Here is a 68,370-nt window from a genome sequence, read left to right on the forward strand (position 1 = left end):
TGGAGCTCTGTTATACGCTCAGACACATTACAGGGAGTATTATTGCTGTGGAGATCTGTTATACACTCAGACACATTACTGGGAGTATTATTGCTGTGGGGCTCTGTTATACACTCAGACACATTACTGGGAGTATTATTGCTGTGGAGCTCTGTTATACACTCAGATACATTACTGGGAGTATTATTGCTGTGTAGCTCTGTTATACACTCAGACACATTACTGGGAGTATTATTGCTGTGGAGCTCTGTTATACACTCGGACACATTACTGGGAGTATTATTGCTGTGGAGCTCTGTTATACACTCGGACACATTACTGGGAGTATTATTGCTGTGGGGCTCTGTTATACACTCAGATACATTACTGGGAGTATTATTGCTGTGTAGCTCTGTTATACACTCGGACACATTACTGGGAGTATTATTGCTGTGGAGCTCTGTTATACACTCGGACACATTACTGGGAGTATTATTGCTGTGGAGCTCTGTTATACACTCGGACACATTACTGGGAGTATTATTGCTGTGGGGCTCTGTTATACACTCAGATACATTACTGGGAGTATAATTGCTGTGGGGCTCTGTTATACACTCAGACACATTACTGGGAGTATTATTGCTGTGGAGCTCTGTTATACTCTCAGATACATTACCGGGAGTATTATTACTGTGGAGCTCTGTTATATACTCACACATTACTGGGAGTATTATTACTGTGGAGCTCTGTTATACACTCAGACACATTACTGGGAGTATTGTTACTGTGGGGCTCTGTTATACACTCAGATACATTACTGGGAGTATTATTGCTGTGGAGCTCTGTTATACACTCAGACACATTACTGGGAGTATTATTGCTGTGGAGCTCTGTTATACACTCAGATACATTACTGGGAGTATTATTGCTGTGGAGCTCTGTTATACATTCAGACACATTACTGGGAGTATTATTTCTGTGGGGCTCTGTTATACACTCAGACACATTACTGGGAGTATTATTGCTGTGGAGCTCCGTTATACACTCAGACACATTACTGGGAGCATTATTGCTGCGGAGCTCTGTTATACACCCAGACACATTACTGGGAGTATTATTACTGTGGAGCTCTGTTATACACTCAGACACATTACTGGGAGTATTATTACTGCGGGGCTCTGTTATACACTCAGACACATTACTGGGAGTATTATTGCTGTGGAGCTCTGTTATACACTCAGACACATTACTGGGAGTATTATTGCTGTGGAGCTCTGTTATACGCTCAGACACATTACAGGGAGTATTATTGCTGTGGAGATCTGTTATACACTCAGACACATTACTGGGAGTATTATTGCTGTGGGGCTCTGTTATACACTCAGACACATTACTGGGAGTATTATTGCTGTGGAGCTCTGTTATACACTCAGACACATTACTGGGAGTATTATTACTGTGGGGCTCTGTTATACACTCAGACACATTACTGGGAGTATTATTGCTGTGGAGCTCTGTTATACACTCAGACACATTACTGGGAGTATTATTGCTGTGGAGCTCTGTTATACGCTCAGACACATTACAGGGAGTATTATTGCTGTGGAGATCTGTTATACATTCAGACACATTACTGGGAGTATTATTGCTGTGGGGCTCTGTTATACACTCAGACACATTACTGGAAGTATTATTGCTGTGGAGCTCTGTTATACACTCAGACACATTACTGGGAGTATTATTACTGTGGGGCTCTGTTATACACTCGGACACATTACTGGGAGTATTATTGCTGTGGGGCTCTGTTATAGACTCAGACACATTACTGGGAGTATTATTGCTGTGTAGCTCTGTTATACACTCAGACACATTACTGGGAGTATTATTGCTGTGGAGCTCTGTTATACACTCGGACACATTACTGGGAGTATTATTGCTGTGGAGCTCTGTTATACACTCGGACACATTACTGGGAGTATTATTGCTGTGGGGCTCTGTTATACACTCAGATACATTACTTGGAGTATTATTGCTGTAGGGCTCTGTTATACACTCAGACACATTACTGGGAGTACTATTGCTGTGGAGCTCTGTTATACTCTCAGATACATTACCGGGAGTATTATTACTGTGGAGCTCTGTTATATACTCACACATTACTGGGAGTATTATTACTGTGGAGCTCTGTTATACACTCAGACACATTACTGGGAGTATTGTTACTGTGGGGCTCTGTTATACACTCAGATACATTACTGGGAGTATTATTGCTGTGGAGCTCTGTTATACACTCAGACACATTACTGGGAGTATTATTGCTGTGGAGCTCTGTTATACACTCAGATACATTACTGGGAGTATTATTGCTGTGGAGCTCTGTTATACATTCAGACACATTACTGGGAGTATTATTTCTGTGGGGCTCTGTTATACACTCAGATACATTACTGGGAGTATTATTGCTGTGGAGCTCCGTTATACACTCAGACACATTACTGGGAGCATTATTGCTGCGGAGCTCTGTTATACACCCAGACACATTACTGGGAGTATTATTACTGTGGAGCTCTGTTATACACTCAGACACATTACTGGGAGTATTATTACTGCGGGGCTCTGTTATACACTCAGACACATTACTGGGAGTATTATTGCTGTGGAGCTCTGTTATACACTCAGACACATTACTAGGAGTATTATTGCTGTGGAGCTCTGTTATACGCTCAGACACATTACTGGGAGTATTATTGCTGTGGAGCTCTGTTATACACTCAGACACATTACAGGGAGTATTATTGCTGTGGAGATCTGTTATACACTCAGACACATTACTGGGAGTATTATTGCTGTGGGGCTCTGTTATACACTCAGACACATTACTGGGAGTATTATTGCTGTGGAGCTCTGTTATACACTCAGACACATTACAGGGAGTATTATTGCTGTGGAGATCTGTTATACACTCAGACACATTACTGGGAGTATTATTACTGTGGGGCTCTGTTATACACTCAGACACATTACTGGGAGTATTATTGCTGTGGAGCTCTGTTATACACTCAGACACATTACTGGGAGTATTATTGCTGTGGAGCTCTGTTATACGCTCAGACACATTACTGGGAGTATTATTGCTGTGGAGCTCTGTTATACACTCGGACACATTACTGGGAGTATTATTGCTGTGGAGCTCTGTTATACACTCAGACACATTACTGGGAGTATTATTGCTGTGGAGCTCTTTTATACACTCAGATACATTACTGGGAGTATTATTGCTGTGGAGCTCTGTTATACATTCAGACACATTACTGGGAGTATTATTTCTGTGGGGCTCTGTTATACACTCAGATACATTACTGGGAGTATTATTGCTGTGGAGCTCCGTTATACACTCAGACACATTACTGGGAGCATTATTGCTGCGGAGCTCTGTTATACACCCAGCCACATTACTGGGAGTATTATTACTGTGGAGCTCTGTTATACACTCAGACACATTACTGGGAGTATTATTACTGCGGGGCTCTGTTATACACGCAGACACATTACTGGGAGTATTATTGCTGTGGAGCTCTGTTATACACTCAGACACATTACTGGGAGTATTATTGCTGTGGAGCTCTGTTATACGCTCAGACACATTACTGGGAGTATTATTGCTGTGGAACTCTGTTATACACTCAGACACATTACAGGGAGTATTATTGCTGTGGAGATCTGTTATACACTCAGACACATTACTGGGAGTATTATTGCTGTGGGGCTCTGTTATACACTCAGACACATTACTGGGAGTATTATTGCTGTGGAGCTCTGTTATACACCCAGACACATTACTGGGAGTATTATTACTGTGGAGCTCTGTTATACACTCAGACACATTACTGGGAGTATTATTACTGCGGGGCTCTGTTATACACTCAGACACATTACTGGGAGTATTATTGCTGTGGAGCTCTGTTATACACTCAGACACATTACTGGGAGTATTATTGCTGTGGAGCTCTGTTATACGCTCAGACACATTACAGGGAGTATTATTGCTGTGGAGATCTGTTATACACTCAGACACATTACTGGGAGTATTATTGCTGTGGGGCTCTGTTATACACTCAGACACATTACTGGGAGTATTATTGCTGTGGAGCTCTGTTATACACTCAGACACATTACTGGGAGTATTATTACTGTGGGGCTCTGTTATACACTCAGACACATTACTGGGAGTATTATTGCTGTGGAGCTCTGTTATACACTCAGACACATTACTGGGAGTATTATTGCTGTGGAGCTCTGTTATACGCTCAGACACATTACAGGGAGTATTATTGCTGTGGAGATCTGTTATACACTCAGACACATTACTGGGAGTATTATTGCTGTGGGGCTCTGTTATACACTCAGACACATTACTGGAAGTATTATTGCTGTGGAGCTCTGTTATACACTCAGACACATTACTGGGAGTATTATTACTGTGGGGCTCTGTTATACACTCGGACACATTACTGGGAGTATTATTGCTGTGGGGCTCTGTTATAGACTCAGACACATTACTGGGAGTATTATTGCTGTGTAGCTCTGTTATACACTCAGACACATTACTGGGAGTATTATTGCTGTGGAGCTCTGTTATACACTCGGACACATTACTGGGAGTATTATTGCTGTGGAGCTCTGTTATACACTCGGACACATTACTGGGAGTATTATTGCTGTGGGGCTCTGTTATACACTCAGATACATTACTTGGAGTATTATTGCTGTAGGGCTCTGTTATACACTCAGACACATTACTGGGAGTACTATTGCTGTGGAGCTCTGTTATACTCTCAGATACATTACCGGGAGTATTATTACTGTGGAGCTCTGTTATATACTCACACATTACTGGGAGTATTATTACTGTGGAGCTCTGTTATACACTCAGACACATTACTGGGAGTATTGTTACTGTGGGGCTCTGTTATACACTCAGATACATTACTGGGAGTATTATTGCTGTGGAGCTCTGTTATACACTCAGACACATTACTGGGAGTATTATTGCTGTGGAGCTCTGTTATACACTCAGATACATTACTGGGAGTATTATTGCTGTGGAGCTCTGTTATACATTCAGACACATTACTGGGAGTATTATTTCTGTGGGGCTCTGTTATACACTCAGATACATTACTGGGAGTATTATTGCTGTGGAGCTCCGTTATACACTCAGACACATTACTGGGAGCATTATTGCTGCGGAGCTCTGTTATACACCCAGACACATTACTGGGAGTATTATTACTGTGGAGCTCTGTTATACACTCAGACACATTACTGGGAGTATTATTACTGCGGGGCTCTGTTATACACTCAGACACATTACTGGGAGTATTATTGCTGTGGAGCTCTGTTATACACTCAGACACATTACTGGGAGTATTATTGCTGTGGAGCTCTGTTATACGCTCAGACACATTACTGGGAGTATTATTGCTGTGGAGCTCTGTTATACACTCAGACACATTACAGGGAGTATTATTGCTGTGGAGATCTGTTATACACTCAGACACATTACTGGGAGTATTATTGCTGTGGGGCTCTGTTATACACTCAGACACATTACTGGGAGTATTATTGCTGTGGAGCTCTGTTATACACTCAGACACATTACAGGGAGTATTATTGCTGTGGAGATCTGTTATACACTCAGACACATTACTGGGAGTATTATTACTGTGGGGCTCTGTTATACACTCAGACACATTACTGGGAGTATTATTGCTGTGGAGCTCTGTTATACACTCAGACACATTACTGGGAGTATTATTGCTGTGGAGCTCTGTTATACGCTCAGACACATTACTGGGAGTATTATTGCTGTGGAGCTCTGTTATACACTCAGACACATTACTGGGAGTATTATTGCTGTGGAGCTCTTTTATACACTCAGATACATTACTGGGAGTATTATTGCTGTGGAGCTCTGTTATACATTCAGACACATTACTGGGAGTATTATTTCTGTGAGGCTCTGTTATACACTCAGATACATTACTGGGAGTATTATTGCTGTGGAGCTCCGTTATACACTCAGACACATTACTGGGAGCATTATTGCTGCGGAGCTCTGTTATACACCCAGCCACATTACTGGGAGTATTATTACTGTGGAGCTCTGTTATACACTCAGACACATTACTGGGAGTATTATTACTGCGGGGCTCTGTTATACACGCAGACACATTACTGGGAGTATTATTGCTGTGGAGCTCTGTTATACACTCAGACACATTACTGGGAGTATTATTGCTGTGGAGCTCTGTTATACACTCAGACACATTACTGGGAGTATTATTGCTGTGGAGCTCTGTTATACGCTCAGACACATTACTGGGAGTATTATTGCTGTGGAGCTCTGTTATACACTCAGACACATTACAGGGAGTATTATTGCTGTGGAGATCTGTTATACACTCAGACACATTACTGGGAGTATTATTGCTGTGGGGCTCTGTTATACACTCAGACACATTACTGGGAGTATTATTGCTGTGGAGCTCTGTTATACACTCAGACACATTACAGGGAGTATTATTGCTGTGGAGATCTGTTATACACTCAGACACATTACTGGGAGTATTATTACTGTGGGGCTCTGTTATACACTCAGACACATTACTGGGAGTATTATTGCTGTGGAGCTCTGTTATACACTCAGACACATTACTGGGAGTATTATTGCTGTGGAGTTCTGTTACACATTCAGACACATTACTAGGAATATTATTGCTGTGGAGCTCTGTTATACACTCAGACACATTACTAGGAATATTATTGCTGTGGAGCTCTGTTATACACTCAGACACATTACTAGGAATATTATTGCTGTGGAGCTCTGTTATACACTCAGACACATTACTGGGAGTATTATTGCTGTGGAGCTCTGTTATACACTCAGACACATTACTGGGACTATTATTTAGCTATATTATGTTTCAACACAAGAAAATAATAAAAACAAACTTTAAACAAAAAAAGCGTTTATTTCCCACATGACGTTTTTTGTAACATGGTGTTACCCATACTATAGAGTCTTGGAACGCAGAGTAGCCCAAGTGACTCAATTTTCAACTGTGATTGGCCGAACTAGCTCCAGAATGAGGCTTAAATGACGTCCTTATTTTGATTGGCTGAGCTGTTTCCAGAGTGAGGCTTGATACGCTTTATTCCTGTGATTGGATGAACGGCGCTCACAGCGAGGCTTGGATATCACATGGAGGGACAAGGCATCAGATAAGGTCAGAATATGCATGAATAACCTGGAGAGTCCAAGTTTGTGTCACATGCCTCTCATTTGTCATTATGTGGGTTAAATTCTCATTCAGGATTAAGAATCCATTAGTTTGATTCTATGCAGGTGGTAGACTATCAATGTGTGAAGGTTTCTTAGTTCAATAGCTTATTATTATTGGTATTTTTAATCTTTCACCAACACTATAGTCACAGCTTTACGACTTTAGCTTCAGTTTTGCAGTATGGATTTTAGTTTGTGCACCCTGAACTTTAGTAAATGAACCCAGTAAATATAAGCGGATTTTTTTTCCCAGTAAGTTACTGTTACCGAGCTGTAATTTGATTTTCAGAAAGATTACAATTTGCTATTTAATTAATAAATCCCACAGGGAATGACTGATTATTCTGAAACTGTTCTTGTCTGGGTTTTTTGTGGTGATTAGGGAGGGGGGATGAAAGTAGAACAGGACATGTTTAATTGGTAGCAGTGTTAATTTGTGCTGCAAATTTAAATCTAGTTTTAGTCAGTCATAGTCTTTTGACTAAAAAGCCGTATTAGTTTGTCGTATTTTAGTCATCTGAATTGTTTTAGTTTTAGTCAAGTAAATCTCAAAAATTTTAGTCGACAAAAATTGTTAGTTGACAAAATGAACACTTATTAACAGTAGATTGGATCCCACATTGTAACTATGACCTGTGTATTTATACGTAAGGGTGACAAGCTGAGCCAGAAACATGACAGACTTTGCTGATATTTTTTTTTTTTAGGTTGAATTCCTGGCAATTCATAGTTTAGTAAATAACTTTTGCAGTGTAATTTATTAATCTTGTACAATTATAGAACAATTAGATTTGGCACATTTCTCATTTTAAAAAAAAATGGCTAATTCTGCTAAAACCAGGTATTAACAGAGCTGGACGGTGTAACATTTCCACGTGTAATTGAATAAAATACCATGACTGCAATAGTTAAATAACATGGCATTCAAAACTCTCTGATGGCAAGCCTTCACATTCAGTGGGAAAAAAAGAGTAAGTACTTCCTGTGCGTGTAATAATCATTGAGAAAAATACGTATGCAGATAACTGGATTCTGTAAAAAGTTTGATAATATACAATTTGTGCTATACATCAAACTGAGGAAGCATTGACAGGTAAGATGAAATGCAGAACGTCGTGGAAACTATAATTGTGAGTCAGACAGTGCTTCTACAACTTTGCTTACTGTTCAAATAGTGTTTTATATTTATTGCTATTGTCTTTATTCTTCACAGGAATTCATTATATATTTCACTGAATATGCTAACTTTAAAAGATCCTTTCTCTTTGTTGAACAGTAATCATGGCAGCTCCTGGTATAGGAAGATGTACATGGAAACGGTATAATAATCATGCTATAGTGACTTCACATTTCTTCAAGAATCTAATTTCTTTGAAACACAGAAGATGCTCAGGAGGAAACACTGGCCATTCTACAGAAGAATTTATTTTTGTTCTGTGCAAGCGGAGACATTTTATAAGCGGAGACAATCTCACCAAGACATCCCTTCTACAAGGATTCCATAGCTTAGGACCTCTAGGGAAAGAGCTAAAGAAAAACCTTGTGACTCAGTGGTGGAACTCAATGGTCTTATATAGAGAAGAGGTTTTAGCCATTGATACCTTGTATCATATTCCTTTACAAGCCCATGCGTCGAAAAATCCATTGGTAACAATATGTAGTGAGTCTTGGAAATCACATCTCCAGGATAAAGACTGCACTCAAGACAAACCAGTCCCTCTACTGGAAAATACAATCAGACAAAATGGGGTTCTGAGAGAAGATCTTCTTTGGGGTAAGCATGTTTCCATGAAACCTGTAGAATTTTCCAGTGTAATTAGAGAAATTGCGAATAGCCGTTTGGTAATGTGGCATTATAACATGTATAATATATGTTGATGCATTTTAATATTGTGCAGCAGAATTCTATGTGTTCGAACACAGTATGTGCACTGTGTTCCATATATTTGAATTTGCACTGGCATTATGTTATACCACACACTATTCATTAAACCACAATAACTGTTTACCCTAAGTAACTATTTGTAGTGAATTGAAAACAAAATTCTAATATTCAGGCTAAGATAGCCAAGATAGCTAAAGTTTGGAATGTAACTCATAGTGAATGCATTATGTCAGATTATGCGGTGTAGATTGTGTGGCAACTTCCCTTAATGCATAGGGCTTCTATATTTCTTTCTTCAGGAAAACCAAAGGAAAAGGAACGTTACAGTGTTGTTTTTAAAATTCTTGCTGTCCTATAGAATTCACGTTTTATGTGTTTCTAGAGAGTGGGTGACCTGATCAGTGACTGTATCTTATATACTTATAGTAAATTGACCATCATTTTAGATTTTTATATAAATATTATAATAATAATTTGTATAGCACCTTTTCTCCCTGTGAGATTTAGCTTTAGGTAAGGTGCCTCTATGATTGAGCAAGGCAAAGAGTTGATGTCATATTCCAGAGGGAACGGGCTCACAAATCCCAGGCGCCAGGAGAAAATTCCTGGTCACCACGGTGACGTGCGCCCGGGATTTGTCAAGCCCTGTTTTATAAGATCCAGAAGTTTCCAGATTTAAGTGAACACTGCACTATTTTTGTGAGGGCTGGGACGAGTGTTTCCATGCATGCAGATCTAAGATGAGCTGGAGCAGGGTCTAAATCACACGTGTGGCGCAACTTTTGCATGGTTCTTTTAAAGGGACACTATAGTCACCAGACCAACTACAGCTTAATGTAGTTGTTCTGGTGAGTATAATCATTATATGCAGGCATTTTCATGCAAACACTGCCTTTTCAGAAAAAACGGCAGTGTTTACTTTACAGCCTAGGGATACCTCCACTGACCATTCCTCAGATGGCTGCTAGGTGCTCTCTGGGGCACAGCACTGCCGTTCAGCGTCTCCACCCTCTGCATGGAGACCCTGAAATGTCCTCATAGAGATGCATCAATTTAATGCATCTCTAAGAGGATGTGCTGATTTGCCAAAATTGTATTTGGCCCCGCCCCATCACACCTCATTGCCGATTTCAGCCAATTCAATGCTTTCCCTATGGGAAAGCATTGGATTGGCTAAAAATCGTAAATTCTGATGATGTCACCAAGTAGGTAGATTGGCTGCGGGGTCAGCGCCGGCGGACCTGCGCGGTGCTGGAAATACGGTGAGTTTTAACCTCTTCTAAGGGGGGACACGCCACCTAAATGTTGGATTTAACACTGTAGGGTCAGGAATACATGTTTGTGTTCCTGACCCTATAGTGTTCCTTTAACTTCCTCTTTATCCTCATTTATAAACGTACACCATAATCTGGGGTAATCTAGCATTCCACTGTAGTGGTTCTGGTGTATAATGGTTGGCCTGCTATGGTGGAGGAAATCTTGTCTTTGAAGAAGATCGTGGGGTTATGCATGCATGCTGGTTGCAGAGCTTCTCTACTGTGCAAAACAGTTGCTGGTCTATTGTGGGAAAGTCATTTTGCGTGACAAGAATTATTTAAGGAGCTAGTTACTAAACTTGGGGAATTGCACATTTGAAGCCAAGATAGCTGAATTGGAAGTATTTGCCTTCTCAGCTTTATTTTATATTTTTATTAATCTTGGCCTAATTTTTACAAAACTAGTATTTCCTTTGTTAATTTTCAACAATTTGACAAATTAACTCCCAGATGTCTATGCAGTTGATTCTCTAAACGTCAAATTGTTAAGCCAAAGAGGTTGAGCTATATCAGGGGTTCCCAAAATGTTAGATTCCCATGATGTTTTGCATACTTTTAGGATGCCTTTAGAATGGTAAAGCCTCATGGAAGCTTTAGTTTTAAAACATCTGGGGAGCTACCTACTGGGCACCCCGGAACTATATCATCAAAACAACACTCTTAATCCCCCAATACCCCGAACAACATCTGGAACCATTGAACTAAAGAGACTGGAGTGTTATTGCAGGATCTATTGAGGGAACCACACATAGACAATTGCCATTTTGAAACGGAACATTTATTATTGCACCATAAAAAAATCAAACCAGATTATCACCAAGTGTCTATGGTACTAAACAAAACACGTAACAAAAATTCTAAACAAATCCATTATTAAACCAAATAGTGATTTTTACAAAGAGATCCACTAGAGTCGACAGCTCTCAAGTAGTGTATTATGTATAGAAAGGGGAACATAACTGACATATATATTTATTGATAAATTGTCTTGAAAAGTGCTATTAGTTAATGAAAATGAATCATAAACTCTTCATATGTAAATGTACATGCAGATGCTAACATGCTCAGCCAATTGCTTAAAAGGAAATGTATAGAGACAAATCACTTGTTTTGCTTCACAAATTGCTGTATACTCAAGGATTATCACCTAAATTGTGATTTCAAATCAGATCCTATAGATTGCTCTCTGATTTTTGCATAGATTTGTCCGCTCCCTATCTTTTTATGAGTCTCCTCTATATTCAGACCAGTGTAGTCAGCTGTTCTATACAATAAAAAATGTGAATTATGCAGCAGCCCTGGCTACTCAAGTGCTCATTATATTTAGAATTCACTTTGCTGGTTCATGACATAACTCTTGCGCTACCCATTTTCAACCACTAGATGTCCCCACAGATAGATAAAGCAGCATGTTGGGTGCTTTTTTTACTTGTGTGTTTTATATTTATTAATATGGTGGGAGGTGAAAATGTGGATTTAAAAGGCTCACTTTATTTTTTTCTATTTTTCCTGTGTTCACAATCTGAGCACTGTACACGCTACCATCATGCAGGCTCTGACATATAAACCCTTACATACACACACATTCTGGGAAAAATACTAATTTCTTTATATTAACTCCTTGAGAACATATGACTGAAATTATCCGTCATGTTGTACTTTATCGGTTGTAACACTACAACTCCCACAATGCTTTGCATGCCCTTCGAAAATGATAATGTATTATGGAAGCTGTAGTTTAAAAACATCTGGGGATCTACCTTTTGGGCACCCCTGGTCTACAGCATTTTCTCCCCTCAATCAATGAGTTTAGGGTATAGGAACAAGCAAGTAGGGACAAAATTGGTCTAAATTGTCACGGTTACCCATCACTGTTTCAGTAATGAACAGATATCTGCCACTGCAGTACAACTCACATGATGCTTGAGCTGCTTTATTGTCTGAGCATTCTGTGAGTTTTCTATGGGAAAAATGTGTTATCGCTTCTTTCAAGGGTTGCCCAAAGACAGATTTATATTTACTGGTTGCAGTTTGCATGCTCACAATTTCTCCTTACCTCTTCTGATGTAGAAATCTTAAGACATAGTCTGTTTAATAGGAAACATAGTGACTGAATGGTTACCAAGTTTTGGATTTTTATTGAAATTTAAGTCGTTTTTTTGGCAGTATCAGCAGAGGATAAGGTGGTGCTAAGGAAGTGACTGGGGAGAGTACAAATGCATCACGGATTACTCACATTTTATAGAGTACGTAATGACAATTCTGCCGCTACAATTATCTGATAGAGAAGTGCCATGTACAGTTTGGAATATCACCTCTCTTTTTAAATGTGTTAACGGGGGACTGTCACTTCCTGGGCTTTTTAAAACTATATTTACTTATCCCCTAAATTGAACAAATCTGTTTTGTGTGAGGTGTAATAAAACCAAATGTAAACATTTCACACACCTATTGTGGAAGTGGGAGCCCTCTTATTCAGAAAACCAATTTCCTAATTTAATTTTGTCCGTGTGCTTTGGATAAAGTGCTGTCCTGTTACAATGCAGTATCTGACCCCCCCCAGGTGCTCTGCAGCAGTACGTCTCGTGTCTGGACCTGATGAATAAAAAGCTCCCTTTTGGCCTGGCAGAAATTGGCAAATGCTTCAACCCCATTCCAGACAAAAATGTTGGGAAAAAGGTCTCCAGGTAAGACAAAAACATTCTTATTGTAGAAACATTGTAAGTAACAGAGCAATAAGCTGACCGGTCTGTCTACAAGTTTATTGTTAAACTCAGAGTTTTGTGTAACTATATAGCTGTCAATCTGAATATTGGAGAATGGGTCCATGAAGACCTCTAGATCAGGGGTGCTCAAAAGCTAGAACCCACGATGTTGTAGAACTACAACTCCCATGATACTTTGCCTGTCTTTGCATGCCTTTAGAATGACAAGGCATCATGGAAGTTGTAGTTGTAGAACATCTGGGGATTTGGTTCCAGAACCAGAGTTTAGGCATTTCCCAGTTCTGTCCCTAAGAAGATGCTGACCAAACCTTGATTTCTGGTGTTGCCACTGATACAAGAACTACGAACTGCAATTGAATGTTGTTGTAACAGTTACTGACTATTAACTGTAACTCTCGTGAAGCATATTCACTCTTTTTCTCGAACTTTTCATTTCTTTTTAAAATATACAATGTTGCGTACAGGATACTCTTGCAAGAATTGTGCCATTTTTAGAAGTTACAAGAAGAGACAAAACGATGTATTTCCCTTTTTAGCAGTTAAAGAGAAGTAGGATTTCAAGAATACAGAGAATTTGCATTGTCGTTACTCTTTACGGGATATGAAAATCACGGAACCAGACTTTTGGGAAAGGAAGCAAAATCTATGTACATTTCCCCCTATTCTAGGATGATAAATTGGCACATTTAATATTAATTTGCTTACAAAATACACCCATCCCAGCCTGTTTGTGATACGATAAAAACAAATGACTGGGGAAAAAAATACCATTTTGGATTGTTTTCAATGACTCGGAGAGCACTCGGTATAATTTCCTAATTATATTTATATTTTTTCCATAATATTCTGGATAATTGCAGAGGCTACTTTACCTTACGATCCCTCTTTCTGCAAGACCATCTAGCATTTAACATATCAGCTGGTTAGAATTCCCAGGTTTGAATCACCACCCCACCAGTAAGTGTGCCTGGCCAGGGCATCTAACATTGTATATCCTCCCACCTCTAATCCTCGTAGATTGTAAGCTTTCTCTAATTATAAAGTGCTGCAGAATGTTTGTGTTTTATAAACGGTAATAATAATAATTAGAGCTTAAAGGGTTTCTCCAACCACCATGATCACATTTGTGTTTAGACACTTTGTTCTTGGCTGAATAATGTAAATCCCGTTCAAAAAGGACATCTGTCATCGCAAACTGCATCTACATTGTCTTCCTGATTTCAGGCCTCCCCACCCCCACACATTTCTTAATACTGCTCTGGTTTCGTTTTTTTCATTCCCTCCCTTGTTCGCCCCCCGTCTCCCTCCTCCCTCGCTGGCTCAGAGAGCATGCAAGCCTTCTGAGCTGGGAAGATCGGTCCAATCAAATGCTTCTCTATGAGGAATATTTGATTGGACCTCGTGGAGGAAGGCATGATGTCAGACAGGGCGTGGAATACACTGAGGGGAGTTTTGTTCGGTTATATTCTGGGTAGGTTATCTCTTCTTTTACATGTGGTTTTTTTTTTTTGGTTTTTTTTTTGTTTTGTTTTTTTTGGTGGGGGGACGTACCTAATCGTAATGCCCAATAGGGTTTTCAGAATAAAAAAAACATATATTCTTTTTATTAAAAAACATTGAAGTAAACCTTTTAAGCTTATCTTCATTTCATCACGAGTCCCTTAATACATAGCGTCTCTATACAGTAATGCAACATAACAATTACACCTCACTGTAGTGGTTATAGTGCCAGAACTGCCCTATTCCTCCCACCCCCTGCCTTTTATAAGCTTTCATACCATATTTTTTTTTGTAACTGTTTGACTTATTACCTGCCTTCTGACAAATACCTGTGCAGGGCTTAGCTTATTGGCTGAGAGCTTCAGCAAGTCAAAATGTGCAAAACTGGTTTGATTACTTACAATGGTGGGTGTCAGGGTACTCCTGGTACCATAACCACTACAGCGCACTGTAGTTGTATTGCTTGGAGTGTTCATTTAACCGTACCTTGTTTCAGGGCACAATCTGAACCTAAAACTAAAATAAAAAAGAGGAGTGCAACTCCTTCAGAGTATCTAAAGATGTGGTTACAATCCTTTGTTATTGAGACAGCAGAGACTGTCGTATAAAGTTTTTTAACCACAAATTAAATCCCACAATTTGAAATATTCCCTACATTTACCCAACAGTGACATGAAAATAGAATGCAGTAAAACAAAATGTATAAATAAAGATAAAGACCGAATTAAGAGTATTAAATTGTGCAGGAAAACCAAACTTAAAATGATTACTTCCAAAACACAGTGTGCTCCTAATGATAACTTGCAGATGTAGATAATTTCCAAATCAACACACACAAACAGACCTGCATTTGTATTGTAGTGATTTGCTGATAGGGCTCCTGTGTGATGGAATACATTCCTTAAATGAGCAATAGCTGTAATAAAGTAACGTTTGGTGGTGAAGGAATCTGATGTAGTGGATCTGTTTTTGTTGAAGGATAGGAGAACAGACACTGGCATCCCTGACCTGGTTCAGCTCTGCAAAAACTGCCAGCCAATGGCGCGATTACTGGCTGCGTCACAGACTGCAGTGGTGGCAAAAGGTGAGTCTGTAAAGGATTAATTGGTGCCATGCAGAATGATGGCTAGTGAGTGCGTCAGGATGGATTTAGGGCACCTTGATAATGTCACACTTGTCACAGCTTCATTGAGTCTCCATGTAAGGACAGTCATTACGAAATCTAGAACCTATATGTTCCTAAACTACATTTCGCAAGATGCACCTGTGGTGCCAAGATTAGTCACATATTTATTTAATCTGTATTCACCTGATCTAACTCTTTCCCCCCTCAGTTCGCTCAGAGTCCATCCAGCTTCAGTACCAGCGACCATCAAGATGACCAGGGCAGGAAAGTGTCTGAGATACAGTATCGCTTTCCCTGGGGAAAGGAACCAATCGAAAGCCTTTGCAGTATGGATGACTCTGCCCTCTTACAGATGTATCCTGGGAACAATACCCAACTGCATGTAAGACATCGCATTGTAATCACGAAGTTTCCGATAATCGTTTTAATATAATTTTTAGAAGGCATATTTTAAAGCTCAACCCTTTTTATATTGCTTGAAATTGATTAATAAATGTCCCTTTTGTGTAATTCTTTTGTAATTAAATAACACCTCCCCCCCCCCCAAAAAAAAATAATGTAATATAATGTGGGATGAATCCTGCTGATTTCTGCAACCTGTGTTTCTCCAGGGTCGAGATGGGAGGAAGTCTGTGATTCCGTACGTTTTGTGGGTGAGCGGGAATCTGGAGCGTGGTTTGTTGGCGTACCTATCTGATGCCCTCCAGCTGCCAGAGACCTCACGCCAGACAAAGGACCTAAGAAGGCAGGTGGGCTGCCGCTGATATAACCTACTAATCCTCTAATAGTTCGTATTCACTGCTTTTATTACAGTGGAGGGTAGACTCACGATACATTGAATTGTTGAAATGCCTGCGTGAGTCGCAGTAGACGTGAATTGTTGAAATGCCTGCGTGAGTCGCAGTAGACGTGAATTGTTGAAATGCCTACGTGAGCCAGCTGTGCTATAATTCCAGTTTGGATATTTTGGTTTTACATTTGCATTCTGTTTACCTCTCCACTACTCTGGTTTAGTTAACAAACCCCAGAATTTGTTCTTTGTTTTAGGTCTTAAAGTTTCATCCAGCATTGACACCCTTTAAAGTGGCTGTGGACATGGGGAAGGGACCAGCAGTGGAGTTAAGACTGGTTCGTAAAAGTTGTCTGACAATATTGGGCTATTTGTTGGAGGATCTGTGTCTCTGTGACATACAATTGATACGCTTCACGTCCTATGCAAAGTGTTTTCTTTTTAGGGAGCTGCCTCTTATGGGTACATCCTAGGACCATACCAAGAGGGTAGCCCTGATTATTAAAGGGACACTTCAGGCACCCAGACCACTTCTGCCCATTGGAGTGGTCTGGGTGCCAACTCCCAGTACCCTTAACCCTGCAACTGTAATTATGGCAGTTTTCATAAACTACAATAATGACATTGCAGGGTTAACTCCTCCTCTAGTGGCTGTCTACTAAACAGCCACTAGGGGGCACTTCCAAGATTCTAGTACAGGTTTTCTGTGCTATAGCGTCGCTGGACGTCCTCACGCTGTGTGAGGACCTCCAGCGTCGCTAAAATCCCCACAGGAAAGCATTGGAAGCATTTTCAATGCTTTCCTATGGAGAGGTCTAATGCGCATGCACTGCATTGCTGCGCATGCGCATTAGGTCTCCCCCGCCGGTGGGCGTGATCGGTCTCCCCCACCGGATTACGTGGTGAAGGGGAGGAGCGTGGGCGGACCCAGAAGCAGCGCCGAGGGACATCGGCGCTGCCTCAGGTAAGTTACTGAAGGGGTTTTGACCCCTTCAGCAACCAGGGATTGGAGGTGGCAGGGAGAGGGGACCGGCAGTGCCAGGAAAACGATTTGTCTTCCTGGCACTGGAGAGTCCTTTTAAATATGGTTTCTGAACAGGAGTGATCATACCATTAGTGTCCACTTTGGAGTATTAAGGTGTGGACACCGAGTTAAAGCACTTCAGGGCATTCATGTCTTCAAGTTCAGACTTTTAAAGAACCATTTTATATAATCATGTTCACCGATTTTTTTTTTTTTTTTTTTTTTCCCAAAAATAAATAAAACAGTTTTTATTGTGTTCTTACGATTTACTGTAAAAACCATAAGAATTTAGGAAGTGTCTCAATGGAGGAACATTCTGTATCTAGTTATTTTCCCAAACACTGGATATTATATCTAACACAACACATGTATGATTGCATTTTAAATGATCAATATGTTCTGACCGATAACTTTTAATGTTGTTTACCAAGCAATCTGTTATAGGAAGATATGTGTGAGTGTTGTAAGAAAATTCCCTGACCTAGATATACATTTTAGGTCTGCCAAGGAATGGCTAGCGAGCTGCGGGAAAATGGTATTTCCGTGTGGCCTGGATATTTGGAAACCTCACATGTGCCTCTGGAGAAATTGTTTACAAGGTAGGCCTGAAACATGCCAGAGGTAAATTAATTATTTAGGAATCAGGCTGTATTATAGACAAATTGTATATTTCATTTTTCATTGCAAAAGAAAATGTAGAGAAGAAATTATCAATACCTTCTACAGGGCTCCTGCACTGCTCTTCGACTGGTGGAAAAACTCATTTTGTGGCTTTGTTCCATTCAGGCACTGGGCATGGGTCAGATGACTGTGAAGTGCTGATCCTAAACACACTCTGCTGTAAGATTGGATTGAAAATGAAAGGGTCACTGCAGCATCAGGAATCCAATCTTTTATTCCTAGTGCTTTAGTGTCCATCCCACCTGTTTACCATATGAAATAATAAAAGAAAGATTTCACCTACCTATTTCCAGTGCTGGGACTCCCTCTGTGCAATTTACTTCTCTGACTCCTTTAACACCACAGAGAAAGCATAGAGGACTTGATGGCATGCGCGGTAAGCACCACGAATCCAAGCTTTACTCTGTTAGTGATACGGAAGTATCTCTAATGGCTGTCTGTATGACAGCCACTAGAAGATGATTTAACTCTTAATAAGATCTAATCGCCCCTTTCAATTCACGTCCCGTTGTAAACAATTGTCAGAGTCCTTTCACCTACACTTTACCTCCTTATCTGGAAATTAGAACCTTAAAAAGGGACATAGAGAACTGGAATGAACCTGCCATCTTCTGGGTGGGCTGTGTGTACAGCGTCATGGTGAACATCATGCCTGGACTGCTCTGTGTGTTTCAGACACCCCCGATTCCATGGCTGGTTCTGGTTTTTAACTAAGCGAGGTTTTTAACTAAGGTTTTTAACTAAGCGAGCAGGTGATGAGAAGTAATTATATCCACTGTAAGATCTGATTGAAAGCGAAACCATTCTTCTTTTCATGCAGGCTGTGTCCGTCGCAGCCAGGGGACATGTGGCTGGGGTTTCATGGACAGAAACAAAAGTGATTTAACTCCTAAATGGTGGAGAATTAAGCAGTGAAACTGCATGATATATACACCAAAACTGCTTCATTAAGCTAAAGTGGAGATGGTGTTTAGAGTTTCCTTCTTAAATTTGTGTTGTTGTTGTTTTCTTTGTGATTATGGCATAGGTGCATCTTAATGCAATTGTATTCTAAACTGGTAAGATCACAATAAGCCCTGCTCACCGGTCACTGGTGTCTGCGGATAGCAGTGTATTCTACGTTCGTGTTTTCTGGTTTAAAAAGAAAAAGGTAGAGATCTGTTAATTCATCGACATCCTCTCTCTCAACTTATAGTACATCAACACTTGTTCCCACACTTTATTTCCCTTACAAACTGCCAGTGCCACCCACAGAGCACCCCAAATCTTTCTTATAATTACAGAAGTAGTGTTCTGAGACAAAGCAGCATTATTCCCCCACAAACAATCATCGTCCTTTCCTGATTACACAATTCCCAGCTATTATTAATTCCGTGAGAATCTCTGACAAGTGCACTGTAAGATGTAAACTGACTTCTGATATTTCCCCCAGGGACAGACTTCACACTTGGAATGGTTCCGTATCACTTTGAACATTGATTTACTCGGGGATTTATTCCATACATACCCTTTGATGATCTGAAAACTAGTGCCGCACTAACCACCTCTGATTTTATTTTTCGAGACAGATACAGTTCTGTAGTTTTGATGAGAAAGCTGACATTCACACAATAGCTATTAGAGGTTTGGCACATATTGATGTTCTAGGTCTGCAGGAATCATCAAAGGCTTAATATTGATGCTGTACTCCTCCATGACCTCTCCTGTAGACTGGAACTATCTTCCATATGCTAGGTGCTAAGGGACACTATAGTCACCTGAACAACTTTAGCTTAATGAAGCAGTTTTGGTGTATAGAACATGCCCCTGCAGCCTCACTGCTCAATCCTCTGCCATTTAGGAGTTAAATCCCTTTGTTTATGAACCCTAGTCACACCTCTCTGCATGTGACTTGCACAGCCTTCCATAAACACTTCCTGTAAAGAGAGCCCTATTTAGGCTTTCTTTATTGCAAGTTCTGTTTAATTAAGATTTTCTTATCCCCTGCTATGTTAATAGCTTGCTAGACCCTGCAAGAGCCTCCTGTATGTGATTAAAGTTCAATTTAGAGATTGAGATACAATCATTTAAGGTAAATTACATCTGTTTGAAAGTGAAACCAGTTTTTATTTCATGCAGGCTCTGTCAATCATAGCCAGGGGAGGTGTGGCTAGGGCTGCATACGCAGAAACAAAGTGATTTAACTCCTAAATGACAGTGAATTGAGCAGTGAAATTGCAGGGGAATGATCTATACACTAAAACTGCTTTATTTAGCTAAAGTAATTTAGGTGACTATAGTGTTCCTTTAAATGGTAAGTCATACTCCACCGCATGGGGCGAACTCCCTCAGACCTCTGCTGTGGTGGACATGCCGACGATTAATCTCATTTTGGCAGTTGGTACATCGCCTGTGTGTGGCAGCACTTTTTCCGCCTATTCCGATGGATCCCTGGACTTTTCTTCTATCAAATCCAGTTGAGGTTCTTAAATCTTTTGAGATCAAGCTGTTGTTTAGGATAACTCTTGCTGTCCATAGAGCTCTTGCCAAAAATGTTGGCTGTGTGTTTCCCCCCATGTTTAAAGGCAGTCATCCTTAAACTTAAAGATAAGACGCAGATGGACAAACGTACCGCTTCCCTACATCATACTGCTGCATCCTTCTATAAGGTATGGAGTACACTCCCTGGGGTATGCAGGGCTCACTGTTTTGGAAATGGCCTTACCCATGTGTCCCCCTATTTGCTTTCATTTTCTCCTCGATATGTGAGGTATGATATCAGATGCTAGAGTGGTTTTCGACCTAATCTAACACTACCGTTCTATCCTTTGTTTGACATGCTAAGTGCTGTATAAACTTATTGGCATATGTACTCGAGCATCCTGCAGCTCACATACTGTTGCGCTCTATCACTTGCTTGACATTCTAAGTGTCACTTCGCTTTATTTGCATATGTATTTGATGTGATCTTTTACCTTGCCATCTTTTTTCTTCTTTAAATAAAGAATTACAAAAATAATAATCAAATCATATTTGCACAAAGCATCATACAAGTTAGCACCAGTAAGTTTTTCAGTGTATGTATTGATAAACAATTATAGTGATATTTATGTATCCACATACACTAGGAATTGCACAATAACAATCTATGACCAATTCTTGCTTCTCAGAATGGTACTGATGGGAGAAGGTTTTTATCCTATATCAACTTGCAAAGTGGACTGAGGTTTAGAGGTTTATTTTTTGTAACATTATCACAGGAAACAAATCCAACCTCCTCGTGTCTATTAAAGTTTCTTTATCCTGTCACTCTGCAGGTACGATGAGATGGGGATCTTATTCACAGCGCTGGTGAGTGAAAGCACGCTAGAAAACGGACTTCTTCAGCTTCGGAACCGTGATACAACCTTAAAGGAAACTATGCATGTTTCCAAAGTGCGCAATTTTCTTGAACAGTATATCACCGCTGCCAAAAACCTGTGAAACATATTAAAGAAGGATTTTAGAAAATGGCCTCTGAGTTAATTTTACAAACTACTTCCGCAAAATAATTAGTAAACTACCGACATTAACTGCAGTCTTTCAATAGTCACTGTTTGTCCCTTGGCAAACGGATTTTAAGTTAATCTAAATAAATCCAGCATAGGCCGTATTAAAACTGTTGTTTCTACTATCTTGAGCGAACATCCGCCTGGGAGAGACCTGCTTGAACCCCTTGGTTATATATATTTAAAAAAATAAAGTGGATTTGCCAAGTTTATAAATTCTTTATTTTTGTGTGCTTAAGTGAACATAAGCATCCCACAGTGCCACAATAGCATATGCAAGATTGGTGACATGACAACGTTACACAGTTGTGACATTCAGGTTTTTGCACATTTTTAGATAAAGAGTAAGTCATGCAATACATTCACGTCTAACGATTTGCACTGAGGTTAAAGAAAAACGCTTAAGCAAGACGTGGTGAGTGACAGGTAAATTATAACAAAGTGAATAATTGTACTTCGCTTTAATAGTATAGTTAGGTGAGTAAAGCTGATGTGTTACATCTAGACTTGGGAATCACTTTTCTTATAGGGAAAGCAGCTTTTCGTCAGCAGATTCCTATGTTAGTGTGAGTAAACTTGCTTAGCCTGTGTGGTAAGAAGGGGTAGACAGAGGAGTGACAAAGGACATGAAGAACATGGCTTGTACAGTAGTGTTTATACAATAGATATTGAGGCTGTGTGCGCTTCATGACTTTGCTATATTCCTTAGCTAGGTGTGGTGTGGGTAGGTACTCTGTCTGCCAATGAACAAGTGCTGCTGGGACACATTGTTTGCTGTATTAACACGTTTGACTTGCCTTGGAACTGCACATGGTAATGAGGTTATAGGATACATGTTAATGAGGTTATACTATACATGTTAATGAGGCTTAAATAAAACAGAATTAAACTAGGCAAAGATCAGTAAACTGAAAAACGTAGGAGACCAATGCAAACCATGTTCAGCTGCAGTAAAGAGTCCGCGGCAGACAAAAATTAGACTTGACCGCACGGCAGTCAAAGGAAACGTGTCCCAGTGGAACTTAACGTAGTTGTTGGACACTGTTAGCCATTTTATATCAGGCACTCAGCCAACTCCAGATTTTAAGGCCCGCAGCCTGGTGGCAGGAGTCTGCTTCAGCAGCCGGGGATGAGTCTTGTACCTGGTGGTGCTTGTGTGCTGTGGCCTCTCTGGTCTTGGCTGTTGCAAGGAGCTGGTGTTTGCGAGGTGTGTACCTGGTGGCTGAGTATCTCTGCCTTTCAGGTCTGTTCCGATGGTGCTGGCTGTGCGGTTGGCGGATGATGTCGGCAGGTGTTTCGTCCATAGTGATTGTGGTATGTTGGGGTCCCCTTTTGCGATAGGCGGTCTGCAAGAGCTTCCCACCCGGCCCCACAATGCCTTTGACTAGCTCTTGCGTGGCTGGTTCGTGCGTGGTGATTGCGCTGTATGCGGGTGACCTGTCTGTGTGTAGCGTGAGAGAGTTCCCTCTGCTGCGCCATCTCAGTGCTCTCCGCAGTCAGGGTGCGACTTGACAGCGTTCAGGTGTATTAAATGCCCCCATTTGCAGTATCCATAGGCTTTACTGCTCTGCAGTAGGCAGGTGGGCTAATAGTGGGTGCTGTTCTCATTAGCTGTGTTGGATTCCTCACTTTTGAGCAAGCTTCAGCACTGTCCCTCTGGCAGCTCATGCACATGGCGGCGGCCATCTTGTGGAGTTGCGCACGGGGGATGTTCCCCGCCGGAGCGGCTGATTGAGCCCAGGTTAGTGCGCTGGTCTGGATAGTGCCTCTGCAGACCGGGATAACCCCCCCGGTCCAGAGGGGGGGGGGGGGAGCGCGCTGCCGGTCTGGAGACCCGGGAGAGCGGCCGTCCCTTCCCGGCTCAAGCCCCAGCGTGCTCCGAGCCCAGCTGGGTTACTGTCAGTACCGGACCGGTTCCCATGTGATATCCGTGCTCACCCCAGTAGCTGGGGGTCTGTGTGGACGTCGGAGGGGATGCTGGTCGCGGTTATCTTTCAATTTGCTCCGGTTTTTGGAACTCGGAGCGGGAGCTCAGACAAAACGTGTCTGATCCCGCCGGCGGTCAGGCCCCGCCCCCCCGATTTGCCAAGTTAAGCCAGCACTGGTCAACAGATTGTGTGCCTGTATCATATACTTAAAGGAACACTCTACACCAAAACCATTTAATTAAGTAACAGTTGTTTTGGTGTATGAATTATGTCCCTGCAGGTTCACTGTTCAATTTACTGCAGTTTAGGAGTTAAATAACACCTTCCCTGCTTGTGAGGTGTGTTTCATTTTTACAACACAGTGTGAATTCTTATCTCTTTGCTGCGTTAATTGCCTGTCACATCAAGCAGCAGCCACCTGTGCGTCATCAAGGTTTTTAACTAAGCGAGCAGGTGATGAGAAGTAATTATATCCACTGTAAGATCTGATTGAAAGCGAAACCATTCTTCTTTTCATGCAGGCTGTGTCCGTCGCAGCCAGGGGACATGTGGCTGGGGTTTCATGGACAGAAACAAAAGTGATTTAACTCCTAAATGGTGGAGAATTAAGCAGTGAAACTGCATGATATATACACCAAAACTGCTTCATTAAGCTAAAGTGGAGATGGTGTTTAGAGTTTCCTTCTTAAATTTGTGTTGTTGTTGTTTTCTTTGTGATTATGGCATAGGTGCATCTTAATGCAATTGTATTCTAAACTGGTAAGATCACAATAAGCCCTGCTCACCGGTCACTGGTGTCTGCGGATAGCAGTGTATTCTACGTTCGTGTTTTCTGGTTTAAAAAGAAAAAGGTAGAGATCTGTTAATTCATCGACATCCTCTCTCTCAACTTATAGTACATCAACACTTGTTCCCACACTTTATTTCCCTTACAAACTGCCAGTGCCACCCACAGAGCACCCCAAATCTTTCTTATAATTACAGAAGTAGTGTTCTGAGACAAAGCAGCATTATTCCCCCACAAACAATCATCGTCCTTTCCTGATTACACAATTCCCAGCTATTATTAATTCCGTGAGAATCTCTGACAAGTGCACTGTAAGATGTAAACTGACTTCTGATATTTCCCCCAGGGACAGACTTCACACTTGGAATGGTTCCGTATCACTTTGAACATTGATTTACTCGGGGATTTATTCCATACATACCCTTTGATGATCTGAAAACTAGTGCCGCACTAACCACCTCTGATTTTATTTTTCGAGACAGATACAGTTCTGTAGTTTTGATGAGAAAGCTGACATTCACACAATAGCTATTAGAGGTTTGGCACATATTGATGTTCTAGGTCTGCAGGAATCATCAAAGGCTTAATATTGATGCTGTACTCCTCCATGACCTCTCCTGTAGACTGGAACTATCTTCCATATGCTAGGTGCTAAGGGACACTATAGTCACCTGAACAACTTTAGCTTAATGAAGCAGTTTTGGTGTATAGAACATGCCCCTGCAGCCTCACTGCTCAATCCTCTGCCATTTAGGAGTTAAATCCCTTTGTTTATGAACCCTAGTCACACCTCTCTGCATGTGACTTGCACAGCCTTCCATAAACACTTCCTGTAAAGAGAGCCCTATTTAGGCTTTCTTTATTGCAAGTTCTGTTTAATTAAGATTTTCTTATCCCCTGCTATGTTAATAGCTTGCTAGACCCTGCAAGAGCCTCCTGTATGTGATTAAAGTTCAATTTAGAGATTGAGATACAATCATTTAAGGTAAATTACATCTGTTTGAAAGTGAAACCAGTTTTTATTTCATGCAGGCTCTGTCAATCATAGCCAGGGGAGGTGTGGCTAGGGCTGCATACGCAGAAACAAAGTGATTTAACTCCTAAATGACAGTGAATTGAGCAGTGAAATTGCAGGGGAATGATCTATACACTAAAACTGCTTTATTTAGCTAAAGTAATTTAGGTGACTATAGTGTTCCTTTAAATGGTAAGTCATACTCCACCGCATGGGGCGAACTCCCTCAGACCTCTGCTGTGGTGGACATGCCGACGATTAATCTCATTTTGGCAGTTGGTACATCGCCTGTGTGTGGCAGCACTTTTTCCGCCTATTCCGATGGATCCCTGGACTTTTCTTCTATCAAATCCAGTTGAGGTTCTTAAATCTTTTGAGATCAAGCTGTTGTTTAGGATAACTCTTGCTGTCCATAGAGCTCTTGCCAAAAATGTTGGCTGTGTGTTTCCCCCCATGTTTAAAGGCAGTCATCCTTAAACTTAAAGATAAGACGCAGATGGACAAACGTACCGCTTCCCTACATCATACTGCTGCATCCTTCTATAAGGTATGGAGTACACTCCCTGGGGTATGCAGGGCTCACTGTTTTGGAAATGGCCTTACCCATGTGTCCCCCTATTTGCTTTCATTTTCTCCTCGATATGTGAGGTATGATATCAGATGCTAGAGTGGTTTTCGACCTAATCTAACACTACCGTTCTATCCTTTGTTTGACATGCTAAGTGCTGTATAAACTTATTGGCATATGTACTCGAGCATCCTGCAGCTCACATACTGTTGCGCTCTATCACTTGCTTGACATTCTAAGTGTCACTTCGCTTTATTTGCATATGTATTTGATGTGATCTTTTACCTTGCCATCTTTTTTCTTCTTTAAATAAAGAATTACAAAAATAATAATCAAATCATATTTGCACAAAGCATCATACAAGTTAGCACCAGTAAGTTTTTCAGTGTATGTATTGATAAACAATTATAGTGATATTTATGTATCCACATACACTAGGAATTGCACAATAACAATCTATGACCAATTCTTGCTTCTCAGAATGGTACTGATGGGAGAAGGTTTTTATCCTATATCAACTTGCAAAGTGGACTGAGGTTTAGAGGTTTATTTTTTGTAACATTATCACAGGAAACAAATCCAACCTCCTCGTGTCTATTAAAGTTTCTTTATCCTGTCACTCTGCAGGTACGATGAGATGGGGATCTTATTCACAGCGCTGGTGAGTGAAAGCACGCTAGAAAACGGACTTCTTCAGCTTCGGAACCGTGATACAACCTTAAAGGAAACTATGCATGTTTCCAAAGTGCGCAATTTTCTTGAACAGTATATCACCGCTGCCAAAAACCTGTGAAACATATTAAAGAAGGATTTTAGAAAATGGCCTCTGAGTTAATTTTACAAACTACTTCCGCAAAATAATTAGTAAACTACCGACATTAACTGCAGTCTTTCAATAGTCACTGTTTGTCCCTTGGCAAACGGATTTTAAGTTAATCTAAATAAATCCAGCATAGGCCGTATTAAAACTGTTGTTTCTACTATCTTGAGCGAACATCCGCCTGGGAGAGACCTGCTTGAACCCCTTGGTTATATATATTTAAAAAAATAAAGTGGATTTGCCAAGTTTATAAATTCTTTATTTTTGTGTGCTTAAGTGAACATAAGCATCCCACAGTGCCACAATAGCATATGCAAGATTGGTGACATGACAACGTTACACAGTTGTGACATTCAGGTTTTTGCACATTTTTAGATAAAGAGTAAGTCATGCAATACATTCACGTCTAACGATTTGCACTGAGGTTAAAGAAAAACGCTTAAGCAAGACGTGGTGAGTGACAGGTAAATTATAACAAAGTGAATAATTGTACTTCGCTTTAATAGTATAGTTAGGTGAGTAAAGCTGATGTGTTACATCTAGACTTGGGAATCACTTTTCTTATAGGGAAAGCAGCTTTTCGTCAGCAGATTCCTATGTTAGTGTGAGTAAACTTGCTTAGCCTGTGTGGTAAGAAGGGGTAGACAGAGGAGTGACAAAGGACATGAAGAACATGGCTTGTACAGTAGTGTTTATACAATAGATATTGAGGCTGTGTGCGCTTCATGACTTTGCTATATTCCTTAGCTAGGTGTGGTGTGGGTAGGTACTCTGTCTGCCAATGAACAAGTGCTGCTGGGACACATTGTTTGCTGTATTAACACGTTTGACTTGCCTTGGAACTGCACATGGTAATGAGGTTATAGGATACATGTTAATGAGGTTATACTATACATGTTAATGAGGCTTAAATAAAACAGAATTAAACTAGGCAAAGATCAGTAAACTGAAAAACGTAGGAGACCAATGCAAACCATGTTCAGCTGCAGTAAAGAGTCCGCGGCAGACAAAAATTAGACTTGACCGCACGGCAGTCAAAGGAAACATGTGTCCCAGTGGAACTTAACGTAGTTGTTGGACACTGTTAGCCATTTTATATCAGGCACTCAGCCAACTCCAGATTTTAAGGCCCGCAGCCTGGTGGCAGGAGTCTGCTTCAGCAGCCGGGGATGAGTCTTGTACCTGGTGGTGCTTGTGTGCTGTGGCCTCTCTGGTCTTGGCTGTTGCAAGGAGCTGGTGTTTGCGAGGTGTGTACCTGGTGGCTGAGTATCTCTGCCTTTCAGGTCTGTTCCGATGGTGCTGGCTGTGCGGTTGGCGGATGATGTCGGCAGGTGTTTCGTCCATAGTGATTGTGGTATGTTGGGGTCCCCTTTTGCGATAGGCGGTCTGCAAGAGCTTCCCACCCGGCCCCACAATGCCTTTGACTAGCTCTTGCGTGGCTGGTTCGTGCGTGGTGATTGCGCTGTATGCGGGTGACCTGTCTGTGTGTAGCGTGAGAGAGTTCCCTCTGCTGCGCCATCTCAGTGCTCTCCGCAGTCAGGGTGCGACTTGACAGCGTTCAGGTGTATTAAATGCCCCCATTTGCAGTATCCATAGGCTTTACTGCTCTGCAGTAGGCAGGTGGGCTAATAGTGGGTGCTGTTCTCATTAGCTGTGTTGGATTCCTCACTTTTGAGCAAGCTTCAGCACTGTCCCTCTGGCAGCTCATGCACATGGCGGCGGCCATCTTGTGGAGTTGCGCACGGGGGATGTTCCCCGCCGGAGCGGCTGATTGAGCCCAGGTTAGTGCGCTGGTCTGGATAGTGCCTCTGCAGACCGGGATAACCCCCCCGGTCCAGAGGGGGGGGGGGGAAGCGCGCTGCCGGTCTGGAGACCCGGGAGAGCGGCCGTCCCTTCCCGGCTCAAGCCCCAGCGTGCTCCGAGCCCAGCTGGGTTACTGTCAGTACCGGACCGGTTCCCATGTGATATCCGTGCTCACCCCAGTAGCTGGGGGTCTGTGTGGACGTCGGAGGGGATGCTGGTCGCGGTTATCTTTCAATTTGCTCCGGTTTTTGGAACTCGGAGCGGGAGCTCAGACAAAACGTGTCTGATCCCGCCGGCGGTCAGGCCCCGCCCCCCCGATTTGCCAAGTTAAGCCAGCACTGGTCAACAGATTGTGTGCCTGTATCATATACTTAAAGGAACACTCTACACCAAAACCATTTAATTAAGTAACAGTTGTTTTGGTGTATGAATTATGTCCCTGCAGGTTCACTGTTCAATTTACTGCAGTTTAGGAGTTAAATAACACCTTCCCTGCTTGTGAGGTGTGTTTCATTTTTACAACACAGTGTGAATTCTTATCTCTTTGCTGCGTTAATTGCCTGTCACATCAAGCAGCAGCCACCTGTGCGTCATCAAGGTTTTTAACTAAGCGAGCAGGTGATGAGAAGTAATTATATCCACTGTAAGATCTGATTGAAAGCGAAACCATTCTTCTTTTCATGCAGGCTGTGTCCGTCGCAGCCAGGGGACATGTGGCTGGGGTTTCATGGACAGAAACAAAAGTGATTTAACTCCTAAATGGTGGAGAATTAAGCAGCGAAACTGCATGATATATACACCAAAACTGCTTCATTAAGCTAAAGTGGAGATGGTGTTTAGAGTTTCCTTCTTAAATTTGTGTTGTTGTTGTTTTCTTTGTGATTATGGCATAGGTGCATCTTAATGCAATTGTATTCTAAACTGGTAAGATCACAATAAGCCCTGCTCACCGGTCACTGGTGTCTGCGGATAGCAGTGTATTCTACGTTCGTGTTTTCTGGTTTAAAAAGAAAAAGGTAGAGATCTGTTAATTCATCGACATCCTCTCTCTCAACTTATAGTACATCAACACTTGTTCCCACACTTTATTTCCCTTACAAACTGCCAGTGCCACCCACAGAGCACCCCAAATCTTTCTTATAATTACAGAAGTAGTGTTCTGAGACAAAGCAGCATTATTCCACCACCCTTTATACTGCCTCCCCCGTGTCTCCTCTGCTTACATCCTGAACGCTTCCACTATACCTGCTGTCCATCTGGTCTCCATACCTCTTCTCTAATCTTTAGCCCTTTCCTCTTAACTGTTCAATATTTTCTTTATTCATTTTTTTTTATCAGTTTCCCAGAAACATATCTTTTATGGATAAACAAAGAGAGAGAGAATGTGGAAAAAAGCTGATGTCATGTTATCTATCGCGTCAGCACCATATTTATTTTCTTTATTGATCTAAGGCAGTCCAGGATTTGGGGATTGCCCTGTGGTGTCTAAAGTGTTTTGGTTTTCTTTCTAAAATCACCTTAGACATAACAGGGTAATCCCTAAATCCTGGACAGTTAGGGGGTACTTGAGGACTGGGTTGGTAATAGCTAAATCCTGGACAGTTAGGGGGTACTTGAGGACTTGGTTGGTAATAGCTAAATCCTGGACTGTTAGGGGGTACTTGAGGACTGGGTTGGGAACGACTGATCTAAGGGGAAGGTAAAATAAAACGTTCATGTAGCCTTACTTTCTGTGTTGTTGGCTGGTACAATGGTAGAATAGTTTATCTCCTGCCCTCCGACGGTCTCTAAATCTGCAAATACATAGCACCATGTTCAAGAGAAGATATCAGCATATCGGATAATGATGGAATAAACAACCTGAAATTCATTCTTCATTGAGGGAGAGGAAGGGGTTCAATAAACTGGTAAATTCTAATACAAAATGCTTGTGTCAACAGACTCGATGATGAAATTCCATTTTACATACAGTATTTTATTTCATTCTTCACACAGGGGAAATAAACCTGTCAACAGCTTTCATGTCATTAAAGAGTTACCCCTACCCTTTTGTTTACTATTCATATAATTTAATTTATAACAAACTATTGGGCACTTGTAACATTGCCCGCCCCCTATTTAGCCCCCAGTAAAATAATAATAAACTTCTCAGGAATCCAGCTCTGGGTGAGGTTCTCCATGATCATTTCTACGCCCCATCAGTCATTCCCTTTCCGGAGTCCAATCAAATACTTCTCAAAGAAAAGCATTTGATTTGACCGAGCTCCAGGCTCAGAGTGCATGGACCAGGGAGTTGTAGAATGGAGGGGAAGGCTGGGAAACTGGGGACATACAAGGTTCCTCTTGCAGGTATGTTTACAACGCTGCCTGCAAGGGTAGAAGCTGATTATGTCTGTTGCCAGCGTGCAGTGTGTGCCAACGATGGGTTGATTTTTGCACAGAATGAACACCAGGCCGTCCAGTTCAGAGTTACGACCTGCCTAAGTCTTATGTGTTGGGGCAGTGCAGACACACTGCACATACAGATTGTGTGCTCCATGACAATGTCTAAAAGCAGAAGTAGTCATGGAAGTTGTAGTGGCCATTTAACAGTACTGTGTATACTTACCTGCTTCTTTCTTGGACATATTTTCATATATTCTGTCACCTGTAGATCACAATTACACAGTTAGTGTGGTCTCTGCTCACATGACTCTAAACAGATTAAAGATTTACTGTTGTAACATTTACACTCCAGCCACCTACACAATTTGGGTACAATGCATAGGTTAAGTTAATCAGGTATATTTTGGGTTGTTTTAAAAAAAAATAATAATAATGTGTTGATAACTAAATGGATTTTCCTCCATATGTGCGCCTATTCTGCCCCTACCACCATGCGCGGTTTTCTTTTTGTTCTGATACTGCAAACATATGAGAAGCACAGCAAATGTTTGAGGATTGTAGCTCATTTGTCAGCTCTCTACTGGAGAAAGCTGAATTGCAACTCCAGGGCCCCAAGGTTTATTGTGCGGGAGTGCGTGGTGTCAATCTGTTACTGCCACATTGTAATACATACAGTCCATTTAAAGTAATACATGATCACAGTTTTCCTTTACGGGTGTAATATATATATGTGAAATGTAATATCTTTCCAGGTAACGGAACAACGGACAATTAACCAGCCTTTCAATCTTCACTTTAATTTGCTTTAATTACTTCTAATTTGTCTTGACTAATTATCTTCACAGAACTTTCACTTTATTACCTATAATAAATCTGCAAATAGCAGATATTTCTTGCTTAGTAATATAAACTGTAATTATTAAACATATATAAAGGACTGCTCTCCCAGGATTTTGCTACATGGACTCTCCTGTATATGTGCAGGACGATAGATCATGTCTCACCTGTAACTTCAGTTGTTGTGTTTGCATATATTCTGTCGCCTGTAAAACACAATTACACATTTAGTCTGAGCTCTGTTCCTACATTGACGTTAACACACCTTTGCATGATCAGTGTCAATTTTGTCTTACCTGCAGGGCATTGATTGGCGGAGAGTGGGGCTAGTCGCCACCATCTGGGTTGGACAAAGTTGACAGTGATCATGTTAAAAAACAAACAAAAAAAAGCGTAGGGGCGGGGCCTGAGCAATATGGCAGCTAGACGCGTTTCACTTGAGCTCCAAGCCTGAACTTCCCCTTGAGCCGCCTAATCGACTGTGTGGCGAAACCAACCTCGTCACTGGGCATTGGAGAAGCCTGTTTGCCCGCCTCCTGCCTGCTGACTATGGGCCCTAGGAGATTTGGCCCTTTAAATACAGTATTTGGGCATATTGTATTTTATTATGCTGCTGCTGGCCCTTTAAGAACCATCTGGGGGAGGCGGAGCCTAGCCACAGAAGCAGCCGGTCGCATGACTGCCGAGCTCCGAGCTATACAGCCCTTCAACGACCAAAATCTCCCACTAACGCCGCATAGACGGTACCCGGAGGGGACCCCTGGCTTATACAAACCCCATGGGGCGCAAAATGAAGAAGCCAAAGCCAGTCAAACCCAGGGAAGGGCTCACAATTGGAGACCTATGGCGGCAGGCCCAGCACGCTCAGGGACCTAAAATGGCGTCCCTTGCAGAGGATTGCTCCGATTTCTCGGATGACTACTCTTACGATGCAGAAACGGGCACAGTGCCGGCCTTGATTCCACCCTCACCAAGCCAGCCGGCAACCCAGCCGACGAACCCTGACACCGCCCCGGTGACTACGGCAGTGCTACGGGATCTCCTCGCAGACCATCACAAAAAAATATCTGCCGATGTTACAGCGCTGCGGGGAGACTTGCAGGGCCTGACAGGCAGACTCACCAAGATGGAACACACCACCCACACGGGCGCCCAGCAGATCACTGCACTTCAACAAGCAGTGACAGAACTACAGCAGCAGAATCGCTCCTTTGAACACCGCCTAGCAGCCCAAGAAGATGCCAAGCGGCGTAACAACTTAAAAGTAAGGGGTGTCTTAGAGTCTGTTGTGGACGCCGAGCTGCCGCACTTTCTCCGGCGCCTTCTCAAGGCCATGCTGACGCAGAGGAGAGCCAAAACTGCGATTCTCACCCGCATGTTCCGAGTGCCGAGGCCAGCCAAAGCACCCGACACAGCCCCGAGAGATCTGATTATCCAATTTCAGAACGCCACAGATAAACATGCGGTATTGTCCGCCATGAGGGGTCAGTCATCTTACCGCTTCGAGGAGATGGACTTAACCTTTTATTCTGACCTGTCCGGGAGCACGCTAGCATGGAGGCGCACACTTAAACCACTTACCACTCTTTTGCGACATCACGACATCCGCTACCAGTGGCGCTCATCCCGAGCCATGGCAGTCTTCCACAAGGACTCAACACACGTAATCCAGGAGCCTCATGAGAGCGGGGTGCTCCTAATGAAGTTGGGCCTCCCAGCCGACTCGCTTACACACCAACACCCAACTGATACCCCCAGACGAAGACACACATGGAACCCGGCGGGAGTCTCCGAATTTGTGCCACAAACTTCCACGCCGGAATCTTATGTCCTGGCAACCACCTGAGCGATGGACTAACCTAACGGAGAAGAGGCTAGTACACTGCTTACCTTAATGTGTCCCACTGGACTGAGACCGGTATACCGCCCCCAGGCTTGAGACAGTCCCTATGTAACAGCGTTGTGTAATGTATAATGCAGCATTGTAAAGTTATTGCCAAGATATGAGCATAGCGCGATAACCTCCGCATAATTCTAAAAGCATGCCGAGCTCCCCAGCCAAGCAATCTATTGTAAATTGTAATTTTGAATTTAATTTGTTATTTTGTTTTGTTTGTTGTCTCTTTTGTTGTTTCAATATGCCGCAAAAGCCTCTAACCTAACGTCTAATGTACTGTATAACACAGGAAGCTGCCGATAATGGCTCGACACCATGCCGTGCTTTCCATTAGGCATGTAGGTCACTTTAGATATAAGCCACACGTTTATAATTGCTGTTGTTTTTCCCCAAAAAATTCTCGCTCCTGCTCGGTTAACCACTGGCAGCCTAACCTTAATTGATTGTACCTAAATCACGGCACTCAGTGGTGGGCAACTGTCACAAGCATACGGCCTAAGCCACCACTACGGGTAAACGATAGAAGCTAACGGGCCATACACTTACTATAGGCAAATATTCTATGCAACATCCTATGCAACTGACCTGTTCCAATGTTTACTGCACACTTCCCATGCACTCGTTCTACACAAATGATATGTATACGTGGTCTACGCAATTTTTTATTTCTATTTTTTTTATTATTATTATTTTTTTTTTATTTTTTTTTATGTAACTAAACTATGCAACCGTCCTAATGCAACTGGTGTAAGCACCTTTCCCATGCGAACATTTTATGCAAGCGTTAAATGCAAATCATATAAGCAAAATATGTTACGTCACGCTAAACAATGTCAAGCTAGACCATCCCCATTGTTATATAAAAATGTGCTGGATTTACCCTGTACCCCAATGTTCAGATGTTTGTATTGTGCTGGAGGACTACCTTTGGGGTACCTCACAGGCAAATGTTATTTTCTTACGCACTACAAAAATAAAGAATAAAAAAAAAAAAAGAACCATCTGGGGACATACTGTGACTTTTGGGAACAATGCCCCTTTAAGACTGTGTCCCCTGTCCCCTAATATACCTTGTTTGTGCCCTTTTCCCACTTGGTTCAGTAAATAGGGCTTACTGAACCAAGTACCACACAGGCGGTGTGCAGGCAATTTGGAAGTGTGCAGGCAATTTACCTCCCAGGCTGGGAGCCTGCTGTAGGTAATATATGTACCTAGCATGATCCTTAACATTAGCCTGTTTAAAGTCTCTGTATAATCTATATAACGGGAAACGTCCCACCTATGCTTGTACTCACATGACTTCCAATCCTTATGTCAGCAGTGTCAATATGTCTCAATATCGACTGTTTATTATTTTAAGCTGACACAGAGATTTCTCTTAAGACTATTATACTTTATAATATAAAAAGTGCACTGTTAAAATCTGCCTAACACATGTTTATAAATGTTGAATTGACGTGCGAGCAACTGCTGTTGTGGCATTGCATGCCTATTTGTTTTTTCCGCAAGCACAATAAAATAAAGAATAACAAAAAATAATAATTTTAAAAAAGCGTAAATTCTGTATTAACAAATAAGCAATCTCCAGGTGCTGAAATGTTTGCATTTAAGCCTGGTGAGGTGCCCAGACTGTCCAGGCAAGCTGTAGAGGTTATGCTGTTTACAGAGCCCCTTTAATATAAAGGTATTTTATATTCACAATGGTTTGAAAGGATTTAGACCAATAAATATCAGATTTATACTCACTCTATTCCTGCAGATCTCTTATCCGCAGGCTTAATTACCTTCTCCTAACACCGGCCAGACTTTCTGTGGCTCTCCAACCACAGACTTCCTAATGCAGCTCAATGAGAAGTCTTTGCAAGGCAGGTGCTCTGGGCAATTGCTGCCTCTTGAGTTTAGCTCCACTGAGCTAAACAAACCAGGAAGTAACAGGATTGTTGTCTGATTGAAAGTCAGGAGGTGTAAAACTCACAACCCAGATGTTCCTATATGATGTGGCCACAGGAACAAGATCGTATGATTTGAATGCATTATTTAGCTAAGGCAATAAAAGTTTGCAATACAAATGCACACTGAAAAATGGTCAGATGTTCCCTTATATACTGCTGGTGATAACCCTCGTGCCTTGTTCTTGCCTTATCCAAACTCAGGGTACTTGAGCCTGCCCACCTACACATCCAGTAAGCCAGTGGTACCAGTTATCTACCGTGTGAGTACTTACTACTTCTACGCCTGCAAAACCTCCTGAATACAAAGGCAGACAAAACTAAAGCAGGTCCTAGGATGAAAACCAACAGGAGGACAATAATTAAGGTACTAGGTGCAGGCGATCCATTAGACTCATTTTCTGAAAAAAAGAAAAACAGACATGTTACTGCTGTACATTACCAAATAGACAATACAATGGCATGTTGTTGTTGTTGTTGATCCGTCATATCTATACAACGATCAGCCACAAGATTAAATGCTTAATATTGTGTAGGTCCCCCTCGTGTTGCCAAAACAGCTCTGATGTGCGGACTCTTGGGGGGCGCACATGTTATCCCTGAGTGCCCACTGTACCACGATGCTTGCGAGGGGGTGGCCTGGGCGGAACTGGGGGACCGGTTCAGGGCCTGACACCCCGGGAAACCGTACAACGCTAATTGTCCCCCGTTCTATGTATGCAACCCTTATGTTCCACATGTTGTATGGTTCTCTGTCTCCCATCCGGGCTTACAGAGCACATTAGCCCTACATCCACGATTCCTTTCCTGGCATTAATTGATTTGTAGGGGCCAAACTCTGCACTGCCCTCATTCAGCCAGCCAGGCTGCCTTCACATAAGTTACCTGACCAGTGTACTTTCTCAGTATGTCAACCGCACTATAGGTTAGGCCACCAGCCTTTAGTTCAAAAGAAAAAGGGAATCTTTTAAAGTGCTCATTCATGCAATGGTTTATAATGCATACTATGTGTATATTTTCTCTTTATTTGTTAATTTTTCTTCATTCGTTCTCTTTATTATATTAGTTTGCTACAACATATTTTGGATGGTAATACCCTATGATTTAAAGTTAAATTAACAAACCGCAGTTACTAGCCTCATATAGACCACACTACACATAAACAGTACATACACTGCCTTTATTACCCATTACAAAGAGGCCCCTGACCCCCAGACTTGGGCTTCCTGCAACTTAATTTAATTACCCGGATACAGCCCGCGTAGAACAAAATGCTACACCTTCAGTGTGAGCTGACATCTAAAACATTTCTGCGTAATTAAGTACTCATTTACCATAGCCAATGTATGAAAGAGCTGTAAACATACCCGAATGGCAACGTGTCAGTAGAATCTGGAAAGTTTGGCACTTTTTATATTTCCCATAGCCTGACCACTCCGAAGCCAGGGGCCAACACGTTATGCCTACCCTAGACCTGAAAACCCACACTTGAAAATACACTTAAATTAATTGCCAGTTACATGCCTTCAAAAGCCACCTACACCACAGAAAATGCTTGCATACAACATCCGAATATTGCATTAGCATATGTATTTTACATTAAAAACGGATTACTCGCTATTGCACTTAACTACACATCTTAATAATCAAGCATGGGCCTGTAAGCTACGCTTTTAATGCTCTAGATCACACCAAGTATATGCATAATCCCTCTCATTGTACGCTCACTCTGATCTTTAAGCCTCTGCGCAGGCAACCGGATGCTTTTATATTGCAATGTAATATGTCTGACATTACCTTATCTGCCAAATATAAAAAATAATTTAACACAAAACAGCTCTGATGTGTCAAGGCATGGACTGCACAAGATCTCTGAACGTGTCCTGTGGTATGTGGCACCAAGATATTAGCAGCAGACATAGGCGTGCGCACGGGGTGTGCCGGGTGTGCCTGGGCACACCCTAATCCCCGCGGCACGTCTATGGATTGTCCTGCAGGAACAGCGTTCCTGCACTGTTATTTGCGCAGGAACGCCGTTCCTGCAGGCACTGAGCGCACCTAAATGTCCCCCTTCCTCCCCCTGTGTCCCCCCTGTCCTTATCATCCTCTCTCTCTATATCAGCCGCGGCGAGGGAGCTGTGAGCTGTGTGCTCTCTGCTCCCTCTCGCCGCGCGCTGTTTGCTGATGCTGGGAGCCGGAATATGACGTCATATTCCGGCTCCCAGCTACTGTAGACAGCCCGCGCGGCGAGAGGGAGCAGAGAGCACACAGCTCACAGCTCCCTCGCCGCGGCTGATATAGAGAGAGAGGATGATATGGAGAGAGGCGCCCACCCCACTGGACCCCAGGGACAAGTCCATGCCAGCACTCCAGGTAGGGAGGCTGGGTGGACAATTTTTTTTTTTTTAATTAAAAAAAATAATTTGTGAATGTGTGTCTGTGAATGTATGTGTGTGTGTGTCTGTGAGTGTGTGTGTGTCTGTGAATGTGTGCGTGTGAGTGTGTGTGTGTGTGTCTGTGAGTGTATGTGTTTGTAAGTGTGTATGTGTCTGTGAATATATGTGTGTGTCTGTAAGTGTGTGTGTCTGTGAATGTATGTGTGTGTGTGCCTGTGAGTGTGTGTGTGTGTGTCTGTATGTGTGTGTGTGTGTGTGTGTGTGTGTGAATGTGTGTGTCTGTGAATGTGTGTATGTGTGTGTGTGTGTCAATGTCTGTGAGTGTATGTGTTTGTAAGTGTGTATGTGTCTGTGAATATATGTGTGTGTGTGTCTGTAAGTGTGTGTGTGTCTGTGAATGTATGTGTGTGTGTGCCTGTAAGTGTGTGTGTGTGTGTCTGTGAATGTATGTGTGAGTGTATGTAATTGTGTGTATGTGTCTGTGAATATATGTGTGAGTGTATGTGTGTGTACGCATATATATATATATATATATATATATACACACACACACACACACACAAGTGTATATTATTTTTTTTGAGGGGGTGGGAATCTTGGGAGAGATCCCACATATTATTCCCCAGGACTTGACCCCTGCCGGCAGGGGAGATCTCCAGATCTCCCCTGTCGGCTCATGCAGAGCTGGCGCTATCTGAGTGCCGGCTCTGCTCTTAGCCTCCATGGGCCGGCGGGGAGATCAACGATGTACCTCACCAGCCACAGCAGCATGGAGGGAGGAAGGAGAGGACCCGGGGAGCTCTAGACAGAAGCTCCGCCAGGTTCCTCTCGCGAGATCTGAGCTTTGCCGCGGCAATGCTCAGATCTCGCGAAAGTGAACTCTAGCCCCGCAGGCTAGAGTTCACTCTCCCTTGGACAGCAAGGATCCCCCCTCCCTACATAAGGTAAGAAGGGAGGGGGGTTATTTACTAATCTGCCCCCACCTTCACAATCCCTCCAAACATACAGCACCCACACACACATACAGCACACACACACACACAGCACCTACACACATACAGCACCCTAACACAAACTCAATCAGACTGAGATCGGGAAAATTTGGAGGCCAAGGCAACACCTTGAACTCTTTGTCTTCTTCCTCAAACCATTCTTGAACAATTGTGTGGCAGGGTGCATTATCCTGCTGAAATAGGCCACTGCTATTAGGGAACACCATTGCCATAAAGGGGAGTACATTTCCTGCAACAATCACTCAAAACATTGCCCAGAGCATCACACTGCCTCCTCCGGCCTGCCTTCTTCCCATAGGGCATCCTGCTGCCATCTCTTCCCCAGGTAAACAACTCACACGCCCCCGACCATCCACCTGACCCAAAAGAAAACGTGATTCATCAGACCAGGCAACCTTCTTCCATTGCTGCATTGTCCAGTCTGACACTCATGTCCCCATTGAAGGATCTTTTGGTGGTGGACAGGGGTCATCATAGACACTTGTTACGGTCTGCGGCTACGCATCTCCATACACAGCAAACAGCGACGCACTGTGTGTTCTGACACTTTTCTATCATGGTCAGCACTACATTTTTAAGCAATTTGAGCTACAGTAGCTCTTCTGTGTGATCGGATCGCACATGAGCCCCAGACACCAGTTTACTGGTTGTCTTTCCTTGCACCCCTTTTGGTAGGTACTAACCACGGCACACCAGGAACATCCCACGAAACTTGCGGTTTTGGAGATGCTCTGCTCTAGTTGTCTGGCCATCACTATTTGGCCTTTGTGAAAGTCACTCAGACCTTTTCGCTTGCCCATTTTATCTGCTTCCAACATATGAAATTCAAGAACTGACTCTTCACTCCTCTCACAAAAAACACTCTTTCTTATTTTTATTTGTTTGATTTGAATCCAGGTCAGGGCTTTAAATGTGTACTCCACTTATACTGCATGCGTCTAACTTTACAAAACTTCACCTTTATGAATGATATCAGTTGCTTTTTTGTTGTTGTAACGATTTCTGATAGTAATGAGTGATGGACGTGTATGCGTGAAAACTGAAAATGCATTTTAATTTCCTTAAAATAATTAGTGACTAAAACCTGCCAATACTTGTCCCCAATCCTACCCTCTTATCCACAGGGCAAGAGATGGCATAGTATAAAACTACCTTTAATTTCCCGTAGCCTGCCCCCTTTATCCCTAGATCAGGAGCAGATTTTACTATAGTACTTAAGTATGTTGTTCATACTCTCCAGTTTATCGTGTTCTACGTTCTGGGCAGTTGATGAAGTTCATGATCGTAGTTCATGGCTCTCGACGGTTTTATATACTCCGTTGACCATGCCTGACAAGCTAGTAGAATGATGACATACCTTGTAACGTGAAGTTAAATGACTGGCTGTACATAGGATGGGTCTGGGTGTTATTTGCTTTACAACGGTAGGTTCCCAAGTAGGTTGCATCAAGGATAGTGACATTAAATGAGATTTGCCTCTCTTCCGTGTATATTATCCTGCCATTAACACTCCTGTTATGGAACAACTGGTATGTGATGGGCACGGATCCACCCGTGGAAAGGCAGGAAATGGTTTCTGTATTCCCAATCACGGTGACATTGGAACGTGGGATCAGCTTGAGACTTGTTATGTCTGCAAAAATGAAAATACTAATAACAAATATCAAATTGTTTAACCGGGACTGCTACATTTAGCATGTTTCTAGTTTCTAAATTTTATTACTCAGTTTTATGAGCTCGGAAGGATGAAAGGCTGAATTGACCTTGCTATGAATGGCTCCTTTAAAGGAATACTATAGCTCTAGGAAAACCTGTATACCTAATGGTGTAGTGTGCCTGTCCCTAGCATTGAGGTTCCCTTGGCGCTGCTGACCTCTCCACTTCCTGCGACATCACCGAGGCATTGCTCGCTGCAATGGTCCAGTCTAATGCTCCTCATAGCGGCGAGCGATGCGCTCACATTCAAGCTTCCCAATAGGAAAGCATTCAATAAATGCTTTCCTAGGGGGGATTCTGCATCATGTGACTGAGTTTTACCTGGTCAGTGCACCGGAAGTCCCTCTAGTGCCTTATAAGCCACTAGCAGTGGGCTTAATGAAAATATAAACAATGCATTTGAAATATAAACAATGCGGTTTCTAAAAATCAGAAATGTTTTGGATTGCAGGACTAACATTACAGGATCACTGCACCCAGACCACCTTAATGAGAATAGTGTACCTTTAACCACTCAGTTCTTCCTTTAAAAGGAATGAATGTAACATTTACTTTAGTATCAGTGTTAATGGATTGCGTGATACATGAGTTTAACGTCTGATAGTCCCACATAGTGGATCACATTATACAGGGGTCCTGACAGTGTCACTGTGTTAGTGGATCACATTATACAGGGGTCCTGACAGTGTCACTGTGTTAGTGGATCACATTATACAGGGGTTCTGACAGTGTCACTGTGTTAGTGGATCATATTATACAGGGGTCCTGACAGTGTCACTGTGTTAGTGGATCATATTATACAGGGGTTCTGACAGTGTCACCGTGTTAGTGGATCACATTATACAGGGGTCCTGACAGTGTCACCGTGTTAGTGGATCACATTATACAGGGGTTCTGACAGTGTCACCGTGTTAGTGGATCACATTATACAGGGGTCCTGACAGTGTCACTGTGTTAGTGGATCACATTATACAGGGGTCCTGACAGTGTCATCGTGTTAGTGGATCACATTATACAGGGGTTCTGACAGTGTCACCGTGTTAGTGAATCACATTATACAGGGGTTCTGACAGTGTCACCGTGTTAGTGGATCACATTATACAGGGGTTCTGACAGTGTCACCGTGTTAGTGAATCACATTATACAGGGGTTCTGACAGTGTCACTGTGTTAGTGGATCACATTATACAGGGGTTCTGACAGTGTCACCGTGTTAGTGAATCACATTATACAGGGGTTCTGACAGTGTCACCGTGTTAGTGAATCACATTATACAGGGGTTCTGACAGTGTCACTGTGTTAGTGGATCACATTATACAGGGGTCCTGACAGTGTCACTGTGTTAGTGAATCACATTATACAGGGGTTCTGACAGTGTCACCGCTTCAAAATATAAAAAGTGTGCAGTTCTCTCATTTGCCATGTATGATAATGTACGATGATCTTATGCCTGGGACTGCTGCTATGGCACCACGGGCTTGCTGTTGAACCTTGCACAACAAAAATAAAGAATTAAAAAAAAAAATTTGATAGAAATAACATCACTTACTTTCCGTCTTCTCTCCTTCAGACTTGACAGCTGAAATAAAATGATACAGAATTTCAGTAAAAATAAATAATAATTATTATTAAGTACAAATAATATGGCCAGGTGTTACTATGTCTTAAAGGATAGGAAATAGACGGGGAGACGGGAAAAATCCATCTGGTTTCATTGTTAACCCATTTAGGACAATTAGCTGGGCAGTCGTCTGTCATTATGGGAAAGCAATGTCACGTGTCACTGGAGGAACCCACTTGTAATTGGTGAATTCAGAGAAATGTGTGCAAGCGTAAGTAGTTGGGTTCGAGTCTTCCATTCACAGACAGATACGAAAAACAGGAGATGATAACGTAAAAGCATTGTCCTCCTTTGATAGTCACCGATATAAAAAAAACACAGAAAAGAAAAGAAACAAATACTGTTCACAAAGAAAAGAGGAACTAAGACCTCTAGAGAATGGCAGGAAGTTACTCAGGGCTTCAACATTCTTACAACACGAAACTGCTTATTCAAAAAATGTATTTTTGAAACTTACATTTGGCGAAGAAGAAGAAAGAATATATAGCTTGTATCGCTATACCAATTTCTCTGCCTGTTTTCTGTGTCAAGTCAATTGTCTCAGTTGTTAAATAAAATCAGGTGATAATTTTAGGTAATAAACGTATCTATTTGCAGTTCTATCAAGCAAATTAAAAAAATATATAAATTATGGTTTTATTTTTAGCATTGTAGTACCATGGTATAACCCAATATGAAGCATGGAAAGATAGAGGGAGCTAGTCACTATGTGCCAAATGGCAACTGAACAGTCAAATACAATTTGGTTGTCACAATTCAGCTACTCTTCACAGAAGTCAAATTAGGTTATTTTAACCATTTGGTTGCAATTCAACCATCTTTTGGAACTTCACGAGAAATCCATACAACACAGACGATACAACTCTAAAAATAGCCATACTGCACTTAAACTTGGCAAACTGGTATCTTAAAATGAATCTCAATGCAGCAGTGAGATACATTCGGCTCAGTTCCATCAGCATATTTGTGAATACAGTGATGTGAGCAGGCCCCTTCAGCTCACCAAGGACACCAATGCACACAAACTGACTGATGTATCAGAATCAGAGGTCTTCTCACAAGCCTTGAATATTGCTACAAACTGCCTCGTCACCTGCTCACTGGTCAGTGGAGGAACTAATGTTGGGAGGGCCTTGGTGCAATAAATGGTTTTGGGCCCCTCTCTGGTGCAAGAGTGGCCAAAAGGTAGATACCTACCTGTAGTACAATCCCAATGATGCTATGCCAGCTGGGGATCTACCATTTGCCCATCCTTGAGAGGTTGTATTCGTGAGCAGTGTCTGTGCGTTTGAATGTAACCATGTTTTTGTATAGAGTATATGTGTGCATGCAGAGGTGTATTTCTATGTTGTCGGAGGCGGGCATAGGAGGAAGCAAGGAACGAATGGAGTTATGGGTAAGTAGGCTTGGCTATTTAAATAGGCAGCCATTTTAAATCATTCACTTTTAATTACTACCTTGCCGAGTTTGTGTACACTCCTGTGTCCACGGATTTGGGTTGGTGGGCCTTTTGTTTTTCTCTCCTTCTGCAGGGTCGATGGATGACATGGAGAAGCTGTTGGAGGGGATCCGGTCGGCGGCTCGAGGACGTGGCGTGGACTGGCTGCGGGCCCAACTTGGACCGGCCCTGGCGGGAGCTGCGGATCCTGAGGGCGGCGGAGGGCGGCCTGTACGGGCCCGGAGGCCGCCGAGACGGCTGAGCCCGGGTGCGGAGTCCAGTGGGGACGGAACCAGTAGCCCATTGGCGGCGAGACCAGGCCGCAAAGGACCCGGTAGCCGCATGGTTGAGGCCCCGCCTCCCGGCGCACTACCGGGACGTCGGAGGAGCTGTAGCCAGCGGGCGGCTACCCGGGAGGTGAACAGCGCGGCTCCCAGTTCGGGGAGGGCTGCGCCTGGAGCGGGAGCCGCGGAAGACATCGGGCGGCCCCCTGGAACCGGAGATGGCACTGGATTGCGGCCCGGGAGGGCGTCCCCTCCACCCACGACGGGGAATGGCGGGGGCGGTTCGGGAGGAGCGCATGGACGGCCCCTGGAACAGGCAAGTGCAGGGGGCTCCAGCAGGGGCCCCCATGGCGTGGATAAGCACATGAGTACTGGGTCCGGGGTCCAGAGGCCTGGGAGGGGGGTGGTGAGGGGTCAGGCCCCTACTGGATTGGGTTCAGAGGGGCCTGGGGGGGGTGCGCAAGGCAGTACAGGGACAGTAGTTGAGGGGCGAGGGCCTGTAACCGGGGGGGTAGGTGGGCCTGGGGTGGTCTTTGGGACAGGTCGGGGTAGGGGGTGGGTTGCCGTCAGGTGTGGGCAGGCGGTCTAGGTGCGCAGGGTGGTCAGGGCAGGTTAGGGGTGATGGGTCTGCAGCAGGGTCAGGGGCCAGTCTGGAGGTACCGAGGGGAGAGGTTCTTCTAGCCGGGGGGTCCGCCGGGGTGGGGATCATCCCGCGCTGGTGAGCTGTTAGGTAGGCGTAGTCCTGGGGGGGGTCAGGATCGGGGTCTAGTGGTAGTAGCCCGTCACCTGTCAGGGCCCAGGGATCCAGGGGGGTTCAGGGTAGGGCTCAGCGCGCTAGGTCCTCATCTGGTAGTTTAGGAGGGGATAGGGTCATGACCCCCAGCCTTGGACGACAGGGGCGGGCCTCTGGTAGGATCGGGAGGAGTCGTAGTCCCAGAGGCAGAGCCGATCGGGCCTTAGGTGGGCGTAAAGGAGAGGGCGTGCAACGGGAGGCTTTGGTGTCCAGCGGGTGTCCAGTATTCTCTGCCCAGGACTTCTTCTCCTCGTCACAGATCTCTGAGCCGCTCCGCCTCTGCTATGACCAGGCACCGGGTTGGCTCCCTGGTTGGAGGGTCGTTGACGGATGTCGCTCATCCTGGTCGTGGGACAGTGCACGACGCAGCCCCGGGAGCTTCAGGAACGAGGGGCTTGGTCAGTGAGTCCTGTGCTTCTCTGCAATCCTGTACGCTAGTTCACACACTTCAAGCGCTTCTCCACTCACTGGGAGCGGGGGGTGACACAAGGGGCGGTGTGGGTCAGGTATGGGCTCAGGGGGCTGGGGTAGCGGGCCCTAGTGAGATTCCTTCCGCGGAGCAGAATTCGGGTGGGGACACTACAACGACGGTTACCGGGGCGGACGCGACGAGCGAGCAGGCTGAGTTGGCTGGGGGGGTGGTTCCTGATGCGGCCAGACAACACGCATATGTGTCATTTGCGGGTCCGCTGGGGATTCACCACAAACAGGAGGTGAAGGATAAAAGCTGGAAGGGCGAATTCTGCAAGATCTTTTCTCTTCTCCCTTTGGAGGATTTTATCGACCTCAAGGAGGACGATAACAAAGACGAGAAGAAGGAGGAGGAGGAGAAAAAGAAGCGGTATCGTAAGATACCTAAGTCTTTCGGTAACTGGCTGAGGGCATTTTGTGTGTTGGCTAGTGTTCTGGGTGAGAAATCGCCGGGCTTGTGCTCCTCCCTGTTTTGTTATTTGGACGGTATTTGGGCATGGTGGCGGCACGACGAGCAGTTCAGGCAGCGTTTGGCGGCTAATCCGGGTATGAGGTGGGATCAAATGGACCTGCCTCTCTGGATGAAGCTGATGATGGCGCAGAAGGCGCAGCCCTTTCAGCCCACGGCCGGCGCAAAGGGGCAGTCCGCCTCGTCGCCCGCCTTGCACAAGGGCTTCTGCTGGCTCTTTAACAAGGGCCAGTGCAAATGGGGTAACACCTGACGCTTTAAGCACGAGTGTTCAGGCTGCGGAGGCGCCCATGGGCTCAACCGGTGCTTCAAGAAAGGGAAGTCGGGGCACGCCGGAGTCCCTACCGCGGCTGGGGGGAGGGGGAGTTTCGCTAGACACGATGGAGCCATGGCTAAGCCGCTACGGTAATAGGGTGGACGCTGCGGCGCTCCGGGCGGGGTTTGGGCAGAGGTTCTTTATCCCTTTCCGGGACAGGGGGGGACAGGGGTTCTGCGCAACCTTAAATCGGTGGCTGAATTCCTGGGTGTGGTGCGGGAAAAACTGGGCAAAGAAGTCATGTTGGGGAGGATGGCAGGACCGTTCCCGGCTCCTCCGTTGGAGGGACTGAGGGTTTCCCCACTCGGGGTGGTCCCCAAGAAGGAACAGGGGAAGTTCCGGCTCATTCACCACCTCTCCTACCCGAAGGGGGAGTCGGTGAATGATGACATTGACAGGGACCTGTGCTCGGTCTCCTACACATCATTCGACAGGGCGGTCGAGCTGGTAAGGAGGGCCTGGCACGGGGCACTAATGGCTAAAGTGGATATTGAGGCGGCATTTAGGTTGCTTCCGGTCCACCCAGCGTGTCATCACCTGCTGGGGTGTTTCTTCGAAGGGGAGTACTTCATGGATTTGTGCCTCCCAATGGGTTGTTCTATCTCATGCTCCTACTTTGAGAAATTTAGTACGTTTCTTGAATGGGTGGTTAGGGTTGAGGTGGGGAGTGGAGCAGTGGTGCACTATCTGGACGATTTTCTCTGTGTGGGGCCGGCGGACTCCCCAGCCTGCCTACACTTGCTGAGAACGGTCGAGTGGGTGGCTGGCCATTTCGGGGTCCCGCTGGCGGCGGACAAAACGGAAGGGCCGGCTACGTGCCTTAGTTTTCTTAGGCTGGAGACAGACGCTGTGCAAGGGGAGTGTCAGCTGCCGTTGGAAAAGCTGCAGAGGCTAAAAGGGGAGGTGGCAGCGGTGGCAAAAGCCCGCACGGTTACCCTGCGACTGCTGCAGTCATTGATCGGGATGCTGAATTTTGCGTGCAGGGTGATCCCAATGGGCAGGGTGTTCAGCCGTAGTTTGTCGGCAGCAACGGCGGGGGTGCGATCCCCGCGTCACTTCATTCGGGTATCGTCGGCCAAGTCGGACATGAATGGCAGGGGCCGGGACGTGACGCTGCGGGCCCTGCCGGGCTCCGCTCTGTGCCCGGTGGCCGCTGTGGCAGGGTACATGTCACGGAGGCCGGGGATTGGGGGATCGCTACTGGTACACGCGGATGGGTCTTCCCTCTCCCGGGATGCCTTCCTGCGGGAGTTCAATGGGACGGTGTTTTTTAGGCAGGAGGGCGTGTTGGCGGTGTTTTTTAGGCTGGAGCTGTTCACCGACGCGTCTGGTAGCGTAGGCTTCGGGGCCTACTTTGGGGAAGTTGGTGTGCAGAGCGATGGCCGGGGGAGTGGCAAACGAGCCCCCTCATGCGTAACCTGGCTTTCTTGGAACTGTTCCCACTGGTCGTGGCGTTGGCGCTGTGGGGGGATAGGCTGCGGGACCGGAAGGTGGTCTTTTTCTCGGACAACATGGCCGTGGTGAACGCAGTGAATAATCAATCGGCGGCGTTGAGGCCTGTGGTCAGGTTGCTACGGCGTTTTGTTTTGTTGTGCATGTCGCTAAATGTTGTTTTTCGCGCGCGCCATGTGCCTGGGTTCATGAATGATTTGGCTGACGCTCTGTCTCGTTTTCAGTGGTCCCGATTCCGGACGGTGGCGCCGGAAGCACAGGAGGTGGGGCAGGCTTGCCCGGACGAGATTTGGCGGCTAGGTGCGACCTGCTTGGGGGACTTGTGAAGGCTTCGCTGGCGCCGGCCACGGGAGCCGCATACAGTAAGGTCTGGGAATCGTGGGAAAGGTCATGGGATGGGTTGGACCGCACGCCGGCGGGGGAATCGCTCACGGATGCGTTCCTCTGGTACACCTGTCAATTTCTGGCTAGGGGGGCGTCCCCAGCGGTGGTTGACAGGTCCATGGCGGCGATGGCTTTCTGGTTTAAGCTACACGGGAAAGATGATCTTACTAAGGTCTTTGTCATCAGGCAGGCACTGAAGGGGTACCAGCGGGGCCACAGGCTGCCTGACAATCGGCGCCCCGTATCGGTGCGAGTGTTGGGGGACCTGGTCGGATTGTTGGCTAAAATTAGTTTAGACAGGTTCGAAACATCGTTGTTCCAGGCGCCGTTTCTGTTGGCCTTTTTTGGAGCTTTTCGGTTAGGGGAGTTGGTAAGTGCCACGCGGGCAGTGGCTGGGGGCGTACAGGTGTCCGAGTGCTGGAGGGGAAGGTGGTTGTACACCTGGCAAAATCCAAGACGGACATGAAAGGCAGGGGCCGGGACGTGAGGCTGTGGGCCCTGCCGGGCTGCGCTCTGTGCCTGGTGGCAGGGTACATGTCACGGAGGGCGGGGATTGGGGGATCGCTACTGGTACACGCGGACGGGTCCTTCCTCTTCCGGTTTCAATTCACCAAGGTTTTTCAGTCAGGCCTGGGGAAGCTGGGATTGAGGGCGGATAGGTTTGGTACACACTCCTTTCGCATTGGGGCGGCCACGGAGGCAACACGGTTGGGTCTGGGGGATGACATAGTGAAGCGAATTGGGAGATGGGAGTCGGTACGGTTCCATTCATATGTGCGCTTGGGTTTATTGGACTAGTATGGTGGGGGGCCTTCGAGGATCCCTGGGGGCTTGATACGAAAGGGGGTTTTACGATCTGTTTTCTTCTCTTCCCCAGGCCGTGTCGCATGGATCGTGGGTCATTCATTTGTCTTCTGGGCCGAAAGGAGGGCTGCAGCTCGAGCTCAGGGCCACCAGCTGGGCTTTCATAGGGACCAGTTGGCAGTGCAATGGTTTGGGTACAGGGGTTTTTGTTGGGGGGAGGTCTGCGGGATGGTGTTCCGGATGGTGGCAGGTGGGGCAACTCCATGCGGGGGGCAACGACTTAGGCCTCACACCGCAGCGGCGGCTAGTGAAGTGGATGAAGCAGGACCTTAACAGTTAAAGGGACCTGCTTCCTGGGGTGATGTTGGTCTGGTCGGAAATTGTCCCGAGAAGGCGATGGCGGCACGCTAGGGACCCGGAGGCTATTGACAGGTGTAGGAAGAAAGTGAATAGCTTGATGGCAAGCTTCGTGCGGAAACTAGGGGGTGTGGTGGTACGGCACAGCGAGTTGAAAGGTGAGTTGCCAGGGTACTACCGCTCGGATGGTGTCCATCTCTTGGCAGTTGGTTGGGATTTGTTGACCCTGGGCTGGCAGGATGGGATAACCAAGGCACTTTTTCTTCGGGGTGGCGGAGCTCAGACAGCTTAAGGAGTCAAGGTCTGAGCTTGTGGCGGGATAGGGAGCTGAAGGAGAAGAAATAGGCTCCCTAGGATGAACGTCATGGAGACGTAAAACTGTGGTCATTGGTGGTTTGTAGGTTCCGAGTCCTGTCGGCGGCTCAGAACCTGGTGGGGCAGGGGTATACCCCTGCCATGGTTAATTTATGTTTGGCACTTTAAGTTGGTATGTTGGAATATGTTGGTATGTATGTTATATATATATATATATATATGTGTGTTATTTATATGAGGGTCATTGCTTTTTATATCAACAGAAGGATTCGGATGCGAGAGCGGTGTATGGGGGGCAATGACCCATGTTTATTGTTAAATTATTATTATGGTTATTAATATTGTAATTAATAAATTGTTATTATTCAGGATTGTTTTAAATAAAGCTGTGGACATATTGACCCATACATTAGTGTCAGTGTGTTATTGGGTAGTAGTATGGGGGTAATTGCACCTGCCCATATGGCAACTACGCGCCTGTCATGTCACAGGTGCCTGATTCCAGGCCCCTATTTAACCTTGACCTGCAGAGTCCCAGGTGGAAGAATTTCTCAAGTAAGTGGATTATTCTCATAAGAGCAGGCATTAGGCTGCTAGGGTAGGACCTGCCAAGAATGGGGTACATTGACGTTGTGGCAGGCTTATGCAAAGTATGATCATATAATGTAACTAGGGCGGAGCCTGGAGTCTGAACGGAGAAGTCGCCATTTTCCAGAGCTCCGGAGAAAAAACGACTAAATCGGCCAAAATACTCAGAACCCGACAAAAATCATAAATCCTACCGAGGGTGATGGCTCCAACGCAGCTTGCTGAACCCAGAGATGCCCTTTTTTTCAACCCCGGGCAGAAAAACCCGAAAACGAGGCCCCAAAGCCTACCTCGGGAGCGGACACGCGTCTGAACTCTCTTGGGGATTCAGCCCGCATTACACACCGGACTACTCAGAAATAACCGAGGCGAGTGAGATGGGGCGCAGACCGCAAAAGCAGCCCCCACACGATCCGAAAACGCAGCGCGACATAAGCTTAATGCACCGCCGGCCTGTCCATTAGAGGGAGACCACACAGACAACCTCCCCTCTAATACTCACCCTGCAACGGCAATGCTGAGAGCAGGAGACCACACTGACACTCTCCCCTCCACTACTCACCCTCCGGAGGCAATGCCGAAGGCAGGAGACCACACACCCGCCTCCAAAAGCGACATCCAAGAAATGCTCACGAGCTTGCAGGACAACCTAAAAAGCATGTGGGAGAGAGATTGGCAGTACTCACCGCAGAAGTACAGTCTGTGACAGCCCGCACACAAGCAACAGAAACAGGCCTGGCAGAATTGAAGCAGGACCTACAAACCCTTGGGGCGACTGTACTCACCCTGAAAACATCACAGGCCTTGATGGCCAGGCAACTCAATATAAAAGACGACAGGGGCAGGAGGAAAAACATAAAAATACAGGGAGTCCAAGAAAAGCCCTGTACCACACACGGGGAAATACCCCAGGAATATCGCCTGGTAGAGGACACTAAAAAAAAACAGCCTCACTAGACCCAATACCCACTGCCCACCAAAACAAACCAGGCCAAGTTAGTGGTGACAACGTCTACAGAGTGACACACACACTCCTCCTAGATAGCGACTACATAACGCTACAACCCACCAGCCCTGCCATAACTAAAAACATGTGCCAAATTGTATCTTGAATATACTATAACTGTACCATGTTATACCGTTGATATTTTACTATGGCCATTGCGGCAAAAGTTTGTAAAAGCAATACATTTCGCACAGAAAATAAAGAATTAAAAATAAAAAAATAAAATATATAATGTAACTAAACCCCCATTATTTTTACCTAGATTAGGTAAATCGATCAGCTTTGAAGTAGCTATTTAGTGAATGAGTGTGTGTGCTGCATCTTGTATGATATATTTATTTTCTGCAGAGTTTTCTATATTTGACCCTTTTGGCGTTAATTATGTTCCTATCTAAACTTGATATGAACTATTATTCTTCTGACTGTTCTTGGCAGACTAACACCGTTTAATATCAGATTTAGATAGGATGTCTTACTGTTTTGTCTTATCTCCAGCGTAACCAACCTCTCTGCAATGATGGTGCCTTAATATCAATGTCATTTGATGTTATTTGGACGGTTATATCTGTTAAACCAGAGATTAGGTGATGAAAGTAATGTGATGAGTGTAGCCTTTAAACTACAATTAAACTACAATTTGTTTAGAAATCAGTATGTCAGTGTTTATTGTTGAATTAATGGGCATTCCACTGCTCAGTTTGTCAAAAAAATAATAATAAATAAATAGAAAAGAAAAGAAAATCACTGTTTGGTAGATATTTGTAATGCAAATATTCATTGGGGGTATATCTTTTTTTTTGTAAATTTGATTTTTATTAACGTATTTGCAATGTCACTCCAACAAGAAATAGGCAAGTAGTAATGGGACTCGCAGGTCCCTGGGAATAGTAACAAAAAGTATTTGCAGGTGGGCTCGCAGGCCCCAATAAACCATATGGACTCGCAGGTCCCGTTTGTTCTTGTCGACAGTATTGATTTTATGGAGTCATTGTTTAGTATCAGTCGTGAAGGTGAGACTCGCAGGTCTCTTTGTTTTTTTTTTTTTTGTTCTTTTTTTTTTTGGGAGGTTCGTGGATGCGCAGATCCAATTGTTGCCATTTACGACTTCAAATATGTATAGTGGTCATGAGCCGTGTGGCTCTCGACTGATGTCGAAGGGTCTCGGAATTACAATGGGGATGGCCTGGAGGAGGTACAGGAGGCGCGGGAGGAAGTTCATTTTTATGACTTGTACTCTCCCTAGCCACGAGATATGGGGATATGACCATTCCCGCATGTCCCGCTGGAACGTCTGTAATATGACCGCGAAGTTGTCCCTGAACAAGTCTCCCGTGCGTTTGGTCAGCCAAATTCCTAGATATTTAATCTTGTTTTCGGCCCATTGAAAGGGAAGGCTGCGTCTCAGGGATTCCGCTCTCGTGTGGGGTACGCTAACGTTTAGGATGTACGATTTTCCGTAGTTAATTTTCATATTGGATATGTCCCCAAATATTTGTAGTTCTTTCATTATATTCGGTAGGGTAATTACTGGGTTGGTCACCACGAAGAGCAGGTCATCAGCATATGCCGCTACCTTATGGTGTACTGGGCCCGTCGTCAGGCCTGTCACGTCTGCGTTGTGTCTGATGTGTGTGAGGAACGGCTCCAGGGCCAGAGCGAATAGGAGCGGCGACAGGGGACACCCCTGCCTGGTGCCATTGTGGATGGTGAAGGCATTAGTTAGCGCCCCGTTAACTAGTACCTGGGCAGTAGGTTCTCGATATAGTGCCTCTATCCATTGTCTTAAGTGGGGGCCCAGTCCCATGTGGGCGAGCGTTTCAAAGAGGTACTCCCATCTTACCCTATCGAAGGCCTTCTCCGCGTCTGTGGACAGCAGGAGAAGGCCTCCGATCGCCTTCCCGTTGCCGTGCATAAGGGTAAGTGCCCTGATGGTGTTGTCGCGGGCCTCGCGCCCCGTCACAAACCCCACCTGATCAGGATGGATCAGAGATGGGATGTGCTTCGTGAGGCGCGAGGCGAGGACCTTAGCTAGGAGTTTGACGTCGCAGTTAATTAGCGAGATTGGTCTATAGTTCCCACAATATTCCCTGTCTTTGCCGTCTTTGGGTATGACAGTTATGTGGCCCGTCAGGGCTTGCTTGGGGATATGTTCCCCTTCCCTCACTGCGTTGAACGCTTCCACCGGGGGTATATCTTTACCCCTTAAGAATGGAGGGACTAGTTCATGTAGTACATGTTCAAAACAAAATGTAACAAACCCTAGAATTTAAGCTATGCCTGTTTAGCCATAATTTACATCTATCATATTAAGTGCAGCCACTCTTATTATATATAATTTTGTTCTGGAGAAACGGGGCTTTCATTTTACATCACATATTTATATATGAAACACAATTTAATATGAATAATTTTTTTTTTCAAAAGTTGAGAAGTTCTGCATGGCATTAGTTTTACTGCAATGACACACAGATAACACAGTATAACAGTACCACCTATGTTTTTGTGGGGTTTTGGAAAGTTACAGGGTCAAATATAGGACTTTCCCCTTGTGACAAATGCTCCTTTACCCTGGACGTTCGTTTTTAATATTTTTATTGTATTCGCAATATAGATACATGTATCGAACTGATTTGGAAAATAAAGCTAGAAATTGCCCATGCAGGGGCTTAGGCATCGGTTTAAAACAGTGTAAACATTCGGTTGCCTGCGCAGAGGACCGGTTAACGTAACATTTTTGTATACATTTTGTTGAACATATTACATTGCAAACGTGGTGTGTGAAAGGCGGGTCAGTGCCCGCATAAAGGTCTAGTAAAATTTGCCTGAATGAATTTGCCGGTTGTGACCTGCGTAGAGGTCTTTCAACCTCATCTAATAGTGTGTTGCATAACGGCAAGGTCGGGTGTATATCTGCCAAGTGCTGGCGGGCCGTTAAGGAATATGCTGGTACCCTAGGGCAAATATATTATGTATCAGTACTTATAAGCAGAACTATGTATCGGTTTCAGCATCGACATTCTTTTTACGTCTTTAACGTCATGAGTGTAGTCTTCGGCTCGTATCTGGTTGGTGCCATACGGCCATTGCAGGTCTCAGATGTGTGCTACCTAACCGCTCTTAAATAAACTTTGTGTTGGGATACATGTCATGGAGAGGGTGTCGCCGGTAAGGGGCCTAGTGGTGCGAGAGCAGGTCTGTAGCGACCCCCAGGGTGTTCCTCTGTGTATGTCTGTCTATATCTATATTAGTGTCGTGCGCATTCCCATGCTACGTTGCATGTGGGATCGTATCTGTTCGGGGTGAGTTAGCCCTCAGAGCTGCCGTAATTCGTGGTGACTCTATGGTGTTGTTCGTGTGGGTAGGATCATTTGTATTAAATCCTCCGTTGCGTGTGCGTCTCATGTGTGGTGTGTGTTGCGTGGTTTTCGTCCAGTACTGTGTCAGCTATGTCTTCCTGCTCTCTCTGGGTGGACTGTCTATCATCCTGGTTCCGTGTCGCGTGGTGCGTATACCGGCCGTCTAGTCCGTTGTGTTCTAACACCGGAGTACAGTGTCTCCTCTGTCCTACGTGGCTTCACGTATACGACCCCCATTGGTGTCTGGTGGTGTGGGGTGGTCTGTTGGTGTGGTCTGTGTGTGTGTGGTTAGTGGTCTTTCGTGTCTGCGTGGATGCGGCTTGCTTGCATGGTCGTGTGATCCCCTGAGTGGTTTGTCCGACACCATCAGCACCTATGTCATTGTATCTTCCTTACCATGTCATGTATCTGTTGTCGCGGTTGTCCTGTGTCCTGTATGTCCAAAGGATGGGCTCAGTGCGGTGGTGGGCTAGGTGTGTGGTCCTGTGTGATGTGGCGTCTGTCCTCCGTTCGCGTGGGGGCTATGTGTCTAGCCAACCCTAAACGCAGATGTGGTCCGGCATGATGTTCTGAGTGTGGTGTGTGAGCTTCATCGTGTCTGTAGGTGTCATGGCCGTCTCAGTCGACTGTGGCCGTCGCTGTGGCGAGGTGGCGTCCGTGTGTGGGGTTGGGTATGGTGGGTCCGGTATTCTGTGGCCCTCCCCCTGTCCCCCGCCCAGGCTGTCGCGACTCGCCGTCGTCTGCCCGTCTCCTGTGTTTCTCTAGTTCTCTTCCTCCTGCCACCCGTTATGGTGTGGTTAAGTGGTGTCTGAGGGAGTCCGACGTGGTTAATCTCGTCCAGTGGAACCAGCGTTTGGTATGGCTGTCCCTGAGATTCGGTGTTTCTGCTTTCATGTCCTCGAAAGACCTTATGGCCTCTACCTCTTCTATCCACCTCGATAGAGGGGGCGTGGTGGCCTGTTTCCAGAAGATGGGGATGGTCATTTTAGCTGCATTCAGGAGTCGGGGGATAACCGACCTCTTGTATGCGTGCGTCGTCATGGTGGTGTGGTGCAGGAGGAAGGTGGCTGGGGACCGTGGCAGGAGTTCCTCCGTGACCTCGGGTATTATTGTCCTAATTCTATCCCAGAACGGTCTGATGCGGGTGCATGACCACCAGATATGTAGAAACGTACCTGCTTCCTCTCCGCATCGCCAGCATGTGTCTTGGAGTTCTGGGTTCCTGGCATGTAGTGCCATCGGTGTCAGGTACCATCTGGTAAGGATCTTGTACGAGTTTTCCTATGTCCAGTCCACGTCTGTCATAGTTTCCTCGAGGTCCTCCTCCCATTTTCTGATGCACGGTGGTGCGAGCAAGTATCTGCTCGTGGTTAAGATAGTGTAAATTTGTGAGATGGCTCGAGGTGGTTCCTTGTCCTGCGTGCAGAGAAGTTTAAATTGTGTTAGGTCCCTCAAAAGGGAAGGTTTTTGCGGGATGGATCTGGCATACTGAGCAATTTGCATTTTCGCTAAGGCGTGGGCGAATGTGTGCGGTTTGTCCGGGTATAGTTCTCTCAGTGGCCGGATGTCGAATGGTTGGTGGAGAACATCCTTCATGCGCGGTATCGCGTTGTGCCCTGCTGGACCTGGTGTTGGGCCGTAGTCTCCGGACGGAAAATCCGGGTTACCTTTCAGGGGTAGGAGCGGGCCCGGGTCCGTAGTCAGGTATTGCTTCGTGCCCTGCCCGTGCCATACCTGCATGGTTGCCGCCACGAATGGGTTGGTGATGTGTTTGCTCCTATATGCTGCCTTGGTGATCCATGGTAGGGTTATGAGGTCGCATCTGGTTATATCTGCTTCTAGTTGCGTCCACTGTTTGGTGCTGCTGGCTACCGACCAGCTGATGACCCTGGTGATGTGTGCCGCGTGATAGTACTTTTCGAAGTCTGGGAGAGCTAGGCCCCCTCTGAGCTTGGGTAAGATCAGTTGGGTGTGCGCTATGCGTGGGGATTTGCCCTTCCATATAAAGGAGCGGACCTCCGTCTTGAGCGCCGAGAAAAACGTTTGTGGAACTTTTATCGCCACCGTTTGAAATATGAAGAGTAGCTTCGGCAGTAGCGTCATTTTCACCGTGTTCACTCTGCCCAGCCAGGATATGTAGTAGGAACCCCATCTCTGCAGTTCTTCCGTTGCCTTTCTCAGTATCGGGAGATAGTTATGGGCGTACAGATCTATCGGGTTGGGTGTAAGCCATATCCCCAGGTATTTCATGCGCTGGTCACACCAGCGATATGAGTGTTGTCCCTGGATCACGTGTTTAAGCGTTTGGCTGGCTGTCAGGTTTAATCTCTCCGATTTCGTGTAATTGATTCGGAGGTTCGAGATGGTGCCATATAGGTCGAATTCCATCTGAATCGCTCGTAGGGATACTTCTGGGTCCGTGACCACGAACAGCATGTCATCCGCGTATGCCAGAGTTTTGTAGTGTACGGTACTGACTGCCAGTCCCCGGATGTCTGCGTTATGTCTAATCCTGTTGAGGAAGGGCTCCAGTGTCAGTGCAAAGAGTATGGGTGAGAGTGGGCAACCCTGCCTGGTGCCGTTGTGGATCTGAAATTGGTCTGTCAGTGCGCCATTGATTCGAATTCGCGCCGTCGGGTTGGTGTAGAGTTTCTGCACCCAGGTCATATAATTTGGCCCGATGCCGAGGGAGCGGAGTGTCTCGAACATCAGGTCCCAGTCCACCCTGTTGAACGCTTTCTCAGCGTCAGTGGACAGGAGTAGGGTTGGTGCCTTCTGCATTTTCGCGTGTGCTATGAGGTTTAGGGCTCCGATGGTGTTGTTCCTCACCTCCCTGCCTGGTATGAAGCCTGTTTGATCCGGGTGAATTACGGCTGGTAGTAGCGGTGCCAGGCGCGTCGCCAGTATACTCGCCAGAAGCTTGACATCCGTATTCAGCACAGAGATCGGGCGGTAGCTCAGGCAAAGTGTCCGGTCTTTATCCTCCTTCGGGAGAAGGGTGATGTTCGCCGAGGTGAATTGGGTCGTTGGTATGGCCCCGTCTTGGATCGAGTTTAGTGCTGTCAAGAGTTTCTGCATTAAATCCCCTGCAAAGATTTTGTAATATTGGAGGGGTAGGCCATCTGGTCCCGGTGCTCTGCCCGTTTTTGCTTTTTTTATGGCGTGTGCTAATTCCTCCAGGGTTAAGGGGGCCTCCAGTGCTTCCTGGTCCACTTCCCTTATTCCCGGTATATCCGCCGTGTCCAGATATCTACAGATGTCCTCTAGTTTTTGGGGTCTCGGTATCTCCGGAGCGGTGTGGCGAAGACGGTATAAGTCTTGATAGTACGCGTGGAATGCAGCCGAAATCTGTTCCGGTAGGTGTTTGAGTTGTTGTTGTGCGGCCTTGATTTTTGGGATGTAAAATCGGTTCCTGCGTTGCTTCAGGAGGTTTGCTAACAGTCTCCCGCATTTCTCACCGTGTTCAGGTATCATATGTTTGTAGTGCTGGTAGGAGCGTTGGATTGCGTGGTTCAGGTGTGCGGTGAGTTGGTTCCGTTTGGATAACAGTTCCTCGTAGTGTCACTCTCTTTCCCCCATCCCTCCCTTGTCACTCTCCTTCTCCCCATCCCTCCCCACTCTCTTTCTCCCCCCTCTCTTTCTCCCGCTCCCTCCCTCCCCACTCTCTTTCTCCCCCCTCCCTCCCTCCCTCCCTCCAGACTCTCTTTCTCCTTCTCCCCCTCCCCACTCTCTTCCTACCTCTCCCCACTCTCTTTCTCCCTCCCTCCCTCCCTACCTCTCCCCACTCTCTTTCTCCCTCCCTCCCTCCCCACTCCCCACTCTCTTTCTCCCCCGTCCCTCCCCACTCTCTTTCTCCCCCCTCCCTCCTCCCCACTCTTTTTCTCCCCCTCCCTCCTCCCCACTCTCTTTCTCCCCCCACCTCTATTGTAGCGTGGCCGAGCTCTGTATGGTCCGCGGGTACAGGGAGCTTTTGTTTCCTGTACCCGGCCGCACTAACAGGAAGTGCACACTCAGTGTGCACTTCCTGTTAGTCCGGCCGGGTACAGGAGACAGATGCTCCCTGTACCCGCGGCCCATACAGTGCTCGGCCACGCTACAGTGAGGGAGTGACAGGAGGGAGCGCTGAGCGCTTCCCTCCTGTCAGCCCCTCTCCTCATGCTGCGCCCGGGCGGTGCGCCCTCATGGACGCACCAGCCCGGGCAAAGCTGCAGCTGCCTGAGGCTCTCTACAGAGCGCTCGGGCGGCTGCAGCATGAGGGGGGCCGGCGCTCCTGGTGGCGCCCCTTCCCAAGGGGCGCCCTAGGCGGCTGCCTAGTCCGCCTAACAGGTAGCGCTGGCCCTGCAGTCCCTATATTGGCTTCCTGTTAGATATAGGGCTCAATTTAAAATTCTGGTACTTGCTTACAAGTCCCTACATAATGCTGCTCCAACCTACCTATATTCCCTGATACACAAGCATGTCCCGTTGAGGCCCCTGCGCTCTGCCGAAGACCTACGCCCATCCGCTGTCCGTACTCCCACCTCTAACACTCGCCTCCAAGACTTCTCCAGGGCTGCACCTTTTCTGTTAGACTTTCACCCAGTCTCCACTCCTTCAAAAAATCTTTGAAAACACACTTCTTCAGGAAAGCATATCATGTAAACTGTTAGCAGGTTTTTTTTTCCATTTCATTTGACTCCTGCAACTGTAAAAAATATCCTGCTAAGTTCTCAGTGAATACTTTTCTAGCAACCTATATCGTTACCCCAACTTATACCCTCTGTGTCACTATACCCCACTCCCTCTAGCATGTAAGCTCATTAAGCAGGGGCCTTAACCCCTCTGTTCCTGTGCGTCCATTTGTCTGGTTACAATTGCGTGTCTGTTAGTCCACCCATTGTACAGCGCTACGGAATTTGCTGGCGCTATATAATTAATAAAATAATAATAACAACAACAAGAATAACTCAATGCAGTAAGAGTGTAGGCCAAGGTAAAGAAGGTTAAGCATACAATTTGCATTGGGAGCATATTCAACAATAATTATTTGTGTAACAAGCTATATTAGTAGATCAGGCTACTGGTGGGTGGCCCAGTTAGAGGGCATCTTGCAGCCCAATGTAGTCGAAGGTGGCTGCAGTGATGAGTCTCGGCTCTCAGAGCCATTGAAGCAATGATTGTTGCAGGCTTCTGGCTTGCTCAGTTATGGACTCCTCTGTTCACACAGGGACAGCCCTCGTAGTTAGCTCAGGAATAGCCTCTGTTTTTGGCTCAGTCGCAGGGATGGTCATTCGCTGTCTAGGAATGAGGATTTGTTGCCGACTATGAAGCTTAGCCCAGAAATGTTCAAATATCTGGTCCAGCTTGGATACATGCCCGGATTAGTTAGTGCAATAAAGTCTCAGTACTTTTGTGACACATTGTCTCGCGGATATACGAATCTCCCCACGTACCATTTGATTCTGATTTTCCTTTTTGGTGAATCATAGGGCCTAATGTATTAAATGTCTGTTTCAACTTGTAAACTTGACAAAGTGATTTTCTGGGCCTATGTCACCTTTGAGAGAGTATGACAGCCCAGGAAAGAATAAAGAGCTTTATATAGTTAATTGGCTCACAGTAATAGACTGTTACTGTGATGCCAGGTGTAGCAGTAAAAGAAGATATTTTTGGGGCTGTCAGATTTGGGGGTTTCCCAGTTTTTCTCTGGCACTGGTTGTGGGGCACATACATAGCTGTGGGGCACATCACTTGAGGGCTCACTCATGGGCTCACTCATGGGCTCAATGTGAGAAGCTGTGATAGTGTCACTGTCTGCTATAGCGTCACTATCTGCTATAGCGTCACTATCAAACCCTGCCAGAATAGCATACGTATCCTCTGCTGTATAGAAGAGTGCCATTCTAGGGGGATTAATACTATGTATCAACTAAGGGGATAATCTATGTTTATTGCCTTCCTGCCTAATAAACATGTGCAATTCGGTTCGGTCCAAATTGAAATTCGGACGAATTTCAGAAGTCCGAACCAAACCAAAGTGGCGAATTGCTGAATTTCTGAAATGCCAAAGTGCCTAATTTTGGAAGTCCGAACCGAATTGCTGAAGTGCCAAATTTCAGGAATGCTGAAGTTCTTCGGATTTCTGAAAAGTGGCAAAACGGGTAGGGGTAGGATTGGGGTAGGATTAGGAGTAGTGTTAGGGGTAGGGTTAGGAGTAGGATTAGGTTTGGGTTAGGTGTAGGGTTTGGAGTAGGGTTAGGGTTACGGTAGGGTTAGGAGTAGGGTTAGGGTTGGTCTAGGAGTAGGGTTAGGGTATGGTTAGGAGTAGGATTAGGGGTAGGGTTTGGGTTAGGGTTGGGTAAGGAGTTGGGTTAGGGGTGGATAAGGAGTAGGGTTAGGGGTGGATAAGGAGTAGGGTTAGGGGTGAGTTAGGGGTGGATAAGGAGTAGGGTTAGGGGTGTGTTAGGGGTGGATAAGGAGTAGGGTTAGGGGTGGGTTAGGGGTGGATAAGGAGTACGGTTAGGGGTGGGTAAGGAGTAGGGTTAGGGTTGGGTTAGGAGTAGGGTTGCCGAAGTGCCGAATTTAAGAATGCCGAACTGAACTGAATTTTTTGGCCATGCACATCCCTACTGCCCAAACCACTACCCACACCGAAATTCCCACTTCCACCTACTAAAACTCAAACACCCAACCCCAAAAACTTTATAAAATTACTGATCGCAGTTCAAACAGCTGCAACCAGTACTAAAAAGATTATTTTTTAAATATCCCCTTCCCCCCTTCCAAAAAGTCAGCCTGATCAGAGAGCCCACACTGATCACCGATACGGTACTATAATGCAGATATACTGTATAGTACAGTGATCACGCAGTAGGGAAGGGGTTAAAAACATTTTAAACAGCTGTGACAAAAAGGATATAAAAAAAAAAAATATGTAAATCCTAAATACCCTAATCAGGTTTATCACAGGGTTAATTTAAGGATGAGCACTAAGAGGGTAAAAATAAACACTTTTTTACTTTTTAACACTTTTGACAAAATTAAAGGAACACTATAGTCACCTAACTTACTTTAGCTAAATAAAGCAGTTTTAGTGTATAGATCATTCCCCTGCAATTTCACTGCTCAATTCACTGTCATTTAGGAGTTAAATCACTTTGTTTCTGTTTATGCAGCCCTAGCCACACCTCCCCTGGCTATGATTGACAGAGCCTGCATGAAAAAAAAAACTGTTTTCACTTTCAAACAGATGTAATTTACCTTAAATAATTGTATCTCAATCTCTAAATTGAACTTTAATCACATACAGGAGGCTCTTGCAGGGTCTAGCAAGCTATTAACATAGCAGGGGATAAGAAAATCTTAATTAAACAGAACTTGCAATAAAGAAAGCCTAAATAGGGCTCTCTTTACAGGAAGTGTTTATGGAAGGCTGTGCAAGTCACATGCAGGGAGGTGTGACTAGGGTTCATAAACAAAAGGATTTAACTCCTTAAATGGCAGAGGATTGAGCAGTGAGGCTGCAGGGGCATGTTCTATACACCAAAACTGCTTCATTGAGCTAAAGTTGTTCAGGTGACTATAGTGTCCCTTTAACAAAGATCTTTTTGCCTCTCTCTCAGATCTAAGTGAGGAGAGAGTGGCAGAGACAATGTTACAAATTATTGGCTGAGACATTGTAACCGTGATTGCAGTGACAGCTGTCACTATGATCACGTGCTGCAGGTCACCACGATTGGCCCCAGAGGGAATGCCCAGGCAGATCCCCCAGTGCGATGTGCAGCATGGGAATGGCAGCATACACGAAAGATGACGAAGGACGGCTGGACGTGTTAAGCCGCCCGGCGAGTTTAAGCCTCTCCTTAGCATAGCACGCCCACCCTCTTATGAACTGCAGGCTTAGCAAGCCCCAGTTTCCTCACAGGGAAGTAACCAATCAGAGGCTTCTCATTGAGCTAACGGAAGGAGGCTGCAAATCTCCCTAGCTGTTTGATTGACAGCCATGGGGATGTTCCCTAGTTAATTTACAAAAGAGTGGGTTTCCTATAGGAATCAGTACTTTTATAAACTGGGGTTAAACTTGGATACTCCTTGTTCTTAAAGCTTTCCATCAGTCTAGTCCTGACTGAGGGAGGCTGCAAAGCAAGTTCATAATTAAGCACATTTCTGCTGCTCTTTTTAGCATTTTGGGGGATTTAAGACCATCCACCAGCATTTCCTCAGCACTCAGTGTATGGGCTGCCCTGATTTTCCATATGATAACACGAAGAGTACATAGTTTACATAGGCGTGAGCAGGGGATGTGCTTAGGCATACCCTAATGTGGGGCTAAAGTTTCTGCCCGATGCCTAGGCTTGTCTGGGCACTTTTGTGGGAATCGGGATTAGTTTATTATGTTTTAGAAGGAAGAAAACCTCTGCATACACATAATTATCATTAGGGTAAAAATTTGTATTTTGTTTCTCTGTTAGCTAAATTTGTATTTTTTACATTTTTTTCTAGGCGCACATCCCAATGTAACGTTCTGTGCATGCTAATGTTGGTCTGTGTGGTTGAGCTATGGACATGCCCATGCACTGGACATCCCCACACTTCCTTCTCTAAATTTCGGAGCTGCCGAAGTTGTCAGGTCTATTAACCACTTATTCTGCTTGCATATGTTATGGCGCAAGAAGAAAACTGTAACTGCTCAGTAACGGCTGAGCCCAAATTTACACACTGCCACCTCTCAAAACAATGTGAGGACAGTTTGTAGCAAATAAATGGTACATATTGAAAGGGAAGTAGAATTTGTATCGTACTTCTTATTGCTGAATGCATGATCTCCTTTCCGCATAAAAAACAAACAAAAAAAAACAAAAACAGAAATCACAATAACCACTATAGATCATTGTAGTTCTAGTGATAGCAGGCTAAGGGGTGAAGTAATTTTGTTTTCTATTAAGTGACAAAACCATAGGGAGCTTGGAGTATACCGTCAACATGTGCACAGTCTAGGCTTCAAGTGATCTATATGGAAGGCTGCTGAGACAGTGCTAAAGGAGGAAAAAAAGTAATAATTATATATATATATATATATATATATATATATATATATATATATAACTAATAAGCCCTAACAGCGCTTTTCAGTTATGCCCATACTGAAATATTGTATTCAATTTTAAAAGAATTAGTCACAGCACTAGACGATGACAGGAGTAGACCGTGGAATTTCAAATTTTAAGGGGAAAAAAAATAGCTATTTTGGTTTAAAATTTGCAAATCCAAAATATTTTTGGTTTAATTAATAACACTGTAAGAAAATATTTATCAAATAGCTCTGTATGACCAAATGTACATGGCTGGTAGCTAATGCAAGCACTGTGGAATTATTTGGCACGATACTTAATAGCCAAATACACCGTTCGTCTCATTCACCAGTAATCAGAATAGCCGGGGCTCCTGAATTTATATTCTTGTTTCAGGAAATTGTAATTTTCATTTAGTCCAGGGTGTGGCAGAGTGAGACCACTTCACAACACCGGCAAAATTATAGGACTATATTAAAATAAAAGATTATTATTATTATTATCATTTATATAGAGCCAACATATTCTGTGGCGCTGTACAATTATCAAATGTGGATATCTGACCACAAGTAATTAACATACGGAATATAAACAGACAGGAGTTGAAGAAGGACCTGCTCAAATGAGCTAACAATCTATAATATATTGAATATGTATCAGAGAGAGACTGACACCATCACTAGAGTAAATATGGATACAGTCATTGTCTTTAATACAGGCTATGACAGACAGACATCTCTATCCATCAGAACAATGTGTACAGGATGAAGTGATTTCTCATTTGTTTATATGCAGTTTCCCAGATCTCTGATTTCTCTTGCGTAAATAGTAAAACTGGGAGTGTATGTTCTGTGCCAATGTTCTGCTCCTTGACTCTTCCTTTGTTAGAAATGCTCCTTTGTTTTTGAGGCTTCATGAATAACCTGTCCTGGCTGGCCCTCACCCGACATTCTTGTAGCCCATTCTTTCAGCAATCAGGGATAAAACCTCCATTCATATGCAATTTGATCACTAATACAATGTCTATATACCTGATGTACTCACCGTACCTCCCTCTACTGTAATGTAATCTGTAAAGTGCCTGAGTGCATCTGTTGGCGCTATATAAATAAAATATTCATACACTGTATACCTACTGCACTTACTGTACCTCTACTGTAATGTAACCTGTAAAGTGCTGAGTAGACCTGTTAGCACTATATAAATAATATATAGATACACTGTATACCAACTGCACTTACTGTACCTCTACTGTAATGTAACCTGTAAAGCGTTGAGTACACCTGTTAGCGCTATATAAATAAAATATACATACACTGTATACCTACTGCACTTAATGTACCTCCCTCTACTGTAATGTAACCTGTAAAGTGCTGAGTACACCTGTTAGAGCTATATAAATAAAATATACATACACTGTATACCTACTGCACTTAATGTACCTCCCTCTACTGTAATGTAACCTGTAAAGTGCTGAGTACACCTTTTAGTGCTATATAAATAAAATATACATACACTGTATACCTACTGCACTTACTGTACCTCACTCTACTGTAATGTAACCTGTAAAGTGCTGAGTACACCTGTTAGCGCTATATAAATAAAATATACACACACTGTATACCTACTGCACTCACCGTACCTCCCTCTACGATAATGCAACCTGTAAAGTGCTCAGTACACCTGTTTGTTTATATAGTGTATGTATATTTTATTTATATAGCACTAGCAGATGTACTCAGCACTTTACATGTTACATTATAGTACAGGGAGGTACAGCGAGTGCAGTAGGTATACAGTGTATGTATATATATATTTTTAGAGCACTAACAGGTGTACTAAGCACTTTACAGATTACTTTATAGTAGAGGGAGGTACGGTGAGAACATCAGGTATATAGACATTGTATTAGTGATCAAATTGCATAGGAGTTCTCGGCACCATAGGGCTTCCAATCTGAATGGAGGTTTTATCCCTGATTGCTGAAAGAATGGGCTACAAGAATGTCGGGTGAGGGCCAGCCAGGACAGGTTATTTATGAAGCCTCAAAAACAAAGGAGCATTTCTAACAAAGGAAGAGTCAAGGAGCAGAACATTGGCACAGAACATACACTCCCAGTTTTACTATTTACGCAAGAGAAATCAGAGATCTGGGAAACTGCATATAAACAAATGAGAAATCACTTCATCCTGTACACATTGTTCTGTTCTTGTATTAAATGGGGACAGCACTTGTTGAGGGAAGCCCTACAATTAGACTGGCTGCCTGTGGTTGGTACCCTCCCCCATCCTACAAGCCAGACTGGCTGCCTAGGACTAGTAGCCCTATACCCTGGTGTGGATAATAACTCTCTGCCCGTAACAATACCGTTTGCCCTAGGTTTATACAGGTTTTCTGATTAGTAGCCATTTGTCTAGCATGCAGCCTATTTATTGTACAATGTGTGGACATGTTGCTAGTGACAGCTACACCTTTGCCGTACATGTGGATTGGGTGACTGCCAATGATACTACTTTCCTGCCTTTGGCAAGTAAGTTTATTGGTAACATGCCAAGTTAATGGCTGTGACAGGTACCACGAATACCCTCCATGTCAAGTTGCTGCCTGTTGTTATTACAACTTTGTCTGGTTTGCAATGTTGCTGCATATGGCTGATACACCTAATGCATTGCATGCCAAGCTGATGTTTATAGAAACGCATTATAAAATTGCCAGCCTTTGAGTAGGTACGAGAGGTGGGGGAGGGGAGGGGGTGCTATGGCATATTGTAAAGCTTATTCTGGCTCATAGGTGATTTGTGGGACCTACTGACAGGCCTAAAATTTTCTCTCCACTGCTCACTGGATTGAGCCAATTTACAGCTTGCCAATAGCTAGTGGAATTTTGAGTTATAAATATATATCTATATCACAAAATTTCCATTAGTCATTGGCAAGTGACAATTCAGCCCTGGCTAGTAGAAATTCAGTAGTTATGGTGAGTGCGCCATGGACTTTCCAGGCTTGCAGCGGTTAACTATTTGCATACAGGCTGTGGCACTAATTCATTTTAAAGAAATAGCTTAGAATTTGTTTGGAAATTTATTTTAGGGCCCAGTCTAGCTGATTCAGTTGTGTTTCAAATTGGAACTCAAAATCATCTTCAGATCCAGAGGCAGTTTGATAAATCATGAAGGATTGTAAAATAGGAAACTACCTATGGAATTTATCCTTGGGATTGCCTTGATACCTAGTGAATCATTTTTCTTTTTTGCGGTGTTTAGTTTAGAGAATGACCCTGTGCATGTTTTTTGTACTTCGAAAGATCATTTCGAGGAGCGGATGTTTTTTTTACCGAAAACACAACAATTAGAAAGCGACAAAAGAGGGAAGGGCAGAAAAAGGATACCAAACAGTTTAGGAATATAATCACTTCCACACCCCCTTCCTCAATCTTTTACGCAGATAAGAAATAACAGGAGACAACTGGACAGTGATTAACTAATTCTCTGCTGGCGGCAGACCCGAGACATGTTAGGGGAAATCGCCACAGACCTTAGTCACACATTATATCAGAGATGTTGGGATTTCAATTTATCATATGTCACAACTAGAAAGCTCAGTCCAGCACACAAAGTCAATTTTGGCATGTCTAATCATACACCTAGACCTCATCTCCTTGGTCTGTATCTCCCATTATTGAACTAGGTTTCCCATTATGCTGCTGAACATCATAAGTAATGTAACAAAACAGAGAAAAAAGAAATGTAATCTCTTACCATCGGAAGACCGAAGCTCGAATGTCCAAAGGCCCATTCGCACAATGCAGAGAAAACACAGACGTCAGTTGAAGGATCCTTCAAAATAGCTAATTAGTTAAATCCGGTCAAAACATTTCTGCTCACTTTCTGTTATGTTTAAACATAGATAACTCTTATTTTTCTAGGTAAAAAGAAAGGCAAAACAGCTCACCATATAAATGTAAAAATGCAAAAAAAGTTATAAATATATGGGAAACAAGCTAGCTCTCCCGAGCTAAACCCTGCATTGCAGGACTTAGCTCAACTCAGGAAGCTTAAAGTAAATTCCTGCTTAGGAACCACCGGTGGACATGGAGAGCGGCACTTGGCAGAGCCAAGTAACAAGGTAAACTGTTCAAGAATGCTTTAACTACTTTCACTGGGGAGGTGCAGGGGTGAGCAAGTTCTAGTGGTCTTATGGTGATTGGCTTGTTCTTTTAAAAATGGCAACTCTCAATTAGTAAAGACAAACCGAGAGATGTACTGAAGTGATGTATTTACATCTGCATTACATAACAAATACAGAGACTATATTCTTACTGTGAATAAAAAAATGTTTTACAAAATTTCCTTTAATTGTTTAAAGCAAAAGGGGAAATAATACATCTTTAAGTAGATGTGTTTCTTGAACAATCTTCATCTGTCTTAATAATCAAAGGTAGACATACACATAATACACATTGTGATCTAATAAAGGCAGGAAAGTGCATACAAAGTATATTGTCATTTCCTGTATTAAAACTGAAAAAGAAAAAAAAAATATTTAAACCCTGCAAAATATATGGAAATTATTAATTATATTTTATATACACACACACACAAAACAAACAAAAAAGAGCAAACACATTTAAATGTTAGAAAATGACTTTGTCATA

At 44.3% G+C, this 68,370-nt stretch overlaps 2 protein-coding genes across 5 annotated transcripts; one reads left to right on the forward strand and one right to left on the reverse strand.

Moving 5' to 3' along the window:
* The first annotated feature begins 7,215 nt into the window (after positions 1–7,215).
* POLG2 (DNA polymerase gamma 2, accessory subunit) lies at positions 7,216–21,861 on the forward strand. Of its 2 annotated transcripts, XM_063456151.1 has the most exons (10): positions 7,216–7,268; positions 8,283–8,417; positions 8,538–9,098; positions 13,089–13,212; positions 15,730–15,835; positions 16,086–16,259; positions 16,489–16,626; positions 16,925–17,005; positions 18,190–18,290; positions 21,669–21,861. In XM_063456151.1, exons 3-10 carry the CDS (start codon positions 8,606–8,608, stop codon positions 21,832–21,834), a joined length of 1,383 nt encoding a protein of 460 aa, XP_063312221.1. In that variant the 5' UTR covers positions 7,216–7,268; positions 8,283–8,417; positions 8,538–8,605; the 3' UTR covers positions 21,835–21,861. The 2 variants fall into 2 exon arrangements, with proteins under 2 accessions (XP_063312221.1, XP_063312220.1); XM_063456150.1 differs by lacking the exon at positions 8,283–8,417 and having other exon boundaries at positions 7,220–7,268.
* Positions 19,382–42,960, reverse strand: MILR1 (mast cell immunoglobulin like receptor 1). Of its 3 annotated transcripts, XM_063456152.1 has the most exons (9): positions 42,810–42,960; positions 42,562–42,591; positions 40,655–40,930; positions 36,164–36,289; positions 32,210–32,248; positions 31,429–31,467; positions 30,548–30,613; positions 29,771–29,817; positions 26,564–26,984 (listed from the first exon to the last, which is right to left on the reverse strand). In XM_063456152.1, the coding sequence occupies exons 1-8, from the start codon at positions 42,913–42,915 to the stop codon at positions 29,774–29,776; spliced, it is 726 nt and encodes a 241-aa protein (XP_063312222.1). In that variant the 5' UTR covers positions 42,916–42,960; the 3' UTR covers positions 26,564–26,984; positions 29,771–29,773. The 3 variants fall into 3 exon arrangements, with proteins under 3 accessions (XP_063312224.1, XP_063312222.1, XP_063312223.1); XM_063456153.1 differs by lacking the exon at positions 30,548–30,613; XM_063456154.1 differs by lacking the exons at positions 26,564–26,984; positions 29,771–29,817; positions 30,548–30,613 and adding an exon at positions 19,382–19,503.
* Positions 42,961–68,370: the final 25,410 nt, after the last annotated feature.

This window comes from Pelobates fuscus, chromosome 5 (assembly GCF_036172605.1).
Source record: "Pelobates fuscus isolate aPelFus1 chromosome 5, aPelFus1.pri, whole genome shotgun sequence".
In the NCBI taxonomy this organism is placed as follows: Eukaryota; Metazoa; Chordata; class Amphibia; order Anura; family Pelobatidae; genus Pelobates; species Pelobates fuscus.

Bases quoted from the DNA above. Each gene is read 5' to 3' on its own strand.
- MILR1 (XM_063456152.1), bottom strand. From the start codon at position 42,915: ATGCTTTTACGTTATCATCTCCTGTTTTTCGTATCTGTCTGTGAATGG. The intron at 40,931-42,561 runs GTAAGTGATGTT...TCATTTTTGCAG, and splicing joins TGAAGGAGAGAAGACGGAAA to ACATAACAAGTCTCAAGCTG. The intron at 31,468-32,209 runs GTGAGACATGAT...TGTGATCTACAG, and splicing joins CACAACAACTGAAGTTACAG to GTGACAGAATATATGAAAAT.
- POLG2 (XM_063456151.1), top strand. From the start codon at position 8,606: ATGGCAGCTCCTGGTATAGGAAGATGTACATGGAAACGGTATAATAAT. The intron at 9,099-13,088 runs GTAAGCATGTTT...GACCCCCCCCAG, and splicing joins GAGAGAAGATCTTCTTTGGG to GTGCTCTGCAGCAGTACGTC. The intron at 16,260-16,488 runs GTAAGACATCGC...GTGTTTCTCCAG, and splicing joins GGAACAATACCCAACTGCAT to GGTCGAGATGGGAGGAAGTC.